At 49.3% G+C, this 63,485-nt stretch overlaps 2 protein-coding genes and 1 long non-coding RNA gene across 7 annotated transcripts; 2 read left to right on the top strand and 1 right to left on the bottom strand.

Moving 5' to 3' along the window:
* Positions 1-3,639: 3,639 nt before the first annotated feature.
* Positions 3,640-9,233, bottom strand: SRSF1 (serine and arginine rich splicing factor 1). 4 transcript variants are annotated; one of them, XR_005454687.1, is made up of 5 exons: positions 8,954-9,233; positions 7,230-7,414; positions 5,994-6,166; positions 5,077-5,195; positions 3,640-4,154 (listed from the first exon to the last, which is right to left on the bottom strand). XR_005454687.1 is itself a non-coding variant. In XM_038759845.1 (4 exons), exons 1-4 carry the CDS (start codon positions 9,145-9,147, stop codon positions 5,157-5,159), a joined length of 591 nt encoding a protein of 196 aa, XP_038615773.1. In that variant the 5' UTR covers positions 9,148-9,233; the 3' UTR covers positions 3,640-5,156. The 4 variants fall into 4 exon arrangements, 2 of the variants coding, with proteins under 2 accessions (XP_038615773.1, XP_038615774.1); XR_005454686.1 differs by having other exon boundaries at positions 5,077-5,777; positions 8,954-9,225; XM_038759845.1 differs by having other exon boundaries at positions 3,640-5,195.
* On the top strand, positions 9,164-28,812 carry LOC119939678. The gene is made up of 3 exons (XR_005454688.1): positions 9,164-9,400; positions 14,168-14,262; positions 28,773-28,812. It is a non-coding gene; the product is annotated as an uncharacterized LOC119939678 (long non-coding RNA).
* Positions 28,813-40,344: 11,532 nt separating this feature from the next.
* DYNLL2 (dynein light chain LC8-type 2) lies at positions 40,345-56,990 on the top strand. 2 transcript variants are annotated; one of them, XM_038759848.1, is made up of 3 exons: positions 40,345-40,364; positions 52,062-52,200; positions 55,286-56,990. In XM_038759848.1, exons 2-3 carry the CDS (start codon positions 52,069-52,071, stop codon positions 55,421-55,423), a joined length of 270 nt encoding a protein of 89 aa, XP_038615776.1. In that variant the 5' UTR covers positions 40,345-40,364; positions 52,062-52,068; the 3' UTR covers positions 55,424-56,990. The 2 variants fall into 2 exon arrangements, with proteins under 2 accessions (XP_038615776.1, XP_038615775.1); XM_038759847.1 differs by lacking the exon at positions 40,345-40,364 and adding an exon at positions 43,271-43,475.
* Positions 56,991-63,485: the final 6,495 nt, after the last annotated feature.

Raw genomic sequence — 63,485 nt, 5'->3', positions numbered from 1 at the left:
TGGCATTCCTTTCTTCAGCTCAGATGAAGCTCTTCATCTGAGTGAGACAGGTCACTCAGGAAGGAGAGTCTAGCTCTACAGTTTTCCAAAGTGACCAGGATCCTGGCAACTACTCCTCTTCTGGACTTAAGTCCCAGAGAGAAAACAAGTTTCTGTCCCAGTCTCCATTAGGCAGTTTTAATCTTATACTTGAGCTTCCTCTGCAAAGGGATGGTCAGACGTAGGGCAAATTCTAACCAGGACTTGAATTCCTTCAATTCAGAGGCCATCTGTCAAGATCAACTGAATGGTAACAGATGGAGCAAGGTTAAACTGCAAAGTGATTGAAACCCCAAAGCAAAGCTTTTGTGAGTTGAAGATGTGCCTTAACATTGTTGCTTCTTTTTGGAATACTACACAGTAAGGTTTGACAAAAGGGCAAGATGGAGAATAATAATAATAATGTTAGTATTTGTTAAGCGTTTACTATGTGCAAAGCAGTTCTAAGCGCTGGGGTAGATACAAGGTAATCAGGTTGTCCCATGAGGGGCTCACAGTCTTCATCCCCATTTTACAGTTGAGGGAACTGAGGCCCAGAGAAGTGAAGTGAATTGCCCAAAGTCACACAGCTAAGTGGTGGAGCCGAGATTTGAACCCACAGCCTGACTCCAGAGCCCGTGCTCTTTCCACTGAGCCACGCTGCTTCCCCAGTCTTAGAAGTAGGTCACCTCTTTAGCACATGGGGCTTACTCTCTAATGCAGCTTTGACAAAGATAAATCTAGAGTGAAGTCAGAAGAAACAGTACTCACCTGAAACAGGTCCTCCAAAAGTAGGTAGCCAAGTCGGGTCATAAAGTGGGGTATGGTCTTTAGGTCAGGAGTTCCTAGCTTCTGAACTGGCTAGGTTCAGGGGAATAAGGCATCTTACCCATGGGAAGTCTAGACCTCCTACTTCCCTGGCCCAAACCAACTCGGAGGTTAAGAACAAGGTCAGTCAAAAACCTGATTCAAGAACACCTTACGTTTTGAGGGACTTGAAAACCTCCTTTTGGAGAGCCCTCCCCCTGAGGAAACAAAACAAAAAAGCACAATAAGCTTTCCATTGTATCCTGGCAGGGGCAGCTTTCATTGATGGTAGAAAATACCTTCAAAGTGCTTGAATTCATAGGAAAAGGGGCTGACTTCAGTACGCTGAAAACTCCAGGGGCCTAAATGGAGTATAAAAGTACTACTTCACCACCAATATGACCCTGTAAGGAGGCAAACATCAAAAATGTTAGTGGGGGAGCCATTTTCTTTTTTCCAACTTTCCCAACCCATCTTTTCTCCCGACCCCACCCCTTCCAATTTTCCTAGGGCCACAGGATAAAGAGGCCATCTTACAGATAGATGATTCAAGAATGTAAAATAAATAAATCCAGTTTGAGAATGAAAAATGAACTGCTTGGAATATGACGACATGTTTAGAATTTACACAAAATAACTGAAGAATCAACTAATTTTGGCTTATTTTCTCTCATGGCCGAGGCAATAAAAAAAAGTAAACCTGCTTAAGAGTTTAGATAACCAAAACCTGCTTGTTTAGATAACCAGAGTGATCTTTGGAAAGGCTTGCAGAGAAGCTGGAGGGGGAAGTAAGAGTACATTTGTGGTGAGGGGAGGGGGAGAGGAGGGTGGGAAAGGAAGAGGAGGAACACCTAGGAGGTCAAGTGGGGTGGAGCACTTAGCTTTCCCTACTGCCAACTGCTCCTCCTCCCAAGAAGCCCATGAAGATTTTAATCTTCAAACTAAAATGTTCTAGGAAGGCTTTCATGGTACAACTCTCATGGTTTAGAGCTGCAAGGCAGTCATCTGTCTTTCAATCATTTCAGTTCCCACTGCAGGAACCTCCTGGGGTAATTTTTTTCTTATATAAAAGACTGGACAGATTAGACAGTCCATGTCCCACATAGGGCTTAGTCTTAGTCCCCATTTTATAGATGAGGGTAACAGCCAGAAGTCTGTGACTCACCCAAGGTCACATAGCAGTTTCTCAGCTTATCTACTCTCCCACTAATTAAATCTGTAGAAATAGAGGAAGACAACTTTATGCAACCAAGTAAGGCCTGGGTTCTATCCCAGGCTCCACTACTTGCCTGCTGTGTGACCTTGGGCAAGTCACATACTTCTCTGTAGCTGTTACGTCATCTGTAAAATGGAGAACACCTCTTTACCATGTGGGTCAGGAACTGTGTCTGATGACTGACCTTTCCCATTGGTTAGTAAAATGCATAATGCCACTATTTCTCAAGGAATGGAGGTTTGAGAGCCTGGGATCAGCAGAAAAAGGACCGGTTTTCCACTTAAATGGGCTATGTGCTTTTGAATCCTCACTGCACTAACACCTTCTGGAGGTGCATTCATTTTTTTTTTTTTTAATAAGCCAACTTCTACAGTTTAAAGCCTGGCTTAGAATTTCACCCAAATGATCATGGGTCAATACACTCCTATTTAGCAATGTGCACTCCCTCTAATACTTCTAATACTTTAGAATGTTTTTTTTTAAAAGGATGACTTGGTGGTGGCTTTAAGACAGCTCAGGCTTGATTATACCCATATATTTACTGATTAAACTATGCTATGAATGGATGGATGCCCATCTGCTTTTATTTGCCCCCATCACATCTGTAGCCATTTTATTTCCTCAATAATAATGGTGTTTAAGCACTTAACTACATGCCAGACACTGTACTAAGCACATACCCTCTACTGTTAACAGCCAGTGGGCTCCTGCACCTGCCTGAATTCATCTAGCCTTTGCACAAGATATACCAAGCCTCTATTAAATTTCGCAAATTAGAAGTGGAGGATAGAGCCCAAAGTTGGTAAGGGTGAAGAAATACCAGTTAAGTGTTATGATTTTTGTTGAAAGCCTAGTTAAGGGCTTTGTTGGGGGTAAGAGTAACATATTCATTCAATCGTATTTGAGCGCTTACTGTGTGCAGAGCACTGTATTAAGCGCTTATGTAAGGGTTCCCCTGCTTAAAAGTCAGGATGACTCTCCAGATTTTTTTAAGGGAGAAATAAGGCCAATAAAATTGAATACATTCAAAAAAGCTTACCCATTGAGACTATACGTGGAATTTTTTTAAACACTATTTAGGATTTTGATGCAAGAGAAATAAGAATGTGGAAACAGCAGTTCATATAGTACTCACCTCAAAGTAAAGCTCCCACAGGACTACAGCAATTTAACAGTGACATATAGTGTAAGAGTTGCAACTAGTACAGGAATAGTTTTAGAAGATTCCCAGACTAGTTAACTCACTTTAGTTTCCTAGGATTGACTGAGTGGGGTGGGGTAACTTACACTATGGGTCCAATTCCACCTTTCTTTGGGCTATTCCCTGGATTTTCTTTGAACTGTGCTTAAAAGCCTCAATAAATACAACTGAATGAATGAAAAGCCAATGAACTCTTACAGTTCATTTGTCGTTTCAATTTGCCAGCAAAATGGGGGGGGGGGGGGGGGGGGGGGAAAAAGAGGAGAAAAAAACCCAAAACAAAAAACCCACCACCCAAGCTGGTCACAGAATTTGAGTCAGATTATCGTCACCACCATAAAAAATCGTGACAGTATTAAAACGGTCCCACACCAAGAGGAAAAAGGACAACCATACATATTTTTTAAAAAAATGTTTTATTTGTCAAAGAAAAATGTCATTAGCCAATTGAAAACCTACTCATTCTTCAACTCCAATTTTTCATCTTTAAATTTAAAGAAATGACTTGTTGATTTACTCTTAAGTTTTAAACAAACCCCCCTTTCCCCTTTAAACGTTTACCATCTACTCGTGCTGAATCCTTCCAAGGAGAATGCTCCAGCGTACCTCTCCAGGTCCTCGCTTTGCTCCTTTTACCAAAAAACGCAAAATACAATTCCATCGTGCATCTTAAGGGCTCCAATCGTCAAAAATAGGAAAAAAATATTCTTTGGAATAGCCAATTAAGTTGAATAAAAGAATCCACACGAATGCGGTTTGGTTGGGGCAGGAATCCACTCCTATGTTCCTGGTAATCTGATCCCGCTCCATGAATCCTTGTAATTCATCCTCCCTATCCTATCCACATTATGATTTGAATCCAATGATCCAGCTCCAAGGATTGGGATCCAGTGAGCCCTCTCCAATCCAAACCTTTATAACCAGCAAAACCAAAAAAGAGGAGGCAAAATGTTAGATACTGTAATCAAAAAAGGTTTCTGGGGAATGATGAGTTATGTCTGCCATCAGTTGAAACAGATGAACATCAATAACTATCAGTTCCCCAAAACAAGCTTCTGAATGGTGAAGTTCAGATAAATTTTAGAAACTTAATTATCAGACTAATCGGAAGAAGCATTGCATATTTACAGGTCAACTGATAACGTCAACACGGTTACTGTACAGTGTATTACAGGTTTTGTGGTTGCAAAAATGTTAGGTAGTTGGAAGTTTACTGCTACACTACCCATCTAAGCCTGAACTAAATGTAGTGCTCCCATCTTCAATTTAATCGGTAAATTATAAGCTGTTCGAAAACAGGTGTCAATTGTGAATTAGTCTAAGGAGATGGCTGCAACTTAAGGTGATCTAGTTGGGAATTTCTACACCATATTACTCTATTTTGCTTTCATTCTGATACTTAAAAAATGAAATAGCAACGCTATATCAGTCACACAGAGGACATGCAGATTTAGCAGTATTGATATTATACTCTATCTGGTTCGAATTCAGACAACCCATACCCACATATATACCGACAGCAGGTCACATTAACAGCTGTACAACTAACAAATTTGCCAGTCCTTCCCAAACCAGTCAGGACTAAAAGAAAAAGGAAAAGAAAAAAAAAAAAGGGAGAATGGGATTAAAAAAAAGGGCTGAGTACACAACGGGAAAATTTAGCCACAATTGCCAAGATTTTTAAGGAGCAGAGCAATTGTAGCCCACCGTCACTACCACATAAATGTTTGTAGGTACTTTAAAGGTAGGTATAACTACTCAATTTACCCACTGTCTTTTAGTATAAGGTCAATACTGCCAATTTCATCTGTGACAATAGCACTTGGAGTCATACCATTGCCTCCATTATTGATCTGATCCTCCTCAATCCTCCTTTTGACAATCCTAAAATGAGTGAAATGTGCTCCACAATCCTTAATCCAAAGCATTCTTAATCCATCTCTTCAGATATGTCTACAGAAAGACACATGAAAAGGCAAGATAAAAATATAAGAATTCCCCCAGTTAAGACAAGAAAACCACAAAACACCCCAACACCCCCAGTTCAAATGAACCAGTGAAACACGGACATTTACACAACATCACTGTTTTGAAGATCATGGGAAGTGAACTAAAATTTAAACAATCCTGGCCACGAGATCACTTAAAACACAGTTTATCAAAGATATGGTGGGGAATGTTGCCCTTAGGAGCCAAGGGGTATTACACAAGAACGCAATTTCAACACTTCAACCCATTTTGGATAAAACAGTTTGAATTTTTTAAAAAATGACGATTGTACTGAGTAAAGGAAAACTGTATACAACATGGGGTTCTACAAAAAGTGTCACTAATGATCTTTTATGTACGAGAGCGCGATCTGCTATGACGGGGAGAGTAGCGTGGAGATCCTCTGCTTCTTCTTGGGGAGTAACTGCGACTCCTGCTGTTGCTGCGACTACGGCTTCTGCTACGACTACGGCTGCGAGACCGAGATCTTCCATAGCTTGGACTTCGTGGCCCATCAACTTTAACACGGATGTAGGCAGTTTCTCCCTATTGAATAGACAGAACTTTCGATTGAAAGATCTAAGCTCGCACCTGTCTTCAGGCATGCTGACTGAACACAATACCATAACACATCAGTTTCATCAACGCTATTCATCACTCTCAGTTAAGTCATCCTTGACCGGATCCTTACCTTTCAAATCCTAACGGTAAGCCCCTTGTATCCAATTCTGGCCAAAAGAGAAATATAAGCACACAACCTACCTCGTGAGATCTAAACTTAGTGTTATCCAATTTTCGCACCGCGTAGGTCATATCTTCTTTGCGAACAAACTCCACGACACCAGTGCCATCTCGGAAAACATCAGCATAACATACATCACCTGCTTCACGCATGTGATCCTTTAAATCCTGCCAACTTCCACTTGGAGGCAGTCCTGAATCGAAAAAGCAGTCGACTGTCATTACAAGGCAGAGATAAAAAGCCTTCGTTAATCTGAACGAGCATGTGGGAGAAAGAGAAAACCCAGCCAAAAGCCACAGAGAGTAACGTTTTACACGATTCCAAGTATGAACCGATGGACCAGTTCCTTGACAGACAACCTGCTGGTGAGCAAATGGCTGGACTCGTCATACTGTTTGAGGACGAAGTCAGATTAAGCGCTTACTATGTGGCAAGCACCGTACTAAGTGCCGGAGTAGCCATGAGATCATCAGGTCCCTCATCGGGCTCACAAAGCAGAAGGGAGAACAGGTACTGAAACCCCCTTTTACAGGTGAGGGAACTGAGGCACGTGAGTTACTCGTCCAAGGCCACTTAGGTGATAAGTGACAGAGATGGGGAATATGGTGACAAGTGATATGGTGGGGAATGTTGCCCTTAGGAGCCAAGGGGCATTACACAAGAACGCAATTTCAACAAAAGCAGAGGGGAGAACAGGTACTGAAACCCCATTTTACAGGTGAGGGAACTGAGGCACGTAAGTTACTCGTCCAAGGCCACTTAGGTGATAAGTGACAGAGATTGGGAATATGGTGACAAGTGATATGGTGGGGAATGTTGCCTTTAGGAGCCAAGGGGTATTACACAAGAACGCAATTTCAACACTTCAAGCCGTTTTGGATAAAACAGTTTGAGTTTTTAAAAAAATGACGATTGTACTGAGTAAAGGAAAACTGTATATACAACATGGGGTTCACCATATCACTTTTTCCATTAGGCCACATTTTCTCCCGCCCGATCCAACAGTTTGACGTTTTCTGTCCCTCTAGTTAAGCCGGGGACAGGGTAGGTACCCAGGGCCGGTCAGACCGTCAAGCTCCTTGAGCTCTCCTTTCTATTGTAATCGTCCACAGCGGCTACTTGGGCACGTATTAGACCCTCGGCGAGTAGCACTGCCGGCTTGACCAAGACAGCCCGGCCCGCCCTCGCGTCCCAAGTCGCTTCAAAAGGAAGCCCCTGGTGTGTGTGTGTTTGTTTCCAAGGGCTCCGGCCCTCACCGGAGACGATGACTCTGTACTCCGATCGCCGGGACGGGGGGCCGTAACGGCCCCGGGGGGCTCCGCCGCCGCCCCCGCCGCCCCCTCCTCGGCCGGTCCCGCGGCCGCTCCGGGGAAACTCCACCCGCAGCCGGTAGCCGTCGTAATCGTAGCCGTCGCGTCCGTACACCGCGTCCTCCGCATCCCTGCGCGGGGACAAATACAGGAGGGCCGCGGTGAGGGCAGATGGAAGAAGCCGGAGGGGGACGGGGGGGGGGGGGGGGGGGAAGAGAGAGACAGACGGGGTGAGGCAGAGGGAGAGACGGGGGGAGGCAGAGGGAGAGACGTGGGGGAGGCAGAGGGAGAGACGTGGGGGAGGCAGAGGGAGAGACGTGGGGGAGGCAGAGGGAGAGACGTGGGGGAGGCAGAGGGAGAGACGTGGGGGAGGCAGAGGGAGAGACGTGGGGGAGGCAGAGGAAGAGACGGGGGGAGGCAGAGGGAGAGACGGGGGGAGGCAGAGGGAGAGACGGGGGGAGGCAGAGGGAGAGACGGGGGAGGCAGAGGGAGAGACGGGGGGAGGCAGAGGGAGAGACGGGGGGAGGCAGAGGGAGAGACGGGGGGAGGCAGAGGGAGAGGGAGAGACGGAGAGAGATAGAGGGAGAGATGGAGAGGCAGACGGAGAGACAGGGGAAAGAGAGAGACAGGAGAGAGACGGGGAGAGACGGGGAGAGACGGGGGAGAGACAGGGGAGAGACGGAGAGCGACAGGGGAGAGACGGAGAGCGACAGGGGAGAGACGGAGAGCGACAGGGGAGAGACGGAGAGCGACAGGGGAGAGACGGAGAGAGACCGGGGAGAGACGGAGAGAGACCGGGGAGAGACGGAGAGAGACGGGGAGAGACGGGGAGAGACAGAGGAGAGACGGAGAGACAGAGAGACGGGGGAGAGACAGGGAGAGAGACCGGGGAGAGACAGGGAGAGACGGAGAGAGACCGGGGAGAGACGGAGAGAGACGGAGAGAGACGGGGGAGAGACGGAGAGAGACGGGGGAGAGACGGAGAGAGACGGGGGAGAGACGGAGAGAGACGGGGGAGAGACGGAGAGAGACGGGGGAGAGACGGAGAGAGACGGGGAGAGACGGAGAGAGACCGGGGAGAGACGGAGAGAGACCGGGGAGAGACGGAGAGAGACCGGGGAGAGACGGAGAGAGACCGGGGAGAGACGGAGAGAGACCGGGGAGAGACGGAGAGAGACCGGGGAGAGACGGAGAGAGACGGGGGAGAGACGGGGGAGAGACGGAGAGAGACGGGGGAGAGACGGAGAGAGACGGGGGAGAGACGGAGAGAGACGGGGGAGAGACGGAGAGAGACGGGGGAGAGACGGAGAGAGACGGGGGAGAGACGGGGAGAGACGGGGAGATAGAGGAGAGACGGAGAGAGACGGGGGAGAGACGTAGGGGGCGGGGCTCCGCGGTTCCCCCTCCCTCCCCCGCCGCACATGCGCACAAAGGCGGGAGGCGCAGCCCACATGTTCTGCATAATAGACGCCACTACCTCCCCTCCCCCCACCACACGCCGCGCGACCCGCCTTTCCCCTCCCCCCTCGCTCGGCTCCCGCGCCTCAGTCCGAGCGGAGGGGGGAGGGGAGGTCCAAAACGCTCCCCCCCCGTCGCCGCGCCTCCCCAATCCCCGTCAGGCCGCCGGTCGTCGGTCGGTCGGGCGGCCGGCCCCCCCGTCCCGGCCTCACCGCGGATCCTCGAACTCGACGAAGGCGAAGGGGGGCCCCCCGCGCCGGTTCTTCAGGTCGATGTCGCGGATGGCGCCGTACTTGTAGAAGACGTCCTCGATGTCCTTGGTGCGGATGTCCGGGGGCAGGTTGCCCACGTAGATGCGGCAGTCGTTGTTGCCGGCGGGGCCCCGGATCACCCCTCCTCCCGACATGGCGGCGAGGCGACGACTGGACGGCGGTTCCTCGCAGGAACGACCCCGCGGCGGCACCACGTCTCCCGCGGCCGCTCTAAAATGGCGCCCTTATCTGCCTGCGCCGCGCACGGATACCGGCGCGAGGACGGGGAATGGCGGCGGCCGCCTCTACTGCGCATGCGCGGGGGCGTAAACCGTCTCGCCTCAGCGAGGGACGTCTGCCTCCGCGGAGGAAAACAGTCCCCGCCGATCCGTTGGTTCCCCCGTCTCGGTGGTTTGGCGCCTGATCTCTATTTATTTATTATTGTTTATTTTATTTGTACATATTGATTTTATTTGTACATATTGATTTTATTTTGTTGCTATGTTTTGTCTCGCTGCCTGTCTCCCCCTTCTAGACTGTGAGCCCGCTGTTGGGTAGGGACCGTCTCTATGTGTTGCCAACTTGTCCTTCCCAAGCGCTTAGTACAGTGCCCTGCACACAATAAGCGCTCAATAAATACGATTGGATGAATGAATGATAGCGCAGAGTGAGGCCCGGCTCGCGGGGGTTGCCAACTTGTCCTTCCCAAGCGCTTAGTACAGTGCCCTGCACCCAGTAAGCGCTCAATAAATACGATTGGATGAATGAATGAAAGCGCGGATTGAGGCCCGGCTCGCGGGGCCATGCCAACTTGTCCTTCCCAAGCGCTTAGTACAGTGCCCTGCACACAGTAAGCGCTCAATAAATACGATTGAATGAATGAATGAAAGCTAGGGGTGAGGCCCGGCCCGCAGGGCGTTACCAACTTGTCCTTCCCAAGCGCTTAGTACAGTGCCCTGCACACAGTAAGCGCTCAATAAATACGATTGAATGAATGAATGAAAGCTAGGAGTGAGGCCCGGCTCGCGGGGCTTTGCCAACTTGTCCTTCCCAAGCGCTTAGTACAGTGCCCTGCACACAGTAAGCGCTCAATAAATATGATTGAATGAATGAATGAAAGCTAGGAGTGAGGCCCGGCCCGCAGGGCCTTGCCAACTTGTCCTTCCCAAGCGCTTAGTACAGTGCCCTGCACACAGTAAGCGCTCAATAAATACGATTGAATGAATGAATGAAAGCTAGGAGTGAGGCCCGGCTCGCGGGGCGTTGCCAACTTGTCCTTCCCAAGCACTTAGTACAGTGCCCTGCACTCAGTAAGTGCTCAATAAATACGATTGGATGAATGAATGAAAGCTAGGAGTGAGGCCCGGCTTGCGGGGCGTTGCCAACTTGTCCTTCCCAAGCGCTTAGTACAGTGCCCTGCACACAGTAAGCGCTCAATAATACACTTGAATGAATGAATGAATGAAAGCTAGGAGTGAGGCCCGGCTCGTGGGGCGTTCCCAACTTGTCCTTCCCAAGCGCTTAGTACAGTGCCCTGCACACAGTAAGCACTCAATAAATACGACTGGATGAATGAATGAAAGCGCGGAGTGAGGCCCGGCTCGCGGGGCGTTGCCAACTTGTCCTTCCCAAGCGCTTAGTACAGTACCCTGCACACAGTAAGCGCTCAATAAATACGATTGAATGAATGAAAGCGCGGAGTGAGGCCCGGCTCGCGGGGCCATGCCAACTTGTCCTTCCCAAGCGCTTAGTACAGTGCCCTGCACACAGTAAGCGCTCAATAAATACGATTGGATGAATGAATGAAAGCGCAGAGTGAGGCCCTGCTCGAGGGGCGTTGCCAACTTGTCCTTCCCAAGCGCTTAGTACAGTGCTCTTCACACAGCAAGCGCTCAATACGATTGAATGAATGAATAAAAGTGCGGAGTGAGACCCGGCTCGCGGGGCCTTGCCAACTTGTCCTTCCCAAGCGCTTAGTACAGTGCCCTGCACACAGCAAGCGATCAATAAATACGATTGAATGAATGAAAGCACGGAGTGAGGCCCGGCTCTTGGGGCGTTGCCAACTTGTCCTTCCCAAGCGCTTAGTACAGTGCCCTGCACACAGCAATTGCTCAATAAATACGATTGAATGAATGAATGAAAGCACGGAGTGAGGCCCGGCTCGAGGGGCGTTGCCAACTTGTCCTTCCCAAGCGCTTAGTACAGTGCTCTTCACACAGCAAGCGCTCAATAAGTACGATTGAATGAATGAATGGAAGAGCGGAGTAAGGCCCGGCTCGCGGGGCGTTGTCCCACAATGCCTTGCGACGCTAACGGGCCTTGGCGGGAAAACCGGGGTGGTGTCTGAGGAGGCCGTCGCCTCAGACAGGATTTCGAGTTTATTTAATCGATAATATTCCTCCACGACGCTCCCCTCATGATAATAAAAATAATAATGGTATTTGTTAAGCGCTTACCATATGCAAAGCACTGTTCTAAGCGCAGGGGAGGTTACAAGGTGATCGGGTTGTCCCACAGGGGGCTCACAATCTTAATCCCCATTTTACAGATGAGGGAACTGAGGCACAGAGAAGTGAAGTGACTTAATAATAATGACGGTATTAAGTGCTTACTAGGTGCAAAGCACTGTTCTAAGCGTGGGGGAGGCTACAAGGTGATCAGGTTGTCCCACAGGGGACTCACAGTCTTCATCCCCATTTTACAGATGAGGGAATTGAGGCACAGAGAAGTGAAGTGACTTAGTAATAATGATGGCATTTATTAAGCGCTTACTATGTGCAAAGCACTGTTGTAAGTGCTGGGGAGGTTACAAGGTAATCAGGTTGTCCCACAGGGGGCTCACAGTCTTAATCCCCATTTTACAGATGAGGTAACTGAGGCCCAGAGAAGTGAAGTGACTTGCCCAAAGTCACAGAGCTGACAGTTGGCAGAGTCAGGATTTGAACCCATGACCTCTGACTCCAAAGCCCATGCTCTTTCCACTGAGCCACGCTGCTTCTGGCGGCTGGGAACAGCGGTGGTGTTCAGTGGTAGAAGCCTGTCCCATCGCAGCCATCCCTCAGTTGGCCCCCCCAAACGGGGGCAGGGTTGCTCCAGGGGACGGGGATAATAATAATATTAATGATGACATTTATTAAGTGCTTACTATGTGCAAATCACTGTTCTAAGCGCTGGGGAGGTTACACAAGGTGATCGGGTTATCCCACGTGGGGCTCACAGTCTTAATCCCCATTTTACAGATGAGGGAACTGAGGCCCAGAGAAGTGAAGTGACTTGCCCAAAGTCACAGAGCTGACAGTTGGCAGAGTCAGGATTTGAACCCATCACCTCTGACTCCAAAGCCCATGCTCTTTCCACTGAGCCACGCTGCTTCTGGCGGCTGGGAACGGCGGTGGTGTTCGGTGGTAGAAGCCTGTCCCATCGCGGCCATCCCTCAGTTGGCCCCCCCAAACGGGGGCAGGGTTGCTCCAGGGGACGGGGATAATAATAATATGAATGATGACATTTATTAAGCGCTTACTATGTGCAAATCACTGTTCTAAACGCTGGGGAGGTTACAAGGTGATCGGATTGTCCCACGTGGGGCTCACAGTCTTAATCCCCATTTTACAGATGAGGGAACTGAGGCCCAGAGAAGTGAAGTGACTTGCCCAAAGTCACACAGCTGACAGTTGGCAGAGTCACAATTTGAACCCATGACCTCTGACTCCAAAGCCCGTGCTCTTTCCACTGAGCCAGGTTGCTTCTGGCAATTGGGAACGGCAGTGGTGCTCAGTGGTAGAGGCCGGTCCTGTCGTGGCCATCCCTCAGTTGGCCCCCCCAAAACCGGGGCAGGGTTGCTCCAGGGAATGAGGATAATAATAAAAATATTAATGATGACATTTATTAAGCGCTTACTATGTGCAAATCACTGTTCTAAGCGCCGGGGAGGTTACAAGGTGATCAGGTTGTCCCACAGGGGGCTAACAATCTTAATCCTCATTTTACAGATGAGGGAACTGAGGCTCAAAGAACTTAAGTGACTTGTCCAAAGTCATACAGCTGGCAATTGGCAGAGCTGGGAGTGCTTAACAAATACCATTATTATTATTATTATGATTACAACAATTGATGGATGTGATCCCTGCCCACAATTAGCTTACAGTCTAGGCCGCAGCCTCCACGCCTGCCCTGGCAGGCCTGACTTCTTGTAGTCCCCACATCATGTGCCCAAACCACCTTTATATCTAATGATAATGTTAATAATAGTCATTTTTGTTCAATTATTATATGGCAAACACTAGCAGAAGCTGCATGGCCTAGTGGAAAAAGCACAGGTCTGGGAGCCAGCAGGTCATGGGTTCTAATCTTGCTACCACCACTTGTCCAGTGGGTGACCTTGGGCAAATCACTTATCTTCTCCGTGCCTCAGTTACCTCATCTGTAAAAATGGGGATTGAGACGGAGCCCCACGAGGGACAGGGACTGTGCCCAACCCAATTTGCTTGTATCCACCCCAGCGCTTAGTACAGTGCCTGGCACATAGTAAGCGCTTAAATACCATAATTATTATTAATTATTAAGAGCTGGAGTAGATACAGAATAAGCCATAACCTAAGTAGTTATTAAGAGCTTACATTCTGGGGAGGAGATTAAAAGTACCTGCTCTGTGGAAAATTTGCAATAGAATAGGAATCAATGCTATTCTATATAACCATGCTTGCCTATTTACTGAGCCCCTCCTGGATGCAGAATAAGGCTATATAGTAAGCACCGAAAGTCCAAGAGAAGTAAAGGGCACAGTCCTGCTCTCAAAGAGCTCACAGTCTAATTTGAGGAGGGAGGAGGCAGATACACAAAACAAGAAAATGTAAACATAAGTAAAGAACTGAAGATGAATAGAAGCATACATAAAAGCTAAGATTGTGTGTATTAAAAGTGCTAAAGGTATGCAAAAAGGAGGAATCAGAAAACTAAAATACAGTTTTGTGAACTTATGGGGTGGACTTCTTTGGTAAATATAATTCAACAAATATTGATTGATGGATGGAGGGAATGATGCAGGAAAATTGTCTATAAGGGTGAGCAGCTTGAGGGCATGGGATTTGTCTGCAATTCTATTTATTTTTTCATCCCCCCAAGTGCCTAGTCTTTTATGGTAAAGAAAACTGAAAATGCCATATTATTTACTAGGGCCAACATTCAGATTGCAATAACGTTGTGAAGAACTTTCACCAGGAAGGGGAATAACGCAGTGAATTAAACTCTCCTCAACTCATCACCGAAAAGTGAGTAGGGGTAATAAGTATTAATATATGTGAAATTTTACCAAACATGGACTTTAGGTCTTAAAATCTGAAATTTTAAATTCTTAATGCCTGAATTACTGGTATTCAGTGCATGTTCACACAATTAGAAACAAGGTTTTTGGATCCACTTTGGAGAAACAAAGCATCAAACAGTCACCTCATCATTACCTTCACACTTTCCCTCATAAAAATATATAACCAATGTAAGGTGGAGGACAGTTCTACTTAGCAGTTATTCAGAGCTTCCTGTATTTGTTGAATGAGAAAGTGTTCAAGATCAGTTCAGATCAGTTCATTTTGCTGTGGCTGTCTAGTAACAGAAAAATGCCAAAGTTTTGATCCTATAAAATGTTTACGGATTCCTTATTAAATAAATGTTTTATTTATCAAAAATTAGGAAAATCTGTTTGTGTAACTGGTAGCTTCATTATTTTAAAAATTTTGTCCTCTTAAGAAACTCTCAAATTAATTGTTTCAGAATATTGTAGTTCTGTGATGGTTTAGTCTTTGATTTAGTTCTGATATATTCCACATATTGTTTGCATCAAGATTTAAAATTCGAATGTACAGTTTCATATTGGTGTTAGCCAACAAACTGCATAATTTTGGAGACTTTCTCCTTGTATTCTAAATAATTGAGAGTAGACTGTAGACTATCATCTTCAAAAGTATTTATTGAGTAACTATTTTGAGCAGAGTGCTGTAAATAGGCACTCTTGTTTTTCTAAGGTCTGTGAGCAATGCTTGGCAAGACTTTTATCTGGTATAATTCTCAGGAAAAATCCATGACTGCACTTTTTGGAGAAGGTGGAAAATGAGATTGGGGTAGGATAGTGATTTGGGGGGGACTTTTGTCACGCTGCTTTTATAGGATAGATCTAAAGAGCAGAACCCTTGTTCTTTTATAATTTATAAAAGACCCTTGTCTTTTATAATTTCACAGGATAATAAACCTGACCACTTTCCAATTCCTGAATATTCATTCATTCAATCATAGTATTGAGCGCTTACTGTGTGCAGAGCACTATGCTAAGCACTTGGAAAGTGCAGTTCAACAACAGAGACAATTCATTCATTCATTAATTCAGTCGTATTTTTTGAGCACTTACTGTGTGCAGAGCACTGTACTAAGCGCTTGGGAAGTACAAGTCTGCAACACATAGAGATGGTCCCTACCCATCAGCGGGCTCACAGTCTAGAAGGGGGAGATAGATAACAAAATAAAACATATTAACAAAATAAAATAAATAGAATAAATATGTACAAAGAAAATACATAAATAAATAGAGTAATAAATACATACAAACATATATACATATATACAGGTGCTGTGGGGAGGGGAAGGAGGTAAGGTGGGGGGGATGGGGAGAGGGAGGAGAGGGAGAGGAAGGAGGGGGCTCAGTCTGGGAAGGCCTCCTGGAGGAGGTGAGCTCTCAGTAGGGCTTTGAATCATCTAATAGATATCCTTGACAGTCTCACACGGTGAGATTTGTTTCTCTCCCTTCTTCATAATGAGTCAATTCTGTTGATTTTCTACTGATAAATCCGTCCTGCCAGCAGAACATTGTTATAAGGAGAAAGATGTTTTACATAAAGCATTTGTAGTCAAGAAATTCCCTTTTATCTTCCTCTCCTTCTTGATTATTTTTTTCAGGAATCAGATTTATTGACTATTCTGACTGTAGTCACAATACTGACTATAGTCAGTATTGACTATTTCCTAACCGGTGATAAGTAGCTCTAGAAAGTGCAAAAGCATGAATGATCTTTTATTTGCTAAAACACATTCTTAAAGCTACCATTTTTTCATCTTTTTTTGGTTAGTAAAGCTGTTATGCTAAAAGGTCAACTTGAATACATTAATGATTTTCCTTTATAAAGGAATTGACAGGGTACCTACTATTATTATTATTATTATTACTACTACTATTAATAATAATGGTGCTTGTTAAGCACTTACTACATGTCAAGCACTGTACTAAGCTCTGGGGTACATACAAGTTAATCAATTCAGACACACTCCCTGTCCCACACAGAATTCACAACTAAGTAAACCCTTAATGTTTTCAGTTTAAAATGTTTAGGCGTAGGGAGTGTTATCTGCTCTGCTTTTGCAGATGAGAAGCAGTGTGGCCTAGTGGAAAGAACCCTGGGAGTCAGAGGACTTGGGTTCTAATTCCGTATCCTCCATTTGCCTGCTTGGTGACCTTGGGCAAGTCACTTAATTTCTCTGTGCCTCAGTTACCTCATCTGTAAAATGGGGATTAACACTTTGAGCCCCATGTGGGACATGGACGGTGTCCAACCTGATTAGCTTGTATCTACCCCAGCCCCGAGTACAGTCTGACACGTAGGAAGGGCTTAACAAATACCATTTAAAAGAAACAATGTATAGATTAGATGTCTTCACTTTAAATCTTTCTGTTTCTTATAAAAACATCAGAGAAATAATTCCAAGTGTTTTAGGGCAATGAGTCTTTCTAGATAAATTCTCCCCTCCCTCTTAACATCCATCTGAATGGTTGAAGGGCTGGCCAGTCTTTCTTTGGGTGTGAATGGGACAATGGTTGATGGATTGATCTATCGATCGGCCTCTTGGTTTCACGGCCTTTTCGAACACACCTGTACTTGTGGCTAAATTTCTCTTTCAGAGAGGGTGATCTAACAATATGAGGAATAAATAAATATAGCCATTTGCCAACTTTTCCCTTTAGTATAACCTCTTATTGACCTCTCACCCACAAATGTAGGAGCAATGTGGCCTAATGGATAGAGCACGGGCCTTGGAGTCAGAAGGACCTGGATTCTAATCCCAGCCCCCTGAGTTGTCTTCAGTGTGACACTTCATTCTCTGTGCCTCAGTTACCGCATCTGTAAAATGGGGATGAAGATTGTGAGCCTCATCATGACCGTGACTGTCCAACTTGATTAGCCTTTTTTTATTGCAGCACTTAGAACAGTGCCTGGCACATAATAGGCACTTAACAAACACCATAAAAAAATGCACCCAATCTCTCTGTGACTCTATTGAGATTTATACTAGGCTGGAAGTATGAAGAACAGTTTGCATCAATTCATGGATGAGGGGCAATAGTGAACTACTAGAAGAAAAATTAGGGATGTCAGATGGTGTATCCCTAATCGTTAGGATTAGCATCACGGAGGGCAGACAACATACAATTTCTCCAAGCATCCTATTGCTACTGTTGGAAGCAGACTATTGGACCGGGTGGATCTTCGGGTCTGACTCAGTCATGACATTTCCACTGTTAATTTGTTTTCTGCCTGCACTACTACTTCCTGTGGTAATTAATTCCATGTGCTTACCCCCCTGATAGTGGGAGTTGCAGCGGTAGTATTTATGGAGAGTCCGCTCCGTGCCATGAGAAGTTCAAAAACACAGAAGCGACAGAACAAATTTTCCACCAGAATTTCAGCTCCTCAAGGGCAGGGATTGTGTCTACCAGCTCTATCTTAGTCTCTCAAGCGCTCAGATGAGGAAATGGAGGCACAGAGAAGTCAAGCAACTTACCCAAAGTCACACAGCAGGCAATTGGCGGATCCAGGATTAGAACTCATATCCTCTAACTCCAGTCCCGTGCTCTTTCCACTAGGCCAGGCTGCTTCCCCAGAAACATGCTTTGTTTCTGCGCTTAGAACAGTGTCAGCGCTTAGAACAGTGCTTTGCACATAGTAAGCGCTTAACAAATGCCATCATTATTATTATTATTATTTCTGTTATTCTCTCCCAAGTGCTTAACCCAGTGCTTCACACTCAGGCTGTGCTTAATGAATACCATTGACCTATGATTGCTTGTATCCATGTCCTCCCTGATCCCTGTACTCTCTAAATTCAGGTAATTGGAGAGTCTAAAGTTGACTGTAAGTCTCATAAGTAACTAGTCACTTCCATCAATGGGTTTCCGGTCCAGCCCCTACCCCTTTCCCCCTCCTTCATCCTAGGCGGGAAGCCACCGGGGCAGAGTCCACAGGGAAATTGGCAAAGGGAGGGGAATGTGAGAGTGATGGAGGAGGAGGAGCAGGGAAAACAAGTAACCACCGAAAACTCCAGAGATTGGATTATTCAGGTTTCACATCTCCTCTAGCAGGCCTTCCTCAATTAACCTCTCATCTCCCCTCCCCTCCACCCCTGACTGGTTCCCACCCCCATCATATACTCCATCTAAGTACATATCTTTAAACTCTGTTTCTGCCCCTATCTGCAATTTCTTTTAGTGTCTGTCTCCCCAGCTAGACTGTTACAGCTTAGGTCGCTGAGGGCAAGGATCATGTCTACTAACTTTGTCGTGCTCTCCCAAGCTCGTACTACAGTGATCTGCACAAAGAAAGCGCTCAATAAATGCTATTGGTTGATGGATTCATAGCTATTTTGCTTCTAAATCTTTAGATTATTTTATGTTCTCCTCCATAATCTTTACCTCTCTTTGTGCTCTCACCCTTGTTTGCCTTTATTTTTGTAGCAGACTATTAAATAATATTAATTAATAATTATGGTATTTGTTAAGCGCTTACTATGTGCCAAGCACTGTTCTAAGCGCCGGGGTAGGTAATGGCTAATCAGATAGTCCCACATGGGGCTCACAGTTTTAATCCCCATTTTACAGATGAGGTAACTGAGGAACAGAGAAGTGACTTGCCTAATGTCACACAGCGGACAAGTGGCGGAGGCAGGATTAGAACCCACGTCCTTTGACTCCCAAGCCCGTGCTTTTTCCACTAAGCCATGCTGCTTCTCATTTTGAGATGACTATTTGCAGGTGTTGAGAGTCATGATGATGGGGTATTTTTTTTCCCATTAGCCTCTCAGGGCTACTCTCCCTCTTGGCCAGTCTGATGATAAAGGTTTTTAGTCGAGTCTCCAAAGCTGCTTCTGGGTAATTAGGGGATGTGAGATTTCAGCAGACTTGACTCTCTTTCCTGAACTAACCTCTGCCACCAGGGAATGGCGGCAGGTTTTGAAAACCTCGTACTAAACACACAGCTCCTCAAACCAATCTATTTTTCATTAACCGGTTAGGCAGGAATGTGGCTACAATTCATATCTGCTTGCCTCCTGGAGGTGCTAGAAGAGAAAACTGACTGTAGGCTGACTGTCAAACAATCATGTAACCGCATCACTAGGCACTTAGAATGCAGAGGGGAGGCTGGAGTTCTCCAGTGACAGATAATAATCATTATATTTGTTAAGCACTTACTATGTGCCAAGCACTGTTCTAAGCACTGGGGTAGATATAAAATAATCCAGTTGTCCCATACTGGGCTCACACTTTTAATCCCCATTTGACAGATAAGGGAACTGAGGCCCAGAGAAGTTAAGTAACTTGCTCAAGGTCACACAGCAGACAAGTAGCGGAGCAGGGATTAGAACCCAGGTCCTCCGACTCCGAAGTCCGTGCCCTTGCCACTAAACCACGCTGCTTCTCATTAAGCCACGCTGCTTCTCACTTTCGCTAGGCAATTTAGAGCTATGATTGGTTGAGGACATTTAAAAATAAAAATAATAAGAGTGGCATTTGCTAAATGCTTACTATGTGCCAAGCTCTAGGGTAGGTAAGCGCTTGGTCCAGTGCTAAGGGCTTAGTACAGTGCTCTGCACACAGTAAGCACTCAATAAATATGATTGATTGATTGATTGATCGAGATAATGGACCTGGAAATCAGATGGACCTGAGTTTTAATCTTGGCTCCGCCACTTGTCTGCTGGGTGACCTGGGGCAAGTCATTTAACATCTCTGTGCTTCAGTTACCTCATCTGTATAAAGGGAATTAAGACTGTGAGCCCCAAATGGGACATGGACTGTGTCCAACCTAATTACCCCTTCACTTAGAACAGGCCTGGAACATATTAGGTGTTTAACAAATATCATTTAAAAAAAAAAGGTTGGACATGGTCTCTGTCCCACATGCAGCTCAAAGTCTAAGGGGGAGGGAGAACAGGTTTTGAATCCCCATTTTACAGATAAGGAAACTGAGGCACAGAGAAGTTAAGTGACCTGCCCAAGGCTACACACAGCAGACAAGTAGGACCAGTATCCTCTTCTACATTATCACAGCAAAGATGTTCGTTGGTTATTGATCAATCAGTAGTATTCATTCATTCATTCAGTCATATTTATTGAGCGCTTACTGTGTGCAGAGCATCATCAGAGCACTTATTGTTTGTAGAGTACTGTTCTAAATGCTTGGGAGAGTACAATTAAGTAAAATGGGGATTCGATTCTCCTCCTTCCTACTTAGGCTGTGAGTCAAATGTGAGACAGGGACTGTGTATAGCCTGATAAGCTTCTATCTACCCCAGCGCTTAGAACAGTGGTTGACATATAGTAAGCACTTAAATAGTATTTTTAAAAATAGACTTTCTATTAGCGAGTCCTGTTCTGTGAAATCTCCTTCTATGGGTGTCATTGGACAGACCCAGCCCCCTCATTCTGGGGCTACTTTGGGGCAGTCTTCCCCAGTGGCTGGGGGAATGGACTAAATGACGTCGCAGGGCTCCTTTTCTGCTTAGTGGGATGAATTTGTTTCCCCAGCCAACGGTTCCCAACCCTCAACTTTGGTTTCTGAGCGCTCTCTTCCGTCTTCCAGGCCGCCCACTTCATCCCTGGCTCCGCTTCTTGTCCCTGACCCAGAGTCAGCAGCTGGTTCTCTTTCTTTATAACATGTGGTATTAATGCTTGCTTGTCTCTTGAGTTTCTGGCTTGTCTTAGGTCAAGTGCCTCGTGACAGTGAGGGCTAGAGGGGAGCTAGTGGAAGGAGCTTGGGCCAGGTTGTCCAGAGGCCCAGGTTCTAATCTCAGTCCCACCACTGGCCTTCTGTGTGACCTTAGGCAAGCCACTTAACCACTTCTGTGTTAACCGTGACCAGCCTTCTCACTGCTCCTCCTGTGAGAGAGTGCTGTGGCTTAGTGTACACAGCTAGGAGACAGCTCAAAAGCGAAGTCCTGCTGTGAGTGAGGCAGCATGGCCTAGTGGATAGAGTTTGGGCCTGAGAGTCAGGAGGGAGGGAGCAGTTAGTGTGCCAAGCACTGTACTGAGCATTGAGGCATCTAGAAAATAATCAGGCTGGACATTTACAGTCTAATTAGGAAGGAGAACAGGTATCTTATCCCCGTTTTACAGATGAGGAACTGAAGCATAGAGAAATTCAGTGACTTGCTCAAGGTCAACTGGCAGGCAAGTGACAGAGCCAGGATTAGGACCCATGTCTTCTGGCTCCCACTTCTATGCTCTTTCCACTAGGTTGGACTGGTTCGAAAAGGCCCGAAAGCATTCTTAGAGGGCCCACTCTATGGAGAGGAGGGTGGAGAGACACTGGGGTCCTCTCTGGGGGGAGCCTCCTTCTGCCGAAGACCTCCCTCCCTTACTCTACATCCCCAGACCAACAATTTTTGGATACTCCAACCCAGACCCTGGTTTTCGTGGAAGGTTCAACTCCAAGAGACAGATTCCTCCTGCCCCCAAGAACCTTGGGTAAGCAGAGTTGAAAGGATGCCACTCTCCTGGAGAATGACCATATTTGCTCATTTCTTTGCACCTTGATTGCTGCAGTCCCCGAAGCAGAATTTCCGCAGAGCTAGTCTTCACAAATGCTTGGAGTTTTTCAAACCTAAGGCTCGGTTCTGAAGCCCCCATCACCGCAGGTCCTGGGACGGTCAGCTCAGCAACCAGCTCCCTTCTCCCTCCAACCATCACTGGAAAACCCTCCATCGCCTTCCACATTTCTTCTCACTAAAGCAAAGCTCCTCATCTTTAACTTCAAGGCCTGCATGATTCGGGGAGGTAGGGGGCCGGAGTTTTAATCCCAAATCCACCCTTGCAGAATATGCAGTCGAGAAGAACTGAACCTGTCATCACAACCCCACTGGCAGAATTATTACTTCTTGAGTTTTGCCATGGTTCATTCATTCAATCGTATTTATTGAGTGCTTACTGTGTGCAGAGCACTGTACTAAGCACTTGGGAAGTACAAGTTGGCAACATATAGAGATGGTCCCTACCCAACAATGGGCTCACAGTCTAGTGATTTCCACTACGCCACGAGAAGCAGAATGGCCTTATGGCTAGAGCACAGGCCTGGGACTCAGAAGGACCTGGATTCTAATCCCGGCTCTGCCACTTGTTTTCTGGGTGACCTTGGGCGAGTCACTTCACTTCTCTGGGCCTCAGTTACCTCATCTGTAAAATGGGGATGAAGACTGTGAGCCCAGTGTGAGACAGGGACTGTGTCCAACCTGATTAGCCTGTATCCCTCCCAGTGCTTAGAACAGTGCCTGGCACATAGCAAGTGTTTAAGAAATACCCAAAAACCTCCGCTCGGTGAGAAGGCAGCAGGCCTGAGCCCTCCACCGCAGATCAATTCCTTCTTTTGAGTTGGTAATTATAATTAAAATGGGGAAAATTGGCTCAGCTGCTTCTGATTTCTCGGAGCCCTGAGCGACAAGGAATCGCAGATGTGGCTTTGTGATCCAGCCATTCTTGACTTTGCCTGCTTTCTGCAGGGCAGAGTGGGTCTCCCCACCTCTGCCAAATTCATTTCCTTCCGTGGGCAAAGGCTCTGGGCTCCAGTCCTTTGATCAGGCTGAAGGAGAAGTCCCCCGGTTACCTTCTAGGTTTCTTCATTTTCTCCCGAGTTCCCCCTGGGAGGAGAAATATGGGAAAATGCTAGTATGAGGAAGGGAAAGAGGAATCAAAAGCTTCACTGATCTCGGTGGCTCCAATGTCTGTTCTTCCGCCCACGGTTCTTTTTTTCTCTCCAGCCCCCACGTTCTTTCCCACTGTTTCCTCCCTAATTGTTTTTCCTTACCTTGAAGCCAGTGGCCCCAGGAGCCTAGGGCCTCTCCTTTGGGGAACAAGGAAGGGCTCGAGCTGCAGGAAGAGCTGCAGGAGGGAGAGAGTTTCCGTAAGGAGCCCTCTGAGGGCTGCTCCATTGTTGGCGGACACATTCCTAGGGCCTGCTGGTCTCCTGCAGAGTGTTCATTGAGCAGGAAATGAGCAGCACAAGTTCAATGGAAGCAATCAGGCCAAATGAATCTGCAAATAGACCCTACTGGGCACGAGGCACTTACATCACTGAGAGAAAGGGAAAATGCTCAAAATTGAGAACACCCCCTCTCTCTGCATGTTGATAAAGAAGGGCATGTGGGCCTCTGCCAAACCATCTTTGGAAGGGATTATGAATGTAACCATCTTGGGAGCATCCTTCCTAATAGCTAAGTGAAGGAGCTTGGCGGAGAGCAGCGTGGCCTAGTGGAAAGAACGTGGGGCTGGGAGTCAGAGGACCTGGATTCTAATTCTGTCTCCACCACATGCCTTCTGTATGACCTTGGGCAAGTCCCTTCACTTCTCTGGGCCTCAGTTCCCTCATTTGTAAAGAGGGAATTCAATCCTTGTTCTCCCTCCGTCCCTAGATTGTGAACCCTGTGTGGGACAGGGACTATGTCTGACCCGATTATTTTGTATCTTCCCCAGCATGGAACAGGGCTTGACACATAGTAAGTGCTTAACAAATATTATTATTATTGCTTCATGTTGGAAGAACATCATATTGAGGACCCCTTGAAGGTGGCTTAGAAGGAGCATTTGCTTCTGTGTTTGTAGCTTTGCCTTTAGGGAAAGGTGTGACTCTCCCCTGGTTGCTCCACACAGTAAGCGCTCAGTAAATACGAATGATTGATTGTATCTACCCCAGCACTTAGCACATAGTAGCAAATAGTCCAATTATTATTAATAAGCCACAGTAACAATGACAGCGTTGATCTTTGAAATGTCCTTCTCCCCCTTCAGTTCTGTAAAACAGCTGAGAGCACTTTCCTCGACCCTGAACAAACTCTTCCATCTGATGTTCAGACCTCAGGAAATGCATCTTGAATACAGGGATAATAATAATAATAACAATACTTGGCTAACACTTACTATTCATTCATTCAATCGTATTGAGTGCTTACTGTGTGCAGAGCACTGTACTAAGCGCTTGGAAAGTACAATTCAGCAACAGATAGAGACGATCCCTACCCAACAAGCAGTGTTCTAAGCGCTGGGGTAGATACAATTAATCAGATTGGACACAGTCCCTGTCCCACATGGAGATCACGCTCTTGATCCCCATTTTACCGATAACGTAACTGAGGCACAGAGAAGCAAAGTGATTTGCCCAAGGTCACACAGCAGACACATGGTGAAGCTGGGATTAGACCCCAGGTCTTTCTGACTCCCAGCCTATGCTGTGTCCACTAGGCCACACTGCTTCTTAACAGGAACATCAAATGCGGGGGGGGTTGGGGGACGTTAATTATCATGATGCTCGATCCTGGCAGGTGCAGCTCTGAACACTGCAGCTTCCTTTCTCCTTCCCCTAGCCCAGGGCCCTCTGTAGTGAAACCCTGTAAGACTGATTCTTTCCCTCAGCCACAGCCCCTTGGTGGTCGTCTTGGGTCTGGGCAGGGGGAGCTGGGAGGGGACGGGAGCTCTGAAAACAGGTTCCAATTCTGAGACAAACCGGGGCAGGATTGGTGAGAGAAGGGAGGTTGATGTGGGCCCGGGGGGTTCAGTGCTGCTGAGTCTCAGAGCATCTCATTAGTCTGTAAATGGCAGTTGGCTAGGATGGCACTGATGATCTAAGTGAACGGAGATTTGCTTGGACTGGCCTCTGCCCAGACTTTCTTCAAAAAGTAACTCTTTGCTCCTCTGAAGTAGGGGACCAAAGCAGGGGACTTGAAGCAGGCACCTGGAAGCAGGATCAAATGTGGGGAGGGGGGAGGCTTACCCTGGGGAGGTGTGTGTGGGGGCTCTGAGGAGGGCTGGGACTTTCAGTGGCCAGTACAGGGCAGGCTGCCAGGGGTCCCACTTTGTGCCAGGGCGTGTGGGAGATGTGAATACTTGGGAATAGCTGGCTAACCCTCCAGGCTGGGAGTTTGCTGGATATCTGCTATGGAGATTAAGACGCCCACATATAGAATGGTTTCCTTTCGCTGGTAAAGCCCCAGGCTCGGCTGCTGCCAAATCTGAGGAGCGAAGGAACAGGCCTGGCCCAGGGAAAATCCTAAATCAATCCCAATCCCGAGACAAAGAGCCCGGGGGCCTCGGGAGATGAAGGATCCTGTCCCCCCTGAGCGGTCTGGTGGGGGCTTCCCTGGAGCTAAAGCCAGCCAGAGGGCAGAAATCATGCCTCATGTCCTTCCTGTCCCCTGGCCATGCACCCCATCGGAAGGAAGGACCCCGTCCCCTCTCAGCGGGCCTGGTGAGGGCTTCTCTGGAGCTAAAACCAGGCTCACCGGAGAGCAGAAATCACGCCTCAAGTTCTCCCCATCCCCCAGCCCTACATTCTGCACATCGGGAGAAAGGAGTTGGGCCCATCCTGACATGGATTCCTCCCCTCCAGCTGTGGTGATGATCTCAGGACCCGCGCTACTTCCCCCTCCCCGCTCCCTCTAGGGTTGGGCACCCCAGGGCCCACCATGCTTGAGCCAGATGAGTACCAGGAATGCACTTTGCAGTCAGCCATCTGCAGAATCCTGGGCAAGCCAGGAACCCGGTAACCAGGAGTGGCCCCGGGCCTGTGTTGGTCCAACAAGGGGCAGATGGGGGGTGGTCCTGGTGCTGATGGGTTGCCGCAGGAGGTGGGGGAGGGACAGAGGGCTTGGCTTCCCCCCTGATCCCCAACCTTCAACCTCTCCACAAAGGGGGAAGCTGGGACGGGCCCGTTGTCTACCCTCCCCAAGAATGGAACGGGGCCCGTGGTGGCAAGCACTAGTGGGGTAATCTAATCCCCCTTTTCCAGGTGCCGCCTTCAGCGATGAAGTGACTTAAGGCTAGAAGGGACTATGAGAGGTCACCTGGTCTATGCTCCTGCCTTCGGGCTGGCCATGCCTAAACTGATTTTATTCCTTCCCTGAGGAAATCCCGACCTTTCCCAGATCACTGTTTCAGGGCTCAACCCCCATAATAACTGTTGGGAAGTCCTCCCTTGGGTCTAACTTGAATCCTCCTGCAGCTCCAGGCTGCTTCCTCTTGTGGAGATGGAAATTTTTTCTCCTGGCCCATGTGCCCTGAGGTGATCCAGATCTATTCAGAGGAGGCTGGGGTTGTCCTGAGCCCTTTTTCCTCTCCTCCTCCTCCCCATCCCCACCGCCCTACCTCCTTTCCCTCCCCACAGCACCTGTATATATATTTGTATGGATTTATTACCCTATTTATTTTACTTGTACATATTTACTATTTATTTTTTTAATGATGTGCATATAGCTTTAATTCTATTTGTTTTGATGATTTTGACACCTGTCTACATGTTTTGTTGTCTGTCTCCCCCTTCTAGACTGTGAGCCCCTTGTTGAGTAGGGACAGTCTCTATATGTTGCCAACTTGTACTTCCCAAGTGCTTAGTACAGTGCTCTGCACACAGTAAGCGCTCAATAAATATGATTGGATTGAATTGAATTCTGGATGGCATTCAGGGACACATAGGCCAGGCTGGACCTCCTCAAAAGCCAACACCAACCCCCGGGACTGGGCCAAAGTGAGTCAGGCCTCCAGGGTTGGAGGAGTGCAATGGTGGAATGGGGTGGAGAGGTGGACAGGGGGCTGGTCACATCCTTTGTCAAGCTTCGGCATTCCTGGATTCAACTTTCCCCTTTTTGCTGCCCCCTCCCTTGCCCCCTCCCACCCACTAAATTTTCTGGCCAGGGTGCCGACTGAATCCCGTGATGCTTTTCCCTTTTTCCTTCTCCCTTCCCCTCTCTCTCGCGCTCTCTCTCAGAGGTGTTGATAGTAACAACAGTAAAAGGCTGCCAAGTTGGAGAGAGAACAAAGTCGCCGAGCAGAGAGAGGGCGGCAGAAAAGACGGGCGGATTGGTGGAGAGCGAGCGAGAGGGAGAGAGAGTGCGAGCTGGGAAAGAGCCACTGTTTATCCTGAAACGAAAGGGTTCTGGTTCCATCAGCCACCAGCAGTGCCTTGGATTAGGATGAGGGTGGAAGGAGGCCTCTGCTGTTGCTCAGGCAGCTGCCCGGAGAGGGAGTCGGCCGGGAGAGCAGGTGGCTTCCAGCCTGCGAGGCCGGGGTGAGGCCGAGGGGCCGGGCCAAGGAGGGGCGAGGCCGAGGGGCTAGGCTGGGGCTCTGCCCACTAGGCGTGCCACCCACTGGCTTGCTCTGGCAGGCTCGGCCAGGCTGGGCATGGCCGCCTCCTCTCAGTGGGCATTCCTGGGTTGGTTGGTTGACCCGATCTGTTTCTGCTGCCATTCCCTAGCTGGCCGGTGGCCTGCGGGGCTCAGAACCCATCCCTGATGTCCGTAGTCCTGGGGAGGGCCAATGGCTCTCCTGCCCCAGGACAGGCAGGGAAGTGAGCCTGTGAACTTCCAGGGGACACCTCGTCCATCCCCCTGCCTCTACCCAATCCACATGTGGAGGGCGGGGGAAGAGTGGGTGTCTTTTTTAACTTTAAAGTGCCTCCTTCTAAACCGTAAGCTCATTGAGGCAGGGAACGTGTCTACGAGCTCTGTTGTATTATACTCTCCCAAACGCTTAGTTACAGCGCTCTGCATTCCATAAGCACTTAGTAAATACCACTGATTGCTTGATTGATCCAATCAATCAATCAATCAATCAATCGTATTTATTGAGCGCTTACTATGTGTAGAGCACTGTACTAAGCGCTTGGGAAGTACAAATTGGCAACACATAGAGACAGTCCCTGCCCAACAGTGGGCTCACAGTCTAAAAGGGGGAAAGAAGATCCAGGAAAGAAGAGTCCTTGATTTCCAGGGGTCACGGCCTCAGCACCTCTCCCCTTTCCCTGCCATCACTTCCTCTTATCCTGGACCGGCTAGAAGACAGAGTTCAGGATTTTGGCTTCTGCCTGCTTCTCCGGGGTTACCTCTTGCCCAGAGGGTTGAGTGGGAATGGCAGGGTCGTTGTTCCTGGGCACCCACATATCACTAACTTGGGGTCTCCTGGAATCCGTAACATCTCCGGCACTTGGGCAGGCTGAGGGCTGGCACCTCTGCCCAGCACCCTCTCCAGGAGTGGACAGATGGGCTAGAGCTGCCCGCAATTCTGGGAGGTCCTGGGAATCATAGGGAGGGGTGAGCCCAGTGGCAGAGCAAGATCTTGCAATGCCCAGCCTGCCAACTGAACCAAGCCCCCTCCTCCTGCCCCCCATAATAATCCTGCTCACTTCCAGGCACAGAGGCTGTACCACTTTTCCACACTAGCCCAGGTTGGTGTTCGCTTCCAGCCGACAGTGCTGCCCTGGGGCAGGACGAGCAGGGCGGCAGCAGCAGATGGGACCCCAGCCCTGAGAGAGAGAGAGAGAGAGAGAAAGAGAGGGAGTACCCTAGGGTCTTCCGGCTGCCCCACCACCAAGCAACAAGGGGAAAGAAACAATCGGCTGTATGTGGGATATACCACAATCACTTCTCTGTACTTCAGTTTCTTCATCTGCAAAATGGGGATTTAATGCCTGTTCTCCTTCCTACTTAGACTGTGAGCCCCATGTGTGACCTGATGATGTAACTACCCCAGAACTTAATACAGTGCTTGGAATAGAGTAAGTACTTAACAAATATGATTAATTATTATTTTTATTGAGGCGGGTTAGGTATGATTCTCCCTCAAAGAATTGCACCTGCTGGTTACCCTGCTCCTTCTGCTCAAGCTGCTTGTCCAGCCTGGAGCTCCCTGCTTTCCCTCCACCTAGACTGCTAGACCACAACTCTTCACATCTTCAAAGCTCTTCTAAAATCCCATCTCTTCCAAGAAGTCTTCATGATTAATTCCCAACACCTCAAGTCATGTCACCCCATCCACCACTTTGGCAGGTACATATGTATACCCACCTTCGGCTTTTACGTGCATATGCATATTCAGTTGCAAATTCTGATATTTCAGGCAGACATATTCACTCTTCAAAGGTCTATCTGATTGTCATTCTTCCTCCCGCTCATACTATTTGTAATAACTCTAGCCGATCCTTCTCCCATTAGATTGTAAGCTCCACATGGGCAGGGAATATGCGTTTTGCTTCTGTTGTACTTTTTCACGCACTCATTACACTGCTTTATCATGGAATGATAATAATAATAATAATTTTGGTATTTGTTAAGCGCTTACTATGTGCAGAGCACTGTTCTAAGTGCTGGGGAGGATACAAGGTGATCAGGTTGTCCCACGTGGGGCGCACAATCTTAATCCCCATTTTACAGAGGTAACTGAGGCCCAGAGAAGTTAAGTGACTTGCCCAAAGTCACACAGCTGACAAGCGGCAGAGCCGGGATTTGAACCCATGACCTCTGACTCCTAAGCCCGTGCTCTTTCCACTGAGCCACGCTGGGTTTGGCCTGGAAGATTCTAGAGGACTCCTCCAGGCTGAAAACTCTGTAACTCAGACCTTCCCTGAACCTCCCAGGCAAAGGCATCTGGGATTGGGGGAGTCTGCAGCAGAGGTCCTGGTCCCCACAGTGACCCCCTTCTGCAGGACCCCACTGCAGGACAGGGAAGAGCCCTGAGGGGGCCGCTGAATGTGGTTTTAAATTAATTAATGGTGGTAGTTGTTAAGTGCTTGCTTGCCACCAAGCACTATACTAAGTGCTGGAATAGATGCAAGAAAATCAGATTGGACATTGTCTCTGCCCCTCATCGAGTTTGCAGTCTAAGTAGTGGGGAGAACGGGTATTTCATTCCCATTTTGCTGATGAGGGAACGGAGCAAAGAAACTGGCGAAGGTCATAGAGCGGGCAAGTGGAGTAGAACCCAGATCCTTTGACTCTCAGGCTAGTGTCCTTTCCACTAGGCCACGCTGATTCTCTCTCCACTCAGGCATCTGTCCCCAACATCCTCTCTCCGGGAGCCCAGCTGGCCTCTCCTTTGAAGCCAGACTTGCCTGCCTGCCTGCCTGCCTCCCTCCACACTAGACAGAATGTGGCTTTTCAGTTTCTTCCAGCTGCCCCGGGCCTGCTAAGAAAACACCGTCTGCTTCACCCGCGGCTGGTCTCCCACGGCGGCATCCTCAGCGAGCAGGCTGGCAGCAGCAGATCTGGAGGTGCAGGATATCAGGGTCCTCTTCTTGCACTGGGCAGTGCTTTGCCACTCACTCACCCGTGCCCCAGTCTATTTGCCTCCTGGGCCTCAGTCTCTCTGTTTGGACAAGGAGTCTCCTTAGAGCAACTGGTCTCTCTGAGCTCTAGCTAGGAGAAGGAGTATGACGCATTGAACAGATCACCACATTTTTCCACCTGCTTGTTTCCCCTCCTCCTCCATCCCTCCCCCTCCACCCCCTCTCCCAAGAGGTTCCTGAAGAGTAGAACAAAGGAAACCAGCCTTCCATCACCCACCCGGAATATGTCAATTCCTCATCCTAGGCCAGGGAGAGAGGGGCTATTTGTAAAATTGGGTTAAGTACAGTCCCAGGATTTAAACTGCAGCTTAAGGGATTTGGGTTAGACATAAGGAAGGATTTCCAGGCAGTGAGGACTGTTACAGAGTGAAAAGCTTGCCAGTCAAGAGCAGGACAGCACCTACTCTGGAGATCTCCCACGACGGGAGAAGGATTCACCAATTTGGGACGGCTTCAATGTAGTCCAATCTAGATTTGGTGAGACGGACGGACTGACCCCTGGCATTTCCGTCCATGCTGAGACTTTTTCATTCTCTGAGTCAAGCCAGGGCCAGCTCGCTCTTTTTAAGGAAGCCATGGGTGGGAGGATGAAGATTCTTTATTGGTTGATAAGGCCATCTGCTCTTTTGCAGCTTTCTCAAGATCCTCCCAAGGATCTAGGGTTTCAGAACAGAAAGGGGGAGCCACCCCTAGACCCTCTGGGTCCCAGCCACTTGCATCCACCTCCTCTCTGTCCTCCAGAGGTTCTTGCCCAAGCCTGTTTGGCTCAACTGCTCCTCATTCCACAGAGGGCGGAGGTCCCTTTGGCAAGGAGGGTTCACCGGGATAAGCCAGGCCTTTATCTCTTGCCAAATCTGCAGGCACTCTTGGGTGTCCCAAGACCAAAGGAGAAGGGATTTGGAGCCTTGCTTGGCTCCTGGAAGCCTGGCTCCCTGCTCTGGCAGGCTGGCAGCTCTGGCTCCCTCCTGGGGCACAGACTGCTGGGGAAGGAGGGAGGCAGGTCCTAGGTAATTGTGGGGCATCCCTCCGCATGGGAAACCCGGCCTGGGGAAGTTGCATTCAGGAGGGGTCCCCAGATATCTAAAAGTCCTTTCCTATCCTGAGGACCGTTTAGCCAGAATCCTTCTAACTCCCAATCCAGGAAGATTTGGCTTTCCTCTCTGTCCATCTGGGTCTCCTTAGGTTTACTCATCAAGGAATGTATGCCATCCCTGCCTTTCCAGAGCCTCTGGCCAAGTGGAGGTATCCCCTTCCTGTTGGGAAGTCATCCAGCCTTGAACAGTTGGAATTGTCTCAATCCTGATCCAAGTGCCCTCTCAGCACTAAGGTACTCACCCCTTCCATTCCACGTGGCACTTAACATACATCTCCTTCTACTCGGTTTCCTAACTTGTAATTTATTTTAATGTTTGTCTCTCTTACTAGACTGTAAGCTCCTTTAGGGCAGGGATCCTATCTACTTACTCCATCATACTCTCCCAGTAAAGAGTACTGAACTCTGCATACACAGAACGCTCAATGAATACTACTGATAGATTTTCTAGGATCCGTGGACACTGCTACTTTAATGAGCCGAAACAAGATCTTCCAATATGGATCTTTTAAATGCCTATTACTAGCTCTTATAACCTCCTCCTCCCTCCCATTCACAGTATTTTTGACTAATATTTAAGTATTGGCTTTTCCTTTTAGTGTAAGCTTCTTGAGGGCAGGGAATGTGTGTTTTGTTCTTGTTGTACTCTTCCAAGGGCCTAGTGCAATGCTCTGCTTTCAAAAGGCGCTCAATAAATACCACTAAAGAATAACAATAATATTAATCAAATATTGATGATAATAATAATTGTGGCATTTGCTAAGCACTTTCTCTACTACACTCTATTTCCCCTCTCCCTAATCCATTTTAATGTCTGCTTCCCTCTGTAGACTTAAGCTCCTTGTGGGCACCTACCAACTCTGTTGTATTGTACTTTCCCAGGTGCTTACTACAGTGCTCTACACAAAGTAAGCGCTCAGTAAATACCATTGATTGATTATTGTGTACTGAGCACTGTACTAAGCACTGGGGTAGATATATGATAATGAAGTCAGACACAGTTTAAGAAGGAGGGAGAACAGATATAGCATCCCCATTTTTTAGATGAGGAAATTGAGGCACAGAGAAGTGAAGAGATTTGCCCACAGTTTTCTGCACTTCAATTACCTCATCTATAAAATAGGGCTTAAGAATATGAACCCCATGTGGGACATGGACTGTGTCCAGCCTGATTAGTTTGTTTATTAGTTTGTATCTACCCCAGTACAGTGCCTGGCACCTAATAATAATAACGATAATAATAATGATAACTATGATATTTGTTAAGAGCTTACTACGTGCCAGGCACTGTTCTAAGTGCTGGGGTAGATACAAGCAAATCGGGTTGGACACAGTCCCTGTTCCATGTGGGGCTCACAGTCTTAATCCCCATTTTTCAGATGAGATAACTGAGGCACAGAGAAGTAAAGTGCCTTGCCCAAGGTCACATACTAGACAAGTGGCAGAGCTGGGATTAGATTCCATGACCTTCTGACTTCTAGGCTCATGATCTATCCACTACGCCACGCTGCTTCCCAAGTGCTTAACAAATACCATTTAAAAAAACAAAACAAAATAAAACACAAAAAAAACTCACTGTCAGGAAGGCCAGCCTTGGAGTGTAGTCAGGAAGCAGGAATTGGGGTAGAAGAGAACCTCCTGGTCTCACTGGCCCCGACAGCTGCAGCCCTGGAAAGAGAAAGAGAACTGCTTGGAAGACTAGGATTCCCCAAAGTGGGAATCTGGGGCTCTGGCTGGGGCTCATCCAACCAAACCCTCATTGAACTCATCAATGGAGCGAGAGTCATGGTGGCTCACCCTTTGTTGAGCTCTCAAGTTGCCGTTACGCCTTTGCTGAAAGCCCTCCCTGACTCTCTGCCCAGCCCAAGGCGTGCTAGGAGAGCACATGCAGGATGACATTATATAAATGTCATTATTATTATTATTATTATTGTCAGCTGTGTGACTTTGGGCAAGTCACTTAACTTCTCTGGGCCTCAGTGACCTCACCTGTAAAATGAGGATTAAGACTGTGAGCCCCACATGGGACATCCTGATCACTATGTATCCCTCCCCAGCGCTTAGAACAGTGCTTTGCACATAGTAAGAGCTTAATAAATGCCATTATTATTATTATTATTATCCTTCATCTTTGGAGTTAATACTCCTGGTAGTCACTTACTCTTTGGATTGGGGAGTGGGCCCAAAAAGACAGAAGTGATCCTCTGTTCCTTCCTTTTCTTTTTATGGTATTTGTTAAGTGCCAGGCACTATCTTTACCGCTGGAGTGGATACAAGCTAATCAGGTTAGACGCAGTCCATGTCCCACATGGGGCTCACGGTATTATTCCCCATTTTATAAATGAAGTAACCAAGGCACAGAGAAGTAAAGCGACTTGCCCAAAGTCAGGCAGATGACAAGTGGCGGAGTCAGGATTAGAACCCAGGTCCTAACCCTTCCACGCTGGTCAGCAAAAAGCCTGATTTTTGATTTGTAGTTGCCGCTGCTGCTGGCAGAGCCTGCTTCCCTGTCTCTCAGCCTGACTAAGCTTTTGCTCAAGAAGAGCCACCCCACTCATTTTTGCTGCCCACCAAGTCAATCTTTCTGTCACTCTTGGTTCCCAGGAGCACAGTGATGCCAGGAATCCTCAATGTTCGAGGTTGGACTTTATTGGGTCTTCAGATTGTTTCTTTTTCCAGGGCAAATCAATCAAGTGATAATGTCTACTGAGCACTTATTCTGTGCAGAGCATTCTACTAAGTGCTTGGGGGAGTTCATTAGAATTAGTAGGTACGATCCGTGTCCCCAAGGAACTTAACAATTGAGCAGACCACACAAGGTGTTCTGCAGATGTCCGACACTATAGGTGTCTTGGCCCTAGTACCTGCATAATAATAATAATAATAGTAGTGGTATTTGCTAAGCACTTGCTATGTGCCAGGCACAGTACTAAGCATTGGGGTGGATATAAGAAAATCGGGTTGGACACAGTCCCTATCCCATTTGGAGCTCACAGTCTCAATCTCCATTTTACAGATGAGGTAACTGAGGCCCAGAGAAGTGAAGTGACTTGCCTAAGCCTACCTCTTCCAGGCTGTCTTTCAGGGACTGCACTGATTTATGGCTTCCACTGCTCTGGGAAAGGAGTAGGGATCGAAGAAGAGAGGGAAAGGATCTTCTGAGCCCAGCTTCTGTTCCAGCGTTCTCTCTTCTTTGTCCCGAGTCTCCTGTGAAGTCACTCCCTAATCTAGCCTGCTTTCACTCTCTTCGCTAGCGAGGACTGAGTAGACAGGATGGAGCAGGGTTTCCTCAGGAGGGGCAGCTGAAGATTGATGAGAGAGGTGGATTGGGAAAGCTCTTCTCCTTTTGAATATGGGAGAGGTAGGTCTAGCTACAAAGTGCGCGGGTGGAGCTAGTCAAGCTTCATGCATCTGTTTGGTTTAAATCCACGGCGGGTAGCCAAGGAGATCCTGGTATGTTAGATAGGAAACAGGAAACTCTCTGGTGTGGTCTGTTTCCTGGGAAAAAGGCAGCTGATCCGTTTGGGAAGTTCTTCTGCGGATTAGGAGTGGTGGTCAGAGAAGTAAAGTGACTTGCTCACCCAGGTCACACAGCAGACAAGTGGAGGAGCCACGATTAGAACCCAGGTCCTCTGTCTCCCAAGCCTGTGCTCTTTCCACTAGGCCATGCTGCTTCTAGAGTTGGGGTGAGAGTTTGGAGAATCCCATGGAGCTGCCCCTCCACCCACTGTCACCTAGCCCCAGTTTTAGGGGCTGAGAGCAGACGATAATATAAGCCTGCATCCTTCAAGATTGAAGAGTCCTCACCTTAGTCATCGTGAAAGGTAGCTTGTCTATTTCCTGGATCATGTCGGTTGCCTTTCTCGGAGCCTTTTGCAGCTCCATTATGTCCTTCCAAAGATGTGGTGGTAGAATTATGCGCAATGTCCCAGGAGTGATTTTACTGAATGGCAAAACTCTTTCATTGGCCGGGTTTTCTACCCTTTCCCATTGGTGCCAGGCATTCAGTCGTTCTTCAGGACTCCTGGCACCCATTGGCACGATGATGTAGGAGAACATTCAACGGTGACTTCGAGATCTCTTTTTTGGTTCATGACTCTGAGTCCCGAACCCTGCAGTAGCAATTTGGATGATTTCCCCCAAGGGGAATTACTTTCTATTCACATTTTTCAGTTCCCTTGCTGGGTTTTGTGAGACATTCCTGGAATTCCTCCCTGTCTTTTTGGCATTTTACCACCTAGAAGGGCTTAGTGTCAACTTCAGGCTTTTGAGATTTCTTTGCACCCTCCTTTTCCCAGATCATGAATGAAGATGTTTAACAAGCCTGGGTCTAGAACTGAACCCTGAAAGACTTCAAGGTTTACACTTCTCCATCCTGAAAAGTAATTCTTTACTTTCCCCCTTTGTTCCCTCGCTTTTAGACCATTTTCTGCCAGTGACAAAATATTCCCTCCAGTCCCATGATTACTCATTTAAAAAAATGGTTTTTGGCATGAAACTGGTAGAAGTGCTCATGATTTAGTGGATAGAGCATGGGCCTTGGAGTCAGAAAGACCTGTGTTCTAATCGCGACTCCACCACTTGTCTACTGTGTGACCCTGGGCAAGTCACTTCACTTCTCTGAGCATCAGGTACCTCATCTATAAAATGGAAATTGAAACTGTGAGTCCCACGTGGGACAGGGACTGTGTCCAACCTGATTTGCAGTATCCACCCCACTAGTACAGTGCCTGGCACATAGTAAACACAACAAATAACACAGTTATTATTATTATTATAGGCCCTTTGATATCTAAATATACTAAGTCTACAGCATCCCTTCTATCCACATGCTTGTTGATGGTTTCTAAGAATGCTAGCAGATTAATTAGCCGTGATTAATCTCTCCCTGACTAATCTTTGTTCTCCCCACCTTGTTTCCCCACTACTCCCATTCCAGCACTTTCACATCGCCTAAGCACTTGTGGGTACTTACTTACCTTCCCTCTGTATCAATTATGTGCCTATTTTTATACTCTCTTACTTCCGCCTATCTATAATGTATTTTAACATCCACCTCTCCTGATAGATTTCAAGCTCCTTGAGGGCAGGGACCAGGTCTACTGACGTTATTCTGCTCTCTCAAACACTTAATACTGTGCTCTGCCCACAGTAAGCATTCAATAAATACTACTGGTTGATTGACAGAGTGATCAACTGACTTCCCCTGACTAAAACTGTGTTTACTTTCCCCCAACAGATGTGTTTCTCCAAGGGCCCCCTGATCCAAACTTAATTATTATTAATTCTATTAATTTACCAGGGATAGAAGTGAGACTTACAGGTCAAAAATTCTCAGGATCACCTCTGGAATCTTTCTTGTAGATGGGTATTTGCATTGACAGTCTGCCAGCCTCTGGTACAATAGCTGTTTGTAACAATAGCCTATACACTTTTGCCCAGAGTTAACACTTAACCCAATTATGGGGTAGAGATGGGGTGCATATTTATATCTAGTGTGTGGATTTGATCACAAACATTCTGTATGGTTGTAGTTTTCCCCAGCTCCTCTGATCTTTATGCCAGGTGTGAGAATCCTTCAATGAATCAATTCATCAGTCAGTGGCATTTACTGAGTGCTTACTAAATGCGAAGCATTGTACTAAGCTCTGGGGAAGATAATCAGGTCGGACATAGTCTCTGTCCCACCCAAGGTTCACAGTTGAAATAGAAAGGAGAATAGGTGTTGAACCCCATTTTACAAATGAGGTAACCGAGGCAGAGAGAAGCTAAGTGACTTGGCCAAGATCACACAGCAGACAATTGCCAGAGCCGGGATTAGAACCCATATCCTCCCAGGCCCGTGCTCTTTCCACTGGGCCCTGCTGCTCCGCTAATATCTTTCTTAGTAAAAACTGGACTGAAGGATTCATTGAGCCTTCTGCTTTGGATGTATTTAGAGGATCCTTTGTTTGGGCATCTCTTTCAGAGGGTTCACTAAACTCCCTTTTGGTCTTTCTCATTTTTTTTTTTTTTTTGCATCTGACTTACAATTCTTTATGGACTTTCCTTTTCTCAATCTTGCGAGCTTTCCATTTTTGAAAAGATGAACTTTTCCGCTCCAAAGAGCTCTCTTAGCTTCTCAGTTAACTGTGCAGGGTTTCTGTTTGGTTGCCTGTTTTTTTTTCCTTTTTCTTTCTGTGTGGCACATATTTTACCTGGACCTCTGAGATAGTGTTTTTAATAGCCTTCGGGCCTCTAGTAACAAACTTATTTTTACAGTTGTCCTCCCTGTGAGTAATTTCTCCTTCCTACTTAGACTGGGAACCCAGTGTAGAACAGGGACTGTCTCTGACCCAAGTAACATGTTTCTACTTCAGTGCTTAGAACAGTGCTTGACACATAATACACACTTAACAAGTACAATAAAAAAAGCTGGCCAGTCTAATTCTTCAAATAATGCCTTTTTCCTTTTTAAGAATGGATGCAACATTTGCTCTTTCCAAACCTAAGGTTTGTTTTTTTTTTACATTCATTCATTCAACCATATTTATTGAGTGCTTACTGTGTGCAGAGGACTGTACTAAGCGCTTGGGAAGTACAAGTTGGCAAAATATAGAGACGGTCTCTATCATCCACAGGCTCTCAAAAATAGAGGTCAGTGGCCCTGCAATGTTACCTGCCAGTTCCTTAAATACTTGACACTGCATGACTTACCTTTTTCTAATACGCAGCAATCTATTTCCATCCTTTTAATATATTTTTTTCCTTTTCTGTGCACTCCCCCACCTCCATCTCCAGCCATCTCCTCCTCCATTTGAAAATGGATCCATTTGTAATCAAACCCAGATACAACACCCCTAGAAGGCCTTGACCAATGCAGAATAGAGCAGAAGGCTTTTTCTGCAGACCTTGCATGTCACCCAACTGTGACACACAGGCAGTCCAAAGCCCCCTGAAAGTCCAACCCCCCAACCTCACCGCGGTGAGGGTCGGAAGTGAGACAGCTAGAAGTAGGAGAGTACCTGCTAGGGCTGTGCCGTTTATGGCGATGGTTTCTCATCCAAGGATCAGCTAGGAATCCTGACTATAACTGGCTATTTTGGGTGGTGAAGCCCACAGTGGCTACCAAGACAGCTATACTGGCATCCACCTGCTGGTCTCGAGTGCTGCAGAATAATAATAATAATAACATTTATTAAGTGCTTACTATGTGCAAAGCACTGTTCTAAGTGCTGGGGAGGTTACGAGGTGGTGAGGTTGTCCCACGGGGGGCTCACAGTCTTAATCCCCTTTTTTTTTTTAGATGGCGTTTATTAAGCGCTTACTATTTGCAAAGCACTGTTCTATGCGCTGACAGATGAGTGAGCTGAGGCCTAGAGAACTGAAGTGACTTGTCCAAAGTCACACAGCTGACAAGTGGCGGAGCAGGGATTTGAACCCATGACCCTGACTCCAAAGCCCAGGCTCTTTCCACTGAGCCACGCTGCTTCTAGCAGAACAGCACTGGCACTATGCTGCGGTCCCTCGGGCCATAAATTTGTACATCAGACTTCTTTGGGCACTTCACAGTGGGCTGTGCTTCATCCGTCTGCTTGCTCGGTGCACTTGGAGGCCTGGTGGGAAACCACCGAGAGCTAATGTTTGGCTCAGGAATTAGGGAATGCAAGTGACGCTGAGCAAACCACTTACATGATCATCAATTCCGTGATGCGTGCTCTCGGCCTTGAAATTTCTGGACTGAAGTCTGGCTGTCCTTCTCAATGGGAGACTCCATCACCGTGATCATGACCGTCATCTACAATATATTCCATCATCATCATCATCAATCGTATTTATTGAGCGCTTACTATGTGCAGAGCACTGTACTAAGCGCTTGGGAAGTACAAATTGGCAACATATATAGACAGTCCCTACCCAACAGTGGGCTCACAGTCTAGAAGGGGGGAGACAGAGAACAAAACCAAACATACTAACAAAATAAAATAGAATAGATATGTACAGATAAATTAGAGTAAAAAAAAAATGTACAAACATATATACATATATATTCCAGTGCTTAGAACAGTGCCCAGCGCTTAGAACAGTGCTGCCTCATTCAGCTTTTGGTCAGCTGTGACCCTCGGGTCTTTCCTGGTTTTGTGCCTAATGAGTTTTTCCCAATCCTGCTCTCGCACTGGATTTCAGCCCTTAAATAAACTCAACTGGCAGGTGTCCATATTGAACGTCAACCAGTTTTGGAAGCACTATTTTTCTAATTTATCAAGGGCCCTAAGTCACTTTGAATTCTATTCTGACCTTCCAGAGCGTTAGCAACCACACACAATTCACCGACATCCACAAATGAGGTGCACATCCTTCCATTCCGACTTTTTTTTTAAGTATTTGCTAAATGCCTCCTACGTGTCAAGCACTGTTCTGGGCGCTGGGGTCGGTATAATTTCAACAGGTCAGAGACAGATCCTGTCCTACATGGGTCTCCCAGTCCAAGAAGGAGGGAGAATAGGTTTTGAATCTCCACTTCAGTAGAATACTAATGAGCAGAACTGACCTAGGACTGGTCCCAGCATTCGGGCTCTCTCCGGTCGCCTTTACGCTGCTGTCTTTCTGAGAGTGTCCATTGGTAGAAGGGCAAAGGAGGGAGGTCAGGGAAGCTGACTTCAGGCCGACTCGGTCACTGGTGACCCCTGAGATATTTAATGGGGGTTGGGATGGGGTCTGGGATGAACTTGCGTGGAGGGGGTGAGCTTTCCGGCCTGACACCCCTGCCCCTGGTGTCATAAGGGGTTGGAATGTTACTGTGTCATCTGAAGCACCTCGACCGATGACTCCGGTGCAGGGCAGTACCGTGCAGGGACTCCTTAGCTGCTCTGGGGGGGTGCGAAAGGTAAGAAATGCAGCGTGGCTTAGTGGAAGGAGCACAGGCTCGGGAGTCAGAGGTCGGGGGTTGTAATCCCGGCTCTGCCACTTGTCAGCTGCGTGTCTCTGGGCAAGCGTGCCTCAGTTACCTCATCTGCAAAATGGGGATCATCATCAATCGTATTTATTGAGCGCTTGCTATGTGCAGAGCACTGTACTAAGCGCTTGGGAAGTACAAATTGGCAACATCTAGAGGCAGTCCCTACCCAACAGTGGGCTCACAGTCTAAAATTAAGGACAACCTGATTACCTTGTATCTACCCCAGCGCTTAGAACAAAGCTTGGCACATAGTAAGCGTTTAACAAATACCATTATTATTATTATTACTATATGCCCCCATGTAGAGCTTTATTGACTATTGGCTGAGAATCCACAAATTTAGAGCCCAAACTTGGACCGAACTGTCTTCCCCTTAGTATTGTGTTATACTTTCACTTCCTCCTGAACTGGGCTCTTACTCAGAATCTGACTACTGAGGTGGGGGGCCCTCTGTGCTGATTGTGTGTGTGTTAAGCCTTCCCCTGCCCTTCCTACCTTCTCCAAGAATAGGAGGAATCCCCGTGTAGCCCAACTTTGACTTCTCTTGGTGACTGACCCTATAAGTTGGGTGGCACTGACTGCAGACCCCTTAGGTCCTTCCAGCTTTGAATGGTGGGGCTGTTTTAGGAGCTGAAGAAAAGCAGCTGCGGGCAGCACCAGGGATCTAGACTTCCTACAACATTATCTGCTAAAATCAGTCTAGAAGGAGCCGGGATTTAAGCTTGCCCGGACCCATGCGGGGTTGGATGCCAGCTCCCCTAACCTCAGGGGATGTGGGGCCTAGCTAAGGTCCATGGAAGGCATCCATGGATCCTGGATGCATTTTTATCCCCTGGAAGGGACAGATGTACATTACGCTACGTGCATTACCCAGGTAATGCAACATAATGTAATACGGGATCTTTTACAGAAATTTGCAGATTCTAGGGGGTGTCCCTATTAGGGACACCCAACTGCCCTTCTCTTACCAGATTCCCAGTGGGGACACCTGACCTAACCCCCTATCCTTTCTCCCAGAGTGTTTCCTTCCCAGGTCCCCTGAAACGGGACCCTCTGCCTTGGACTTGGGGGCAGGAGCCAAGGCGTAGGCAGACTTTTCACTCATTCATTCAGTCGTATTTATGGAGCGCTTACCGTGTGCAAAGCACTGTACTAAGCACTTGGGAGAGTTCAATACAACAACGAACAGACACATTCCCTGCTCATAAGCTCACAGTCTAAAGGGGGAGGCAGACATGAATATACATAAAAATTGGGATCTGAGATTGAAATCCTGAACAAAAAGGCGTCTGGGGCCCTATCGGTACTGGTGGACAGTAGTAGTAGTGACGGTATTTAAGCACATACTGAGTGTGTGTTTTGTGAGAAGCAGTGTGGGTCAGTGGAAAGAGCCCGGGCTTTGGAGTCAGAGGTCATGGGTTCAAATCCCAGCTCCACTAACTGTCAGCTGTGTGACTTTGGGCAAGTCACTTAACTTCTCTGGGCCTCAGTTACCTCATCTGGAAAATGAGAATTCATTCATTCATTCATTCATTCATTCAATCGTATTTATCGAGCGCTTACTGTGTGCAGAGCACTGTACTAAGCGCTTGGGAAGTACAAGTTGGCAACAGAAAGAGACGGTCCCTAACCAACAGTGGGCTCACAGGCTGTCCCACAGGGGGCTCACAGTCTTCACCCCCATTTTACAGATGAGGTAACTGAGGTCCAGAGAAGTGAAGTGCCTTGCCCAAGGTCACACAGCTGACAGTTGGCAGAGCCGAGATCTGAACTCATGACCTCTGACTCCAAAGCCCGGGCACTTTCCATTGAAATACGCTGCTTCTCAGAACAGCACTCAGCGCTTAGAACAGCAGTGCTTTGCACATAGTAAGCGCTTAATAAATGCAATCATCATCACCTTGTATCCCCCCAGCACTTAGAACAGTGCTTTGCACATAGTAAGCACTTAATCAATCAATCAATCGTATTTATTGAGCACTTACTGTGTGCAGAGCACTGTACTAAGCGCTTGGGAAGTCCAAGTTGACAACATATAGAGACAGTCCCTACCCAACAGTGGGTTCACAGTCCAAAAGAAGCAGTCTAAAAGAAGCTGCTTCTAGAGAAGCAGCGTGGCTCAGTGGAAAGAGCCCGGGCTTTGGAGTCAGAGGTCGTGGGTTCAAATCCCGGCACCGCCACTTGTCAGCTGTGTGACGTTGGGCAAGTCACTTCACTTCTCTGGGCCTCAGTTCCCTCATCTGTAAAATGGGGATGAAGACTGTGAGCCCCTCGTGGGACAAACTGATTACCTTGTATCTACCCCAGTGCTTAGAACAGTGCATTGCACATAGTAAGCGCTTAACAAATGCCATCATTATTATTATTATACAAGGAGCATGGGCTCGGGAGTCAGAGGTCGGGGGTTGTAATCCTGGCTCTGCCACTTGTCAGCTGCGTGCCTCTGGGCAAGCGTGCCTCAGTTACCTCATCTGTAAAATGGGGATTAAGACTGTGAGCCCCGCGTGGGACAACCTGATCACCTTGTATCCCCCCAGCGCTTAGAACAGTGCTTTGCACATAGTAAGCGCTTAATAAATGCCATAATTATTATTATTATTATCATCATCATCATTATTATTACAAGTTGGCAACGGGTAGAGACGGGCCCCACACAACGCCCTCCTCCCCCCTCCCCGCCCCGGGGCATGCCGGGAGGAAACAAGATGTGGGCCGAGAGCGGCGGGGGGAGAAGCCCGCAGTGCGGGGCCGGCCGGGCGCGGCCAATGGCGAGGCCGGGCGGCGGCGCGCATGCGCTCTGCGGCCCGGGGCGGGGCCCTGTCACGCGAGGGGGCGCCGCGCGCCGGGCCGGGCTCAGAGCGGTCAGGACCGGTCCTGTCCTGTCTTGTCCCGTCCCGGCCTGCCTTGCGCGGAGTGGCTACCGCGGGGACCGAGCGGGCGAGTGCCCGCATCTCCGGCTGGACCAGCAGCAGAGGGGAGACCGCCCCCCCCCGCCGCCCCCCGTTGGCCTTGCTCCCCCGGGGGGGCCTCACTGTGAAGGTGAGAGGGTACGTGGGACTCACCCCCCCCTTCCTTCCTTCCTCTCCCATCCTTCCTTCATTCAGTCATTCAGTCATTCATTCAGTCGTATTTATTGAGCGCTCCCTGCGCGCAGAGCGCTCGGGAAGGCCAAGTTGGCACCAGAGAGAGCCGGTCCCTACCCAACAGCGGGCTCACAGTCTAGAAGCCTCCCCCATCCCCCCTGCCTTACCTGCTCCCCCTCCTTCACTCATTCATTCATTCATTCAGTCGTATTTATTGAGCGCTTGGGAAGTCCTTCCCCATCTTCGTTCATTCATTCAGTCGTATTTATTGAGCGCTCCCTGCGTGCAGAGCGCTTGGGAAGTCCTTCCCCTCCTTCATTCATTTATTCATTCAGTCGTATTTATTGAGCGTTCAGTGCGTGCAGAGCGCTTGGGAAGTCCTTCCCCATCTTCATTCATTCATTCAGTCGTATTTATTGAGCGCTCGGGAAGGCCAAGTTGGCAACAGAGAGAGCCGGTCCCTACCCAACAGCGGGCTCACAGTCTAGAAGACTCCCCATCTCCCCTGCCTTACCTCCTTCCCCTCCTTCACTCATTCATTCATTCAGTCGTATTTATTGAGTGTTCAGTGCGTGCAGAGCGCTTGGGAAGTCCTTCCCCATCTTCATTCATTCATTCAGTCGTATTTATTGAGCGCTCCCTGCGCGCAGAGCGCTTGGGAAGTCCTTCCCCTCCTTCATTCATTTATTCATTCAGTCGTATTTATTGAGCGTTCAGTGCGTGCAGAGCGCTTGGGAAGTCCTTCTCCTCCTTCACTCATTCATTCAGGCGTATTTATTGAGCGCTCCCTGCGCGCAGAGCGCTTGGGAAGGCCAAGTTGGCAACAGAGAGAGCCGGTCCCTACCCAACAGCGGGCTCACAGTCTAGAAGACTCCCCCTCCCCCCCCGCCTTACCTCCTTCCCCTCCTTCATTCATTCATTCATTCAGTCCTATTTATTGAGTGCTTACTGCGTGCAGAGCGCTTGGGAAGTCCTTCCCCGTCTTCATTCATTAATTCAGTCGTATTTAGTGAGTGCTTCCTGCGTGCAGAGCGCTTGGGAAGTCCTTCCCCATCTTCATTCATTCATTCAGTCGTATTTATTGAGCGCTCCCTGCGTGCAGAGCGCTTGGGAAGTCCTTCCCCTCCTTCATTCATTTATTCATTCAGTCGTATTTATTGAGCGTTCAGTGCGTGCAGAGCGCTTGGGAAGTCCTTCCCCATCTTCATTCATTCATTCAGTCGTATTTATTGAGCGCTCCCTGCGCGCAGAGCGCTTGGGAAGGCCAAGTTGGCAACGGAGAGAGCCGGTCCCTACCCCACAGCGGGCTCACAGTCTAGAAGACTCCCCCCCCCCCCCCCAGCCTCACCTCCTTCCCCTCCTTCATTCATTCATTCAGTCGTACTTATTGAGCGCTCACTGCGTGCAGAGCGCTTGGGAAGTCCTTCCCCATCTTCATTCATTCATTTAGTCGTATTTATTGAGCGCTCGGGAAGACCAAGTTGGCAACAGAGAGAGCCGGTCCCTACCCAACAGCGGGCTCACAGTCTAGAAGACTCCCCCTCCCCCCTGCCTTACCTCCTTCTCCTCCTTCACTCATTCATTCATTCATTCAGTCGTATTTATTGAGCGCTTACTGCGTGCAGAGCGCTTGGGAAGTCCTTCCCCATCTTCATTCATTCATTCAGTCGTATTTATTGAGCGCTCCCTGCGCGCAGAGCGCTTGGGAAGGCCAAGCTGGCAACAGAGAGAGCCGGTCCCTACCCAACAGCGGGCTCACAGTCTAGAAGACTCCCCATCCCCCCTGCCTTACCTCCTTCCCCTCCTTTATCCATTCATTCAGTCATACTTATTGAGCGCTTACTGCGTGCAGAGCGCTTGGGAAGTCCTTCCCCATCTTCATTCATTCATTCAGCCGTATTTATTGAGCGCTTACTGCGTGCAGAGCGCTTGGGAAGTCCTTCCCCATCTTCATTCATTCATTCAGTCGTATTTATTGAGCGTTCAGTGCGTGCAGAGCGCTTGGGAAGTCCTTCCCCATCTTCATTCATTCAGTCGTATTTAGCGCTTAGTATAGTGCTCTGCACACAGTAAGCGTTCAGTAAATACGACTGATGATTGAGCGTTCAGTGCGTGCAGAGCGCTTGGGAAGTCCTTCCCCATCTTCACTCATTCATTCAGTCGTATTTATTGAGCGCTCCCTGCGCGCAGAGCGCTTGGGAAGGCCAAGCTGGCAACAGAGAGAGCCGGTCCCTACCCAACAGCGGGCTCACAGTCTAGAAGACTCCCCCTCCCCCCCGCCTTACCTCCTTCCCCTCCTTCATTCATTCATTCATTCAGTCCTATTTATTGAGCGCTTAGTGCGTGCAGAGCGCTTGGGAAGTCCTTCCCCATCTTCATTCATTCATTCAGTCGTATTTATTGAGCGCTTACTGCGTGCAGAGCGCTTGGGAAGTCCTTCCCCATCTTCATTCATTCATTCAGTCGTATTTAGTGAGCGCTTCCTGCGTGCAGAGCGCTTGGGAAGTCCTTCCCCATCTTCATTCATTCATTCAGTCGTATTTATTGAGCGCTCCCTGTGTGCAGAGCGCTTGGGAAGTCCTTCCCCATCTTCGTTCATTCATTCAGTCCTATTTATTGAGCGCTTACTGCGTGCAGAGCGCTTGGGAAGTCCTTCCCCATCTTCATTCATTCATTCAGTCGTATTTATTGAGCGTTCAGTGCGTGCAGAGCGCTTGGGAAGTCCTTCCCCTCCTTCATTCATTTATTCATTGTCGTATTTATTGAGCATTCAGTACGTGCAGAGCGCTTGGGAAGTCCTTCCCCTCCTTCATTCATTCATTCAGTCGTATTTATTGAGCGCTCACTGCGCGCAGAGCGCTTGGGAAGGCCAAGTTGGCAACAGAGAGAGCCAGTCCCTACCCAACAGCGGGCTCACAGTCTAGAAGACCCCCCATCCCCCCTGCCTTACCTCTTTCCCCTCCTTCATTCATTCATTCAGTCCTATTTATTGAGCGCTTACTGTGTGCAGAGCACTGGACTAAGCGCTTGGGAAGTACAAGTTGGCAACATATGGAGACCCACCAGCGGGCTCACAGTCTAGAAGAGTCCCCATCCTCCCCGCCTTATCTCCTTCCCTTCCTTCCTTCCTTCCGTCGTATTTATTGAGCGCTTACTGTGTGCAGAGCACTGGACTAAGCGCTTGGGAAGTACAAGTTGGCAACATATGGAGACCCACCAGCAGGCTCACAGTCTAGAAGACTCCCCATCCCCCCCGACTTACCTCCTTCCCTTCCTTCCTTCCTTCCTTCCTTCCTTCCTTCCTTCATTCATTCAACCGTATTTATTGAGCACTTACTGTATGCAGAGCACTGGACTAAGCGCTTGGGAAGTACAAGTTGGCACCATATGGAGACGGTCCCTACCCAACAGCAGGCTCACAGTCTAGAAGACTCCCCATCCCCCCGCCTTACCTCTTTCCTCTCCCCACAGCACCTGTATATATGTTTGTACATATTCATTACTCCCTTTATGTATTTTACTTGTACATATTTATTCTATTTATTTTATTTGGTGTATATGTTTTGTTTTGTCGTCTGTCTCCCCCTTCTAGACAGTGAGCCCGCTGTTGGGTAGGGACCGTCTCTATGTGTTGCCAACTTGTTCTTCCCAAGCGCTCAGTACAGTGCTCTGCACACAGTAAGCGCTCAATATATGTTGCCAACTTGTACTTCCCAAGCGCTTAGTAAAGTGCTCTGCACACAGTAAGCGCTCAATAAATACGATCGAATGAAAGAATGAATCTCCCCTGCCTTACCTCCTTCCCCTCCCAACAGCACCTGTATATATGTATATATGTTTGTACGTATTTATTACTCCATTTATTTATTTTACTTGTACATATTGTATTTATTTTATTTGGTTTATATGTTTTGTTTTGTCGTCTGTCTCCCCCTTCTAGACTGTGAGCCCGCTGTTGGGTAGGGACCGCCTGTATACGTTGCCAACTTGTACTTCCCAAGCGCTTAGTGCAGTGCTGTGCACACAGCAAGCTCTCAATAAATACGATTGAATGAATGAATGAATCCCCCCCCGCCTTACCTCCTTCCCCTCCCCACAGCACCTGTATATATGTATATAGGTTGGTACATGGTTATTACTTTATTTTACTTGTATATATTTGTTCTGTTTATTTTATTTTGTTAATATGTTTTGTTTTGTCGTCCGTCCGTCCTTCTAGACTGTGAGCCCGCTGTTGGGTAGGGACCGTCCCTATGTCTTGCCAGCTTGTACTTCCCAAGCGCTTAGTACAGTGCTCTGCACACAGTGCTCAATACGATTGAATGAATGAATGAATAAATACGATTGAGTGAATGAATGAAAAGGGTTAGTGGGAGCATGCACAAAAATGGGGGTATGCTGGGGAGTAAGGGCGATTGGTGGGATGCATTGGGGGAGTGCAGAGAGGGGAGGGAGCCCAGTGCATGGGGGATGGGCTGCAGGCTGGGCTCTGGGAGATGGGGAGGGGGGTCCAGAAAGCATCCCCAGGATAAAGGGGCAGGGCTTCGTGGGTACCACCTTACCCCGGCCCCCTCCGGGCATCCTCCACTCCGTGCCCCAGCCCTAGGGGACATTGTCCTTCTCTTGCTTCTTTGGCTCCAGGGAAGTGCCCTTGTCCCCGCAGCATCCCTGGGGCCCCAGCCCTGGAAATCCAGCCTCCCGCTTTCTGGGTGATGTCCTGAGGGCCCTGAGGAAGTTCAGCGGCTTGGCTTCTCCTCCCTCCACTGTTCCTCTGGAGAGCAAGCTCCCTGGGGGCTGGGCTGGGCAGGATCAGCCCTGCCCTGGAGCCTTCCGTGGCTCTGGCTCAGTGAAAGGAGCTCGGGCTTCAGAGTCAGAGGTCATGGGTCCTAATCCCGGCCCCGCCACATGTCTGCTGTGTGACCTTGGGCAATCACGTCACTTCTCTGAGCCTCAGTTACCTCATCTGGAAAATGGGGATTAAGACTGTGAGCCTCACGTGGGACAGCCTGATGACCTTGTACCCCCCCGCCAGCACTTAGAACAGTGCTTCACACATAGTAAGCGCTTAACAAATGCCATCATTAGTATTATTATCCCCACTGTCGGTGTGTTGGGGAGGCAGGGGCAGAGAGGGCAGGTGCCCGGCTCTGCCGGGGGCACACTCTTCCCCCCCACCCAGAGAGACTAAGGTCCTACATCTGGGGAAGCTTGTCCAGAGGCCCCCCCGAATGCACCTCTTTCCAGAGGGAGTCGTAGCTCCTTCCACCCACCGCCCTTGGTCAGAGCCTCTCTGTGCAGTGCTCTGCTCTCCGGCGTTTCCAGGGGGAGGGGGAAGAGAGACAGAGGAGGAGGAGAGGGCATCGGCCGTGCACCGGCCGTGACGCGGCTCCCAAAGCCACCTCCCCCCAAGCCGTCCTTCCTGTAGGAAGAGGATGCCCAGTCACTCCGGACCGGGAAGCCAGCAAGAGGGGGCCTCCTGGTCAGGCAGAGCCATGGGGGAGGAAGGTCAGGGGCGAAGGGGAAGGAGGAGATGCCTGTCCTCAGCCGGACCTCCAAGGAGGAAGAGGAGGGGACTGCAGACGTGCGGCTGGGAGGGAGGGGAAAGGAGGAAACGAATCGGGGCAGGGAGCAAAGCCCATGTCCTTCTGGGATAGGGAGAGCGTGGTCAGTCATGTGCCCTTCCAAATCTCACCGAGAGGTAGGGTGTTGGCGTCTCTTCTGCCGGGTTTCGAGGACTGAAAGCATCCCTCTGCCCCCGCCCACCCTCATTGCCCATTTCAGCAGACCGCCTACACGCTCCCAGGGGTCGTGGCCGTCTCTATCTGGGCTTTCCTCGTCCTCGCCTCTTCCGACGCCTCGTCTCCTCCCCGGGATGGCCTGGATCTGGGCCGTGGCCGGCCTTGGTGGCCCCAGGATGCCAGGGACCTGTGCTGAGGCCTCCCCGTCGTTGGAGAGGGAAAGAATCGTAGCATTTTAGTCGCAAGACGACGTTATGTAACGCCCACTCCTTTCGCAGAGTCGGCTGGGGTTTAATTACCGGGACAAAGTTATTCCTTTGGACTTTGGAGGCCGGAGTGGCTATTCCAATGCAGTAGGCGAATCTGGGAGATAAGGGAGTGAAAGTAATCACCCCCGTGCCTTTGTGCCGGGAGTTTTGGGAACAGTGACTGGGCGCTAGATTGGATGGGCAGGTGCTGGGTTTGCAGCGTGGATGGGCTGAGGAGGGAATCAATCAATCAATCAATCGTATTTATTGAGCGCTTACTATGTGCAGAGCACTGTACTAAGCGCTTGGGAAGTACAAATTGGCATCACATAGAGACAGTCCCTACCCAACAGTGGGCTCACAGTCTAAAAGGGGGAGACAGAGAACAGAACCAAACATACCAACAAAATAAAATAAGTAGGATAGAAATGTACAAGTAAAATAAATAAATAAATAGATAAATAGAGTAATAAATATGTACAACCATATATACATATATACAGGTGCTGTGGGGAAGGGAAGGAGGTAAGACGGGAGGATGGAGAGGGGGACGAGGGGGAGAGGAAAGAAGGGGCTAAGTCTGGGAAGGCCTCCTGGAGGAGGTGAGCTCTCAGCAGGGCCTTGAAGGGAGGAAGAGAGCTAGCTTGGCGGATGGGCAGAGGGAGGGCATTCCAGGCCCGGGGGATGACGTGGGCCGGGGGTCGATGGCGGGACAGGCGAGAGCGAGGTACAGTGAGGAGATTAGTGGTGGAGGAGCGGAGGGTGCGGGCTGGGCAGTAGAAGGAGAGAAGGGAGGTGAGGTAGGAGGGGGCGAGGTGATGGAGAGCCTTGAAGCCCAGGGTGAGGAGTTTCTGCTTGATGCGCAGATTGATCGGTAGCCATTGGAGGTTTTTGAGGAGGGGAGTAATATGTCCAGAGCGTTTCTGGACAAAGATAATCCGGGCAGCAGCATGAAGTATGGATTGAAGTGGAGAGAGACACGAGGATGGGAGATCAGAGAGAAGGCTAGTGCAGTAGTCCAGACGGGATAGGAAGTGGTGCCAAGGTGACTGCAGAGGGACGGGGATGGATTTCTATTCATCACCTTCCTCTCCAGGACGGCCTCTTGTCTCTGCTCTCACTTGGGGCTCACAAGCTTCCTGGGAGACCAGGTTGAATGGAGACATTTATTCCCACCTATCGGAGGAGAAAGCGGAGGCCCCAAGGACACACAGGTCTCCTGAGTCTCCGCCCTGGGGGGTAGGGGACCTGACTGCCCCTTACCCCCTCCTCACACTCTCCCCTGTTGCTGCTGCTGCCCTGTGATTTCACCACAGAATCAGCCTGGCTGTTCTGGAGACCCAGGGCTTGTGGTCTTAATGATGATGATAATACTACTACTAATTGTGGTACCGGTTAAATGCTCTTTATTACTAAGCACCGGTGTAGATATAAGGTAATCAGGTTGGGCACATTGTACGTAGGTGAGAGAATAGTATTGAGTCGCCATTTAACAGATGAAGAAACTGAGGCACGGAGAAGTTAGGTGGCTGGCCCAAGGTCACTCAGCAGGCAAAAGGCGGAGCTGGGATTAGAATCCAAGTCCTCTGGCTCACGGGCCCCAGGCTCTTTCTACTAGGCTGCCTTGCCCCGAAATCGATGCTTTTTCACCACTTGAGCCTACTGGTGGGAGACCCTTAAGTTTCTCCTCCAAGAGGTGTCAACTGAGCATCTTCTCCGTACAAGACAGGGCTTGTTCCCATTTCCGTTACACTCCAAGGCAGTGCTGTCGTCCGTGGGGAATCTGTTTCCGTGATCGTCCAGAAATCTAAGACCCTGGGCCGAACGGAAATAAGGCATCAGGCAGGAGACTAATTCCATTTGCCTTGCCTCTCTGGATCGCAAGCGTGTGTTTTTTCGGGGGCTCAAAGTTTGGGTTGGAGCCCTGTGAGCGCACTTGCTGCCTGCCGGTGCTTTGGGCCGAGGATTAGGAAGGAAGGGCTGAGATCCTGGTGGTGATGTGTAGGTGAGGCCCAGACAAAGTCTTCAACCAAACAGTAGCCATGACTGGCGTGAGAGCTATAGAATAAACCCCGATTTTCTGGTCCGGAATTTAATTCTTTCTCTCCTCCCTAACCTGCAACCAGTTTTGGGGTGTTCCTTCCTTGCCCGGTGTATCTTCCGAAGGTGGGGGTGGTGGCGGAAGCGATGGAGTTGGTCAGTGTCTCCGGGTCTTTTCTCGCCGGGCCATCGCGAGGCCTGAGGGAGGCCGTGACCACCGCCTTCAACTGCGGTCCTGGGTAGCCGGGAGACGAGGGTGAAGGGATGGGGTGGGCTGGAAACACCCAAGGAGGGGGTCTGTCCCTTGGCAGAGAGAGCTGAGATTTGAGGGGAAGCTGCATGCCTGGTGGGATCCCCCCAAAGTCCTGCAACCCCCAGCCCTTCTGGGTTTATCTTTGCGGAAGGGCAACCACGGCCAGGGGAGAGGATTCCGGTCTCCGACCCCCGCCCTTGCCTCTCGGCTCTGGGGTGGCTGTCCGGCGGTGGCCAGCCCTAACACTCTGCGTCTCACCTTAGCTGCATCATGTCTGACCGGAAGGCTGTCATCAAGAATGCGGACATGTCTGAGGACATGCAGCAAGATGCAGTGGACTGCGCGACGCAGGCCATGGAGAAGTACAACATAGAGAAAGACATCGCTGCCTACATCAAGAAGGTACGGGGGCGTTGGGACGGGGAGCGGGGGGACACTGATCTTTGCCTGGAGAGAGGCTAAGGGTCATCACCCCCTGCGGGTTTTCTCGCCATTGACTTTGAGATGCTCAAAGGGCCTTTGCGGGTTCCATTTTTGCTTTCCCCAAGAGGCAGTCAACCATCCATCCATGGTGTTTGAGTGCCTCCTCTGTGCAGAGCACTGCACTAAGTGCTTAGGGGAAAGTACCCTAGAGTGAGTTAGAAGCGATCCTTGCCTTCAAGGAATTTAGTGTCAAGGGCAGGGTTTGCCCTCCCATTTTACAGACGGGGAAACTGAGGCCCAGAGAAATTAGGGACTCACCTCAGGTCCCCTGGAGGTTGAGTGGAAGCTGGCACTCTTTGGAAGTGGGGAGGAAGGAAAATCACATTCCAGACCATCCAGGGGTAGGTGCCATCTTCCTGACGTTTGCCCTTGTGGGTTTCCAATGGTAGGGCAAGCCTGTGGCTCTCACCCGAGGGGTTTTCTGGTGCAGAATCCTCCACCCAGACCCGAGCGCCACTAAGCAGGGCGGAAAAGGGCAGACAGATTCCCACCTGGATGGGAAAGGCCCAGAACCCTGGTTTTTCTGTCCCCTCAGTTCTTTTGTATCTGCCTGCTGGGCTCCCAGGCTGTTCCAACACCCCATCTTGCCAAAATCCTCCTGGCTTTTGGGCCCTGCATCCCTGGAGCTGCACACAGATTGGTGCAAGATCCACTCTGGCTCTGTACTGAGAACATGAGGCCTCCTTCTTGCCGGTCTGCACTCCGCCTCCCCCTTGAGAGCAATCTGATTTGGAGGAACAGTTTAATAATAGGAGTTGTGATATTTGTTCAGCCCTTATTATATGCCAAGCACTGTACTAAGTGTCAGGGTAGATATAATACAAACAGGTCGGAGACGATCCCCGTCCCCCGTAGGGCTTGCAGTCTAAGGGGGGAGGGAGAACAGGTGTTTCAACCCCATTTTAACAGATATGGAAACTGAGGAGTTACCCAACATCATCCAGCACAAGCCTTGGGGCCAATATTAGAACCTTAATCTCCTGATGCCCAGGCTGTTTCAACTAGGTCACAGTGCTTCTCAGCATGTGGGAGTTTCCGTGAGAGTGCTGAGGTGCACCGGTGAGGAGTCCCTTTGGCAGGTAGCAGTGTCAGAAAGCTCCCTTCCTCCTCTTCCCCCTCCTGCCTCTAGTCTGGGGGACTCTGAGGTTAAAGAGCCCCATGACTCTGGACTTTCAATCCATTCGTGGTAATTATTGAGCGCTTTGTGTGTGCAGAGCACTGTACTAAGCGCATGGGTGAGTACACTACAATAGCCTGACAGAGTTGGTAGACACATTCCCTGCCCACAGCGAGCCTATAGTCTAGAGGGGGAGAGTTCCCTAAATGCATTGTGCCTAGAAGCGGCTTCAGTATCAGGGCTACCACAGGAAGGGGCTGCAAATAATAATAATAATAATGGTATTTATTAAGTGCTCACTATGTGCAAAGCACTGTTCTAAGCGCTGGGGAGGTTACAAGGTGATCAGGTTGTCCCACGGGGGGCTCACAGTCTTCATCCCCATTTTACAGATGAGGTAACTGAGGCACAGAGAAGTTAAGAGTGGCTCAATGGAAAGAGCACGGGCTTTGGAGTCAGAGGTCATGGGTTCAAATCCCGGCTCTGCCAGTTGTCAGCTGTGTGACTCTGGGCAAGTCACTTCACCTCTCTGGGCCTCAGTTCCCTCATCTGTAAAATGGGGATTGAGACTGTGAGCCCCCCGCGGGACAACCTGATCACCTTGTAACCACCCCAGGGCTTAGAACAGTGCTTTGCACAGAGTAAGCACTTAACAAATACCATTATTAGTATTATTAAGTGACTTGCCCAAAGTCACACAACTGACAATTGGCAGAGCTGGGGTCCGAACCCACGACCTCTGACTCCGAAGCCCGGGCTCTTTCCACCGAGCCACGCTGCTTCTCTATGTGCTTCTGTGTGCCCCAGCCCCGCTATTGATCCAGCAGGCTGGGAACCAGGGGTCCTGGGTTTCAGTTCCACCTGCCAGGACCTGGTAGCGATAGGGAAGGTTTGCAGCCGAAGGGTTAGGTGGGCCGGCCCAGTGGGAGAGGCAAAAACCCACGGCAACTATTGAGGCCACCACCCTCGGGTTGCGGTCCCACAGTATGGCTCCGGTTCTCTGCCTCGGTCAGTCCAGTCCGAGGTGAGCTCTGTGTGTCGAGGACCTTTGGGCACGCGACTGTGCGCTGCACCCCTTCCCACCTACCAGTTGCCCTCTGCGCACCAGAAGGAAAGTGACCGGAAGGACCCAGAGGACGCAAAAAGCACCATACGAGCGGCTGGTATTATAAATGTTTCTTCCCTAAACCCCACTGCTGCTCCCGCTTTGCCTTTCGGTCCTGAATTTGGGGCACGTGTCCACCAGCTCGCTCGTATTGTGGCCTCCCAAGCTGTTAGGACGGTGCTCGGCAAACAGTAAGTGCTCCATAAATACCAGTGATTGAGATCTCAGGACTGAGGCACATCCACTGTTCACGCCGAGAGACTCCATGGCCATGCCCAGGGTGCGGGACTCTGGAGGCTCTGGACTAAGGGCTGTTTGTTGACAGTAATAATAATAATAATGGCTTTTATTAAGCGCTTACTACGTACAGAGCACTGTTCTAAGCGGTGGGGAGGTTACAAGGTGATCAGGTTGTCCCGTGGGGGGCTCACAGTCTTCATCCCCATTTTACAGATGAGGGAACTGAGGCCCATAGAAGTGAAGTGACTTGACCAAAGTCACACAGCTGACTATTGGCGGAGCCGGGATTTGAACCCACGGCCTCTGACTCCAAAGCCCGGGCTCTTTCCACTGAGCCACAGTAGGTCGTTAATGATTAATACGAGCCCGGCTGCAGTGGGGAGAGGGGAGGAGGAAGCCGGGACCCCCAGAATCAGCTCTTTGGCGGAGGTGGTGGTGGTGGGGCAGAGAGGGACACCCGAGTAGAAGCCATTGGTACTTTTGTCGCCGTGAAAAGATTCGGCCCTTCCCATCCTGACGACTGCCTTCTTTTTTCCCCGCAGGAATTTGACAAGAAATACAACCCCACCTGGCACTGCATCGTGGGGCGGAATTTTGGTAGCTACGTCACGCACGAGACCAAGCACTTCATCTATTTTTACTTGGGTCAAGTGGCCATCCTCCTCTTCAAGTCCGGCTAGGGCCGGGGGCGCCAGGCGGAGCTGGGACTGAAAAGCACCGATGGCGAGCGCCCGGATTCCCTTTCCAATGGCTCTGCTACTGCATGGACTGTATACTCGACTTCATGTGTATATGTTGCAGTAAAAAAAAAAAAAAAAATACCCACTTCTGTTTAGTTGCCCGGGGAAAGAGGCTGCTTTGGTTTATTTAAGTTTTTCCCCTTTGGTTGTATTGCACTAGAAAAACCTCTCTCTCGGAAACGAACCGGGCGCGCTTCCGAAACGAAACAACCCAGGGCCTTTGGAAAAAAGGGGGATAAAACTGTGCAGCAGTTGTCCCTCCCTGGGGCAGATCCCCGGCTGTGGGATTCTTGGCCTTGGTGTCCGCCCCGGGGCTGGCCTCCCTTCCTCCCCCTGGGGCAGGGGATGGGCCGGCTCAGGGCTTGTTTAGGGGGCAGGGGTGAGGCAGACAGCAGGCCGTGGGGGAAGAGTGGAAACCCCATCCATGTCCCCCCTGCTTCCCCCAAACTGGTTGGGTAGGAGTGGCTCCCTTGGTGTTACCAGACCGAGACTGTTTTCCCTGACGCTAGCCTGTGCTCCGTGGGCGGGGAGAGGGGATGGGTCTCCTGCTTTCCCAGCTCTTCCTGGTGACCCCCACAGAGGTGGCGGATCTGGCTCTGACCAGGGCTCCCCGGCTGGCCATTAGGGCCTGACGTCGTGGCGTCCTGCCCTTCGGACGCCAGTGACCGGGTGGCCGGCCCGAGGCGGGGGGCACCGTCTCTTTAGTCTGAACCTGGTCAGCCTGGATGTCCCCGTGGACCGCAGGCTTGTGGTCATCTTGCCAGCCTACGGGACCCTTCCTCGAACCTACCTGACGCGGAGGATTCCCCAGAGGGCTCTAAGGTGTGGTCGGGGATCCTGGATGTGGGTTGGGATGGGGGTGTGTGATGTAAATGGGCAGCGGGCTGGCCTCCCCATTGCTCCCTGGCCTGTGGCAGAGCCCGGGGGCCTGGTTTGGAGGGGATTGAAGGCGGGGAGGGGCCCCGGGAGGTGGAGGGGTGTGTCGGGGTGACAGGCTGTTGGCCCCCTTGTCAAGGGGAGACGCCGCTGAGCTGCGATGTCATGAATCTCGTTCCAAAATACCATGTGTGTGGGCTAGGGAGGGGTGGGAGGCGGGGCGTGAGGAGTTCTGGGGGAAGGGTGGCCTTGCTCCTTCCTACCAAGCCCTTGGCCAAAGCGAGGGGGGAGGAAGGGAGGGCATGGTGGCCACCCTGCTCCCCGCTCAAAGACGCCCGGGTGTGTGTGTGTGTACGTGTGGGGGGGGTGTCCATCCTGTGTTCCTTGTGCTGCAAATGCCCCTCGTGGGAATCTGCCTGTGACTAAGCCACGTTGGCAACATGTGTCCTTGATCTCAGTCTCATATTTTTTTTTTTTAAGAACATTTAAAACTGTTCTCCGCCCAGTATGGCTAGCGTGAGCCAGAATGGAAACATTTCTTTCCTCTCCCTCGGGAGCAGGGCAGCTTGTTCTCATCCCCCCTTGTTCCGCCGCGGCCCTCTCTTGTGGACATTAAAGGTGGATTGATGCACTCTGGGCTGACTGGTTTGGTTCTTCCCCGCTCTGGGGAGGGGGCTGAGGCTTGGGAATGTCCGGGGCTGGGAAAGAGCCCCGGGCTGAACTCCGGCCCCAGGGGGGGATTGGGATTTCTGGATTTGGTGGGAGTTTTGGGGGCGGGCGCGGCCTGGAGTCTCCATCCTCCCAGAGCCGTGATCCTCTTGCCCTTTCCGTGGTCCCATGGAGGGCCTGGATTGGGATGGGGTGTTGAGGGGTGGCTTTGGGAAGAGCTAGAGTAGTGTCCCTAACAGGGTCCGCCCCATCCCGCCCGATGGCTTCCATTCTCAGGTCCCAATCTAGCGGAGGGGTGGGGTGGGTCCTGGCTGCAAGGGGAGCTGCGGGACTGAGGGTGACCTTTGACTTGTGAAATTTGCTCCTCTCCAGGACCGGTTCCCGAGACTCAGTTTCCCACCCTACTTCCCAGGCAGGCAGAGTCACCCCCCGGGGGCGGAGGGTGGGGTGGTGAGGCCGATGCCAGTCCGCAGAGCCGAAAGGCAGCTGCTGAATGGAGTTGGACAGTTGGATCTGGCGGGGGCCTGGCGTGGCAGCCGGGCGTCGGGAAGGGAAAAAAAATAAAATAATAATGTTGGTATTTGTTAAGCGCTTACTATGTGCCAAGCACTGTTCTAAGGGAAGACGGGCTGAGGGCTGCCCCCCTACCCCCGGGGCCTCACACTCAACTGGCGCCTGACTTCTTGCCAGGTTTGCAGGTGAGGGTGCGTGTCGATCCAGTGGAAAGAGCCCGGGCTTTGGAGTCAGAGGTCATGGGTTCAAATCCGGGCTCCATCAGCTGTGTGACTTTGGGCAAGTCACTTAACTTCTCTGGGCCTCAGTTACCTCATCTGTAAAATGGGGATTAAGACCGTGAGCCCCCCCGTGGGGCAACCTGATTACCTTGTAACCTCCCCGGCGCTTAGAACAGTGCTTTGCACATAGTAAGCGCTTAATAAATGCCATCATTATTATTATTATTATCAATCAATGGCATTCATTGAGGGCCTATGGTGTGCCCGGTACCATAGTAAGCGTTTGGGAGAGTACAGTGCAAGGGTTGGTAGATGCAGTTCCTGCCCTCAGAGAGTTTACAGACTAAAAGGGGAGACGGAAAAGGGCGGAGGGGAAGGATATGTACCTAAGTGTCATGGGGCTGAGAGTGGGGTGAGTATTAAACTGTGAGGAGGGTCAGGAGCTTTTGGGTAGGAAAAAAGCCCCAAAGATTTAAGGCCCTCAGCAGCATGCTGCAGTGGATAGAGCACGGGCCTGGGAGTGAGAAGGTGATGGGTTCTAATCCTGCCTTTGCCATTTCCCTGCTGTGTGACCTGGGGCAAATCAATACACATCTCTGGGCTTCAGATACTTTAGCTGTAAAATGGGGATTGAGACTGTGAGCCCCATGTGGGACGGAGACTCTGTCCAAACCTAGCCCGAAGTACAGTGCTTGGCACATAGTAAGTGCTTAACAAATCCCACAATTATTATTGTGGGAATAATAATAATCCCCCACCTCCCACAGTTATTATTGGGGAAGCAGCGTGGCCCCGTGGAAAGAGCCCGGGCTTTGGAGTCAGAGGTCGTGGGTTCAAATCCCAGCTCTGCCAATTGTCAGCTGTGTGACTTTGGGCAAGTCACTTCACTTCTCTGGGCCTCAGTTCCCTCCTCGTAAAATGAGGATTAAGACTGTGAGCCCCATGTGGGACAACCTGATCACCTTATATCCTCCTCAGCGCTTAGAACAGTGCTTTGCACATAGTAAGCACTTAATAAATGCCATTATTATTATTATTATTATTATTATTATCCCTCTTGGCTCAGGTCCCTCAACGGGATAATTACCTCCAGCCCAGCTCCCCACTAAGTATAGCATTCATTCATTCATTTAATCGTATTTAGTGAGTGCTTACTGTGTGCAGAGTGCTTGGAAAGCACAATTTGGCAACAGGTAAGAGACAATCCCTATTAGCTGAGGGGCAAGGAAGGAGTTGCAAAAAGCGTCAGAGAAATATAAATAATAATAATACTGATGAGGGTATTGTTAAGCACTTACTATGTGCCAGACACTGTACTAACTTCTTACCACTTAACTTCTCTGTACCTCAGTTACCTCATCTGTAAAATGGGGATTAAGACGGTGAGCCCCACGTGGGACAACCTGATCCATTCGTTCATTCAATCGTATTTATTGAACGCTTACTGTGTGCAGAGCACTGTACTAAGCGCTTGGGAAGTACAGGCTGGCAACATCTAGAGACGGTCACAGTCTAGAAGGGGGAGACGGACAACAAAACAAAACATGTGGACAAGTGTCAAGTCGTCAGAATTTGTGTGTCATCACCTTGTCAGCGCTTAGAACAGTGCCCATAGTAAGCGCTTAACAAATACCATCATTATTACTAAATGCTGGGGTGGATGCAGGCAAGACTTTGGAACACCCAACCCCATTACAAAAGTTATAATCTTTTTTTAATGATTTTTGTTAATACTACTGATGGTATTAAGCGCATACAATGTGCCAGGCCCTGTACTAAGCGCTGTGGTAGATAGAAGCTATTTGGGTTGGACACAGAGGCCTCAAGGCCCTACTGAGAGCTCACCTCCTCCAGGAGGCCTTCCCAGACTGGGCCCCTTCCTTCCTCTCCCCCTCGTCCCCCTCTCCATCCCCCCATCTTACCTCCTTCCCTTCCCCACAGCACCTGTATATATGTACATACATATTTATTACTCTATTTTACTTCTACATATCTATTCTATTGTCTCTATATGTTGCCAACTTGTACTTCCCAAGCGCTTAGTACAGTGCTCTGCACACAGTCAGCGCTGAAATACGATTGATTGATTGATTTTATTAGTAATAATAATAATGACTATTAAGCGCTTACTATGTGCAAAGCACTGTTTTAAGCACTGGGGAGTTTACGAGGTGATCAGGTTGTCCCACGTGGGGCTCACAGTCTTCACCCCCATTTTGCAGATGAGGTAACTGAGGCCCAGAGAAGTGAAGTGACTCGCCCAAAGTCACCCAGCTGACAAGTGGCAGAGCCGGGATTTGAACCCATGGACTCTGACTCCAAAGCCCGGGCTCTTTCCGCTGAGCTATGCGGCTTCTGTTTGGTTTTGTTCTCTGTCTCCCCCTTTTAGACTGTGAGCCCACTGTTGGGTAGGGACTGGCTCTATATGTGGCCAACTTGGATTTCCCAAGCGCTTAGTACAGTGCTCAGCACACGGTAAGTGCTCAATAAATATGATTGATTGATTGATTGACACAGATCCAGTGCCACCCAGAGCATGCAGGAGGGGGGCAAGGTAAAGGTATAGCTCCCCTGCAACCCCCGGCCCACTCTTGGGTAGGGACTGTCTCTCTTGTATCTCCCAAGCGCTTAGTACAGTGCTCTGCACACAGTAAGCGCTCAATAAATACGAATGAATGAATGCAGCCCGGGAGTCGGTGGTGGGGCAGGAGGGCGGCGGGCGAAGTGACACGGACGGGCACCAGGGGGCGGTAGGGAGCCGAGCCGGAGCGCGGCGGGGGGCCGCGTGGAGCAGCAGTGACATCTGGTGGCCATTGCGGGACATAACAATATAATAATAATAATAATAATAATAATAATAATAATAATTGATAATAATAATAATGTTGGCATTTTTTAAGCGCTTACTATGTGCAAAGCACTGTTCTAAGCGCTTGGGGGGATACAAAGTGATCAGGTTGTCCCACGTGGGGCTCCCAGTCTCAATCCCCATTTTACAGATGGGGTAACTGAGGCTCAGAGAAGTTAAGTGACTTGCCCAAGGTCACACAGCAGACATGTGGCGGAGTCGGGATTCGAACCCATGACCTCCGACTCCAAAGCCCGGGCTCTTTCCACTGAGCCACGCTGATGATGATGATCATCAATCATCATCATCAATCGTATTTATTGAGCGCTTACTGTGTGCAGAGCACTGTACTAAGCGCTTGGGAAGAGAAGCAGCGTGGCTCAGTGGCTCTGATGACTTGACACCCGTCCACATGTTTCGTTTTATTGTCTGTCTCCCCCTTCTAGACTGTGAGCCCGTTTGTTGGGTCGGGCCTGTCTCTATATGTCGCCAACGTGTACTTCCCAAGCGCTTAGTCCAGTGCTCTGCACACAGTAAGCGCTCAATAAATACGATTGAATGAATGAATGAATGGAAAGAGCCCGGGCTTTGGAGTCAGAGGTCATGGGTTCAAATTCCGGCTCCACCAATTGTCAGCTGTGTGACTTTGGGCAAGTCACTTCACTTCGCCAGGCCTTAGTTCCCTCATCTGTAAAATGGGGATTAAGACTGTGAGCCCCACGTGGGACAACCTGATCACCTGGTAACCTCCCTAGCGCTTAGAACAGTGCTTTGCACATAGGAAGCGCTTAATAAATGCCATCATTATTATTATACAAGGTGATCAGTTTGTCCCACTTGGGGCTCACAGTCTTAATCTTAGGGAAGCAGCGTGGCTCAGTGGAAAGAGCCCGGGCTTTGGAGTCAGAGGTCATGGGTTCAAATCCCGGCTCCACCAATTATCAGCTGTGCGACTTTGGGCAAGTCACTTCACTTCGCTGTGCCTCAGTTCCCTCATCTGTAAAATGGGGATTAAGACTGAGCCCCCTGTGGGACAACCTGATCACCTGGTAACCTCCCCAGCGCTTAGAACAGTGCTTTGCACGTACTAAGCGCTTAATAAATGCCATTATTATTATTATTATTAGTCCACATTTTACAGATGAGGTAACTGAGGCACAGAGAAGTTAAGTGACTTGCCCAAGGTCACACAGCTGACAGTTGGCAGAGCTGGGATGTGAACCCATGACCTTGAACTCCCAAGCCTGGGCTCTTTCCATTGAGCCTTCTAGACTGTGAGTCCACTGTTGGGTAGAGACTGTCTCTATCTGTTGCCAACTTGTACTTCCCAAGCGCTTAGTACAGTGCTCTGCACACAGTAAGCGCTCAATAAATACGACTGAATGAATGAATTGAGCCACACTGCTGGGCCTGCAGCACCGTCCAGCTCCAATTAGGTTCGCTCAGTTGTTCAGTCAATAACTGCGGTATTAGTAAACTATGCGACGAGCACTATTCTAAGCGCTGGGGTAGATACAAGCAGCGTGGCTCAGTGGCAAGAGCCCGGGCTTTGGAATCAGAGGTCACGGGTTCAAATCCCGGCTCCACCGCTTGTCAGCTGGGTGACTTTGGGCAAGTCACTTCACTTCTCCGGGCCTCAGTTCCCTCATCTGTAAAATGGGGATGAAGACTGTGAGCCCCCCGTGGGACAACCTGATCACCTTGTAACCTCCCCAGCGCTTAGAAGAGTGCATTGCACATAGTAAGCGCTTTATAAATGCCATCGTTATTATTATTATACAAGATAATAAGGTCCCTCACAGTGGGAGGGAGACAGGGGTTGATTCCCCAGGTTCTTTGATCCCAGGCAGGTGCTCTTTCCACTAGGCCACACTGCTTCCTGTGTCTCTTCCTCCCCGCCCCTCACATCTGGACACTTTTTGGGCCTCTAACTATGGCCCTCAAGTCCCTTCCTGCCCCTCTCTTCCCTCCCGTACCATATTTGTAGGGTTGGACTGAGCTTCCTATTCATTTATTCATTCAGTCGTATTTATTGAGCGCTTACTGTGGGCAGAGCACTGTACTGAGCGCTTGGGAAGTTCAAGTTAGCAACACAGAGGGACGGTCCCGACCCAAGCGTTACTATTGGGGTGGGGGAGAGAGAGAGTGTGTGTATGTGTGTGCTCACTGGGGTGATGGGGAAGAGCCCCGAGTGGTGTGGAAAATACACAATATGTGCAAATAACAAAGCGGGAAGCAGCATGATGTAGTGGAGAGAACATAGGCCTCGGAGTCAGAAGGTCTTGGGTTCCAATCCCGGTTCCTCCACCTGTCTGCTGTGTGGGCTTAGGCAAGTCACTTCACTTCTCTGGGCCTCCTCTGTAAAATGGGGATTGAGATTGTGAGCCCCACGTGGGACAATCCGATTTGCTTGTATCTGCCCCAGCGCTTAGTACAGTGCCCGGCATATAGTAAGCGCTTAAAAATGCCGAAATTTATAATAATAATAATGATGGCATTAGGTAGCATGGCTCAGTGGAAAGAGCCCGGGCTTTGGAGTCAGAGGTCATGGGTTTGAATCCCGGCTCTGCCAATTGTCAGCTGTGTGACCTTGGGTGAGTCACTTAACTTCTCTGGGCCTCAGTTCCCTCATCTGTAAAATGGGGATTAAGACTGTGAGCCCCATGTGGGACAACGTGATCACTTTGTAACCTCCCCAGCGCTTAGAACAGTGCTTTGCACATAGTAAGCGCTTAATAAATGCCATTATTATTATTATTATTATTATTCTTAAGTGCTTACTATGTGCAAAGCACTGTTCTAAGCGCTGGGGAAGTTACAAGGTAATCAGGTTGTCACAGAGGGGGCTCACAGTCTTAATCCCCATTTTACAGAT

This window comes from Tachyglossus aculeatus, chromosome 17, assembly GCF_015852505.1.
Source record: "Tachyglossus aculeatus isolate mTacAcu1 chromosome 17, mTacAcu1.pri, whole genome shotgun sequence".
Lineage (NCBI taxonomy): Eukaryota > Metazoa > Chordata > Mammalia > Monotremata > Tachyglossidae > Tachyglossus > Tachyglossus aculeatus.
Note: the sequence above shows the minus strand (reverse complement) of the source record. Positions and strands in the feature narration are given on the sequence as shown.

What these genes read in the sequence shown, in the direction of transcription:
- SRSF1 (XM_038759846.1), bottom strand. Translation starts at nt 9,147, where the DNA reads ATGTCGGGAGGAGGGGTGATCCGGGGCCCCGCCGGCAACAACGACTGC. An exon ending in GTCGAGTTCGAGGATCCGCG is followed by an intron (nt 7,415 to 8,953) that starts GTGAGGCCGGGA and finishes GTCCCCGCGCAG; the next exon opens with GGATGCGGAGGACGCGGTGT. An exon ending in CTAAGTTTAGATCTCACGAG is followed by an intron (nt 5,795 to 5,993) that starts GTAGGTTGTGTG and finishes TTCAATCGAAAG; the next exon opens with TTCTGTCTATTCAATAGGGA.
- DYNLL2 (XM_038759848.1), top strand. Translation starts at nt 52,069, where the DNA reads ATGTCTGACCGGAAGGCTGTCATCAAGAATGCGGACATGTCTGAGGAC. An exon ending in TCGCTGCCTACATCAAGAAG is followed by an intron (nt 52,201 to 55,285) that starts GTACGGGGGCGT and finishes TTTTCCCCGCAG; the next exon opens with GAATTTGACAAGAAATACAA.